Below are 72,089 nucleotides of genomic sequence, written 5' to 3'. Positions count from 1 at the left end.
ATTTTCTCATCAGAAAAGATACTGTTGAAGAAAATCCAAGTACTTTTACTGTCGTAAAAGGTAATGACAGACATAAAAAAAAAACAACACATAATTGTAAATTTAATACATTCGTTGCTTCGCTCAGAATCTAAAATATAAACAATTGTTTTTGTATCCACTATACCTATATAAAGTCGATTGTATTTCTTAAAAAATCGATATGTAAGCGATAAACTTAGAACATCAGTAATTTTGATCATAGTAAAACGAACAATTTGCGAAATCACGCTCGCGGCTAGGACGATTATTATATACTTAACAGTGTACAGACTATTTATTAATTTACTATTAAATTAATATCATACATCCGTCACCCGTGTCCAGTTTATGTAACGGTTCTAATTTCCGTGACAAGATGGACGACCCTGTGACTAACTGTTCGTATTTAGTTTGCATTGTATTATTATACACCCAGGCCTTTATTATAAATTATAATTATTGAAGTTTGTAAGATGTACACACAAACACACACATGGCGTAATTGGGTTGTTGCGAGTGTATACAGTTTTCAAAACTAAAAAAAAAAGTTTTAAGAGTTTTTTAATTTTAGTTATGCTATAAGATAATGTATTAATTTATTTGTAGTGTGATAGTTATACACCGTCTTAATACTATGTATAATCAGTTCAAAATTACTTTTAATTCTAATTTTAACATTTTTTTATTGACAATTTTTTTTAAACAAAATTATCCCTTTACACTGCTCTTTTTTGTATCAGAAGATTGAGGCTATCAAAGAACAGAAGTGCGGCTGGTTCGAATATAGGTACTAAAAAAAAATAGTTAGCATTAACAAAAATGTAAACCAAATTACGCCACTGCACACACGCGCGCACGTCAGTACGTCACAGGTACGTCCTACGAGTAAATAGTAGTCAATTAATTTGAACGATCCTCCTTCGGGCATAAATATTATTTTCTAATTTCAAATATTGTATATACATATTATATAGGCGTGTGTATCAAATTTATCCGATCCGTTATTGGATTTATGGTGACGTGTTCGGAATTTGAGCTCTCCCTCTTATTTATTATATACACTGTTTATTATGATGGTATAGGACCCGTCAAAACTCACCTCGTTCGTAGTTGTTCAACGTATTGTATGTACAGGGTGGTTGTTTAAAATGTAAACGCACTCAGCATCTCGAAAGAATAATCACCGTTTTTGGAAATATTTATTGTATATTGAACATTTTTTTTATTTTTATAAATTTCTAAGTTTTTACTTCGTCGAACATTTTCAATTTCATATTCCGAACAAGAATAACTTTTCTGCTAATTTTAATCTACAAAAGTTGAATATCGACTGGCAGTTATACATTTTACATAAGTAGCTATATTATCCCCTACATATAATGACGGATTTCATACTTTAACGGTATCGTATACATATTATACAATATAATAATATAATAGCATATTGTGTACAGCACCGTGATCAAGGGGTAGCGAGGGGTTTCCAATGGACCCCAGGAGTTTCATTGTGGTTGCACACATAATAATATTATTAGACTGCTACCACAGGTATTTCACCATACATTTTTTTTTACTAAAATTTTTTAGCAGTATTAATAGAATTTTAATGCGTAAAAACTAATATTAATTTTTTTTTTAATTAAATCGACAGATTTTGTGTTATTAATTTAAGGACTTATTACGACGCATATTATAATATTATAGTTTCAATCGAAATAGTTTCCGTCAATTTCTTGTTATAACGCTGCACGGCCGATTATTATTTTGTTTATTCATCCGTAAAACATAGGTGGCCACTTTGTGTATTTAAAAACCTGGTGAGTAGCTCGGTTATATATAGCATTATATAGCTAGTAACAGCAGCTTTTAGTTTGGTTATGGTTTTACCTATAAAATTATTCACAGACACGTGTAATATCATCATCGTATAAATTGTTTTGGTTAAAAAAAAATTAAAGAGTTACTTTCAGTCTACGCGTTTAGAGTATTTGACCTGGTAGTCTTTAAAGCCTCTTCAGGCCATAATAAACGTGATAACAATCGACGATATGTGATACGACGATTATGGTGGACGTTTGGCAATGTTCTTAATCAGCCGAAAAAAACTAAAACAAATGATCTTCGATGTCATTGCCATTTAACAATTATTTATTTCACTTCTATTAAAAATTACTAAAAATTAATATTTTCTGCTGTGGATTTATTGTGGTGGTAAATAAGATTTTTTTTTGTAAAAGGAAGAAAATACCACTGAGTACGCCACTGAGTAGTAACAGGTGTCCTGCAGTGTTCTTCCTCGTAATTCAGTAGGTCACTGTAATTCACTAGTAGCTGGTCACGTGTCCACATGATCCGTTTGCAACGTACCTTGAAAACAGATACGTCTTACCGGATTGTGGTTTGCCAGCCAGTCGGGATACCAGCTTGGTATATGTCCGGTAACGTTTTAAATGTCCTGTTGACGGAACGTTTCGAGAACGATTTTGCGTAAAAATTCCCGTTTTTCCTTAATTTTTCTTTTGTTTTTCACGGCGCTTTTGAAAACTACTGGGACCTTTTGACCCCCAATGTACCAACTAGATTCACTTTCCTATCAGAAAAGTTACTGTTGAAGAAAATCCAAGCACTTTTACTGTCCTAAAAGGTGATGACAGACACAAAAATTAAAAAAAAAACACACATCATTGTAAAATCAATACATTCGTCGCTTCGCTCAGAATCTAAAATTGTATAGACTCGTTAGTTCGATATTTGAATAGCTCCTACGACCAATTATTATAATATTATTATACTCATGTATATAAAATAATATAGCCGCCCACTGTTTGTTCAACCACGTTTTTTTCGTTTCGTTATAGAACGGAGAAAAAATTGAAAAATTTCATCAGTCCTGTAACATAAAATAATTAGGCCAGAATTTTTTTTTCCTGTTTTATAAGTATAGACTGATCTGATAAATTTTTATATTATGCAATAATTGCTATTACCTACCTATAAGGGAATTAATTTATCGTGTGCCACTGTTCCCAGCAATATTATGATTGCGATTTGTATTGTTGTGCATAATATGATGCTGGTATATATTGAGTTTGCAAGCGAGCAAAATTAAAATGACTTTATGTTCTGTATTCGCGTATACACATTATAAATAAACGCATAATAATTATATTATGATTAATTAAAACAGACGTTTATTTTAACAAACTATTTATGTACTTAGGTAATATCATGTAAATGTATGTACACAGGGTGATTTTTTTTAACATGCTCACTCTAATTTTATGCTTAAATGTTGCATATATTCAAATTCAGATTTTGATATTTTTAAACACACTCGAAAACCATATTTTTGAATACTTGAGATTTTTTGTACCACTCCTGTGGCAATACAAATTTCTCTTTTCAAATGGAACTTCCCCCCCCCCCTTTTCACTTATAATAATTATTCAGCACATATTTTTTTTTGAGAAGTGTTGATGTTTCTAAATCGAAATTCGAACGAGTAGTTTTCGAGTTGTACAACTTTGTGTACTAAGGGTAAAATGTCTATGGTAATGAGCTGAATAGATATGGGGGCTTAAATGATTTGAAAATGTTTGGATTTATCAATATAAATGGTTTGTAAAAATAATCCAAGTATAATAAATACTAAATCTAATATGATATATTATAGTTAATATTTTTGAAATGCCATTTTTAAGGTTTATTATCCTTAGTATAAACATTATAATAACTCAGTAATTATGCATTAGAATTTTAATTCAAACACACCATGTTGTAGAAAATCATCAGCTAAATAATTTTCAGTAAAACAAAAGAGAGGGGTGGGGTTCATTTGAAAAATATAAGTTTGTATCGCCAAAAGAGACACTCTACAGTGCAAAAAATATCAGAAATTTGAAAATATGGACTTAAATTATACCTACCTACTTTCAATTTTTAAAAACTAGAATTAGAATGAATGTATTATTATATAAAGACAATAATGGTGGTGACTGTTCTTAAAAAAACACTTTGTATACGACTATACATAATATTACATATAAGTAATACTAATATAATACATTAGTACATAGAATATGGCGATTGGCGAAATTATTTTTCGAAAGACAATAATACATAGGTACATTTTTAATTTCATATCCTGAAATTTGTCCAAGAAATTCGATTTATATAAGAAACACATTTTAAACGTGTATATTGAATTGATTAGTGACAAATATTTAAAGTATGGATGAGTGGAGTGCCTAAGGAAAGCTGCAATTAGAGGAGTGTCAAGATGCCTAAACCACCCCCCCCCCCCGCCATCGATTTTCTTTTAAAGTAGAAACATTTTAGCGGTGAATATTGTATTAAGAATACTTATCATTTATCGTGTCATCAAAAGTATGGTGTATTGTTTACAATTATTATTCAAAATATAGTTAATCCCTAACTTCTAAGCGGTTCAAGTCAACAACGTTGTAACCGAAATTATCTAAGTTCAACAAAATATATTAAAAACCTAATGATTTTATAAAAATTAATTTCGTGGTTGTTTATTTATTTATTATTATAATATACAAAAATCTAACATGCCGTACATACATAAATACTATAAATTATTACACCTACCCGAATCTATAGGTAAAAGTTATAACGTGACCGGTGGGGAAACCCATCCTGGAGCTGTAATATAGTTCTGTTCAGGTAACTGCAACAAATCGTTATAAAATTTTGGACAGAGCGTTTATAGTTCAGGGAGTCACCAAATGACCCGAACTTTATCTGGAGACATAATATGACAGTTATTTTATAAATAATTTTTTTCGATGGTGAATTGAATGAGATTTTTATTAATTTTGCTTAAGAGGACGCTACACAGACATTTGTTGTCTCCGTCTTACAACCTAAAAGTGTTTAACAGCAAATTTACGCTCAGCAGAATTCCTAAAGTGGCTCTACAAAAATTTTAATCGTCGATCCCTGGCATAGGTAACCTATACTCGTATAATATAGGTACTGTGCGATTCTTGTAACAGTTGACAAGTTCACATAATCTGGAATTAGTATCAAAGATTTTGAAAATATTTTTTGTACATTATATATTTATATCTGACAATTCATTACAAAACAACTTTTTTGAAGAAAAAATTATTTTATTTTCTATTTTAGATTCTGAGCGAAGCGATGAATGTATTGATTTTATAATGATGTGTGTTTTTTTTTTATTTTTATTTTTATTTTTGTGTCTGTCAGCGCCTTCAGGGCAGTAAAAATGCTTGGATTTTCTTCAACAGTAACTTTTCTGATAGGAAAATGAATCTAGTTGGTACTTTAGGGGGTCAAAAGTAAAAATTTCCCAGTAGTTTTCAAATGCGACGTGACAAACAAAAGAAAAATTAAGGAAAAACGGGAATTTTTACACAAAATCTGTTTTCGAGAAAATCGATTTTGGTTTTTGGTGCAACTCTAAAACAAATTACCGTAGGTACATGAAATTTTGACTGAATGTTAATATTAAAATTTCCTATACACCATAATATTTTCTAAATATTTTGACTTATTTTGAGCTGTTAACGGACATTTTCAGTTTCCATTTTTTTTCTATAAATATCAATAAAATGTTATTTATAGGTTAAAAATCTTGAAAATTTAATAGAAGGCTCCTAGGTTATTGTTTCAAAGGCAGATGAAAAAAATTAAAAATCCTTAGTCACAGTTTTATTTATAAGCATTAAAATTCAAATCTTGACAAAATACGGAAAAATCACGAAAATTAGCAAATTATTTTGAGTTGAGAATTCATAAAAATTTTTCTTTTTAAATCTAAGATTTGAAAATGTAATACAAGATTATCCGTAAGTTCGTCTACCTTTATCAAAAAAAAAATGTCTACAAGAAAGTCAAATTAAATTTTTATGAGCGTTTGAAATTCATATTTTTACAACATTTTAAAATTTAATAATTATTTTGTAGTTAAAAATGTATAAAATGTTCAACTTTTATAGCTAAGGATTGAAAATTGAAAACAAGGCTCCACGTAAATAGGTTATGTATAAATTACTTTATTCACAATAATATCATCAAATATACTTGGTAATATCATAGGGCATAGGCTGACTGACCGTTTTCGCTCAGAATCGTTTTTCTTATACAATGATATTATATCGTTGAATTCAAATTTAACACCATCCATTACAGTAACCCACTTGTAACCTACTGTACAGCAGAGCGACATCCACCTTTTTTGTAGTTATCGTTATATTAAATCAGAATAACGACAGGTGATGGTTGATAAAAAAAGCTTTATGTTCGCACCTACATCGTTTCGGTTTTGACTTCCGACAAAGTTACATATCGTTTCAGTGGAGCAAAAAGGTGGGGAAGAGAGCTCAGAAATTTGATTTTTACCCAGTTACGCTATTGCCTCTAAGCCTTATATTTATGTACATGCATTTTCTGCATAGCGTATTTTTATCAGATAATACCCATAAAAGGTGCTATTTACCATAGATCCTTAACATAAACACGGTTAGGACATTCACATCTGAGGCTTATATGGTTTTGCGGTCCTGAACTGATAAGAATTAGTTTACATTTTTGTATGACATGATAATATATATATATATTGATAATCATTACTGGATATAGGTTAGGTTATACTTATTTGGCCTCAATTCGTATAATTTAATTCGGGGTGGTCCAACCTTTTGCATTTGGTGGGCCAATTTACACATTCATAAAAACACTGGGGATCGCTAAAAGAAAATAAATCTCTCACCACGAGAATTCCGATATTTTGCTGTGGCTGCTATACAAACACGATATACCTTCATAGGTACGTAAAGAGCTGAATTAAAACTGTTTTGGACGTTACTCATTGCACTGTACGTTTTATAGTGAATTTTAGCTTTTCCTAAAAAAAATTATTTTTTTAATATAAATTTTCTGGGGGGGGGGAGCAAAAAGAGGCTTCGAGGGCCCCTGGATCATCTCGATTTAATTCATCACTGATAAGACGTCATGTCCTATCCAAATATACCATAATTTAGTTGATAATATTCGACACTCCACTATGTGAGTTAGACGTAGTTGTTTAAATCGTTTTTCCTGTACAATATTTAATTTTGTGATTAACGAGAAAATTCTGAACGCGGACCACAAACGCGGTTATACGCGGTGACAGTGTAAATATAGTTATACCTTTACGTGGTTAAAAAATATTATGATGCGATGCTGTTGCTAGTTACATAATAATATATTTCACGGTTTGCTGGTTATTATTATTATTGTTATTTTTTTTAAAAACGCATTCATTAAGCATCGGTGCCTGCCTATAATATTATGATAACCTCGTAAAATCACGCCGACCGGGAACTAACTGAATTAGCCGTCTGGCGAGTAGAAAAATAAAAAGGTTTTGAAATTATTAAATTAACGTTCGACACGAATCTTCTCCATCAACCGCATAATAATATTAATAACAGTATAATGACGATAGTCATAGTATTATAACAATATAATAATTTAATAATATACTGTTATGTACACGTCCCTTTGTTCAAATCGACCCCGGGCACCCACGTATTCCGTAGTTTCCCTTTTTTACATGTTTACCTACCATTCCAACACTAAAACAGTTATCGTGTGTGATGTATAACGTTATTAATATTGTTATGTACGCTCTTAAGTGGTTTAACCTGCAGGTAACCTACTTACCGGAATATATTAAAAATTGTTATTATATTTGTGTACGACGTGTGCACAACTCGCACGTGGCTCACATCATCACTTTATTTTATGTGAAGGTACACCATAATAATATAATATCGTTGTCGACATGAAATCCTATTAAGTGGTCATTCGTATTTTTCGTGGTGAAAAATATAACATTTCAAGTCAAACGGTCAAACGGTTGAAATAAAAAATTGTAACACAGGCGGTGTTTCTTGATTGCGGACAAAGTAATAAAAACCATGCGAGTTGCGGACGAAACCTAAAAAGGTGTCATACGAATTTCGGACAAAAATATAACATACTACCTGTGGAACAATTTCCAATTATTGTTTTCAATATAACGATATTGTGTTAGATATCGACGATTAATACAAGGTGATTGTTTTATCATGAAACACTCGTTATTTCAAAAAGTATTAATGTTTTTGAAAATATTTTTTTGCCACGCCTACACCGAAAGTTTGGTTTTCGATAGCTGTTGAAGCGTTGGAAAGCGTCCTTTTTCCATTCAACGGGCGGTAATGTGGGAATCCCAAAAAGTGCCGGGTGGTTAAGTGGAAATCCCCAAAAGTGCCGGGCGGTAAAGTGGAAATCCCCAAAAGTGCTGCGCGCACATTTCACGCGCGTATACCCTGCACAAACAGACACTGAAATCTATACCACGGTCGTCGGTCCTTCAAAACAAAAATCTTTGGTTACATCTTATAATCATATTATAACCTCCATGTGTGACGCTTAAAATAAATAAAACCAAATTGTTTCTTTCATAGTCTTATGAAATATTGTTGTCGTAGAATTATAGTCTAGTTGTTGCATAGATCCCTGCATTACCTTTTATGTGATTAAAGAATGCAGAGGCGTGACAAAAAACAGTATGTGTGGCTCATGCGGGAAGGCAATTTCAGTCTTGGGTGAAATGCGGCCCTCGAAATAGGGCCCTCGAAATAGCTCACTTCCCGCCCTTGCCACACAATATACTATTTTGTCAGGCCTCCACCGAAAGTTATTTTGTTTTCGATAGCTGTTGAAGCGTTGGAAAGCGTCCTTTTTCCATCCAGCGGGTGGGGTAAAATGGGAATCCCTAATAGTGCCGGGCGGTAAAGTGGAAATTCCAAAAAGTGTGGAAGGGGGGGGGGCTGAAGAGGAAATCCTCAAAAGTGCTGGTCGCACATACCACGCGCGTATCCCCTGCACAACCGGACACTGAAATCTAATATCTATACATCGGTCCTTAAAAAACATAAACTTTTGATTACATCTTATAATCATATTATAACCTCCATGCGTGACGCTTAAAGTAAATAAAACCAAATCGTTTCTTTCATGAAATATTGTTGTCGTGTATAATTATAGTCTAGTTGTTGCATAGATCCCTGAATTACCTTTGCCGTGATCGATGAAGGCAGAGACGTGACAATAAGTAGTATGTGTAGCTCGTGCGGGAAAGCAATTTCAGTCTTGGGCGAAATGTGGCCCTCGCCTGTGGCTCGTGCCGCACACGTCGCCCGCAACTGAAATAGCTCACTTCCCACCCTTGTCACACAATATACTATTACATAGTTGCAAGTTGTTAAAAAACAACGTTTTTATTAAAAAAAATCATATTTTAAAATATTTTGTATCCTTATATTTTTTTAATTTTTTTACTTTTTTGAATAACAACATAGAGTTTTAATTTCATATTCCAAAGCAGAATATTTTTCTAACTATTTTGATAAATAAAAATCGAATTCAGGACGATTATAGTTTATATGAGTTATTGAGTTATAAGTACCTATTTAAAGTTTAGACAAGCGGAGTAGTGGACAAACATTTTGCGGGGCAACCCCGTACCACCCATCTAAACTTTAAATACTTATAAGTTATAACTCATAAACTACTCGCCCTAAATTAGATAACTTGTAATAATTACCGTCTGCCAGAGTACCTGTAACAATAGTATACCTACTAGACTAAATAAATTACATAATATATTTCATATTTTATGTAAAACCGTTATTAAGGATCGTTTTCCTTATTCTTAAGTCTAATAAAAGTATGAACAAGAATTCTCGTTCGAATTTTGATTTAGATGAAATAGTTATCTGCACCGTTTATAAAATAATGGTCTGCTTAGCAATTAATTTACATTTAAAAAGGGTGGTTCTCGTTAAGGAATAGTAAGTTTACGTCAACACAAGACCATACTCTTTAAATAGACAGCGGAAAAAAATCTAAGCGTTTAAGTAAACGTTGAGATTACGAAAAATCAAAATTTGAATAAATACTTTGTCAAAGGATAAAATGGGGATGAGCATACTTATGGTGTATCTACCTGCGGTATAAATACCAAATGATGGAATATTATTAAATAGTGCACCAAAGCTGTGTACGAACAGCTCTTTTATATTGTTTGTGAATCAATAACTTTATTCGGTCTATAATTTTTAAATACACAAAAATACTAAATAATATACAGTAAAACCTCCTTATAACGGAGCCTCTTTAAGAAGGAAATCTTCTTAGAGCAGAAAATAACAACAGTCCCATACAACCTATATCCCATATATTTTAGTCTCACTGTAAATCAGTTGGTACCGAGCAATTCCGTTATAAGAAGCTAAATGTATTTAATAAAGTATAATTCTATACACGTAAAATTGTTTAAATAATTTGGCAACTTGAACATGCTTATGTATATATTATAAGCTTAAATAAATTAAATATCTTAATATTTGTAAATAATAACACGTATTTATTTTTAGTACCGATTTTTTTATTTTTGGCTAATATTAATCTGTTTAATGAAAACTCATATTTCGATTCCTATTTTTTAATGCTGACTGGTATGAGTTTACTTTTAATACAACCACTATACTATTATTTATTTAATTCTAAATCCTATCTTAATATCAGCAATCGTAATATAAGACTTTTTTTTTTTATGAAAAGAATAATTACAATCTATACAAACATTTTATACAATAAGTAATTTTCAATATAAGACTTACAACTCAAAAGGAAACACTGCATAACATTATTAAGGCTATTGCTTATAATTATAATTAAAATTTGAATTATTGTTTATTCCATATTGATTAAATTATTAATTATAAAAATGATTATAAATATCTAATTTCGTTGACATTTTGGTTACGGTACAAATCATATAGGCAAGTCTTTTAATATATTAAACGTTTCTTTTTTTTAGTCTCAGAAAACAGTGGCGAATATAATAGAGACAATAACAGACACAGAAGGCCAAACTTTATTATGGAACAACTCTTTCCTTAATCATACACACTGACACACTGTAACTTACTATTTACTAAAAGTAAAAGAGTTAGGGAAGCTCACTCGGCGGGGAGCTAAATTCCCGGTTTCTAAACTAGTTTTGATACAACAAACAAACTATAATTCGATATTATACAATTTAAAAATAACTTGGTAACCTAAATATTTTGGATAGTTTGAATCGATATAAAATACTTACGCACTAGCCAATAAGTAATTACTATTAAAATCCACAATAGTAATTCACTATATCTTAATTCCGAGCCTGGGCAAGTTAATGATAATTTTTATTTGAGTTATGTTAAATTGTTTAAGAAAATATTTTAAAATAATTATAGTTAATAGTTATTCTAATTTTTTTATAACTCAGGTAAGTTAATAGTTGTATGAAAACTTACAATTAACTTATTAATTTAAGTTAAGTTTTATATTTGTTTATTTTTTTAAATTTATATATAGCCAATAATATAGTTTAAAATAATAAAAAGTAAATGTTTATGCAACATGTATTATCAATAATAATTGTATTATATATATTATATTTAATTATTTATAAATTATCGTAACTTGAATTTGATTAAAAGTAACTCGTTTTTTATCAAGTTAAAAATTAAATTATAGAACAATTAAATTTTAAAAAGTTAAGTAAAAAAGTAAAAATTAACTTAACTAATTTTTTAACTCGTTTATGCTCAGGCATGCACTGATAACTAACGGACGGACACGACGGTTTTTAGTTTAAACTTGTGTTTAAAAACCTAAAAGAAAACACACATAATCTTAAGGTTGGATATTACGCAGTGCCCACAATTATAATTAATAATCGGATCGTTTCATATTATCATAATAAACTATTGTCAACAATCATTAATTGTTTTCGTACCTCTCTGATAATAAATATTTTCGAAATTTTGGTGTTACGACACTTCAAACGGGTCTTTTGATAAACTTTACGTAAAATATTTTTTTTTTCAGATTCAGAATACAGTGACGAGTATAAGCGAGACAATAGCAGAGACAGGAGGGAATCCGCGGTTGCAGGATTGATACCATTTCCTAGAGTCGGGAGGTCTGGTATCAACTCTGCTTTACAAATGGACAATTTGTGTATGTGTTTTTAATTACCTACGTTAAATACGTGATGTGTTATATTATTATTAGTTCGTTTGGCTGACGGTCATCGTTGTAACGTATCTTTTAGACGACACCCAACGGGAACTGAGAAGTCATAAACGAGAAGGACTCATTCCGTTTCCCAGGATTGGCAGAAGGAGTGAATCGAAGAACACGGCTCTCTGGTTTGGTCCTAGGTTAGGACGATCGATCGTGATACCAGAAAGCTATGATACGTCGTACATGGATTCAGGTACAAAAATGTCTAATCTATATAAAACTTGTCGGGGTTAACCTGAGGCTGGCGGTATAGTTACGGTACATCTGTATTATTTAAAACATACCAATATCAAGTATTTTCGGTATTTTAAGTGCACCGGTGTACCGTGATTCGGTAATTATATCGTTGTTCGTTATTTTTTATTTGCGCAAAATAGGTTTTCGAAAAATCGATTTTAATTTTTGGTGTGCCGAACTCTAAAAAAAATACCGAAGATATGGACATTTTCACTGAATGCTTATAGTAACATTTTCTATGCACCACAAAATTTTCAAATATTTGACTTATGTTGAGCTATATTTTATAGGCATAACATTTTCGATTTGTATTAGTTTTATTTTTAAACTCAGGTCGATAATAAAATTTTCGCTCGATCAAAAACTTGAAAATATAATGAAAGGTTCCTCATAAGTTGTTGAAGTGGAATTTTATAAAAAAAATTGAGCGTTTATTCATGATACATTTTTATGAGCAACTGAAGTTAGAATTTTGAGAAAATTTGTAAAAAATAAAAATCACTAACATTTGTAAATTATTTTGAGTTAGGAATTCATAAAAATTATTCTTTATATATCTAAAATTTTAAAATTGAATACAAGATTCCTCATAAGTTTGGCTACTTTTATCAAAAAAAAATTTGCAGCAGAAGGACAAAATATATTTTTATGAGAGTTTGAAGTTCACATTTTTACAACATTGCAGGATATTCACTCGATTTTTCATAGAACGATTTTCTTATTTTGTTGTTATTCAAAAACTATTAACTGTAGGTACTTAAAATTCATAAATAGGCAAGATTTTTTTTGTAAGCATTTAAAGTTTAAATGTTGACAAAATTTACAAATTATTTTGTGTATAAAAATGTATAAAATGTTCAATTTTTATAGCTAAGGATTAAAATTTTAAAACAAAGGTTCCACATAAGTATTTCATTCTGTAATCAAAAAATCTAAAAAATATATAAAAACAGTTTACGTGTACAATAATTTTATATCATTGAATTCAAATTTAACATATCCATTAAAGTAACTGTCTAGATACTTAATGTATAGTAATGTACAGACGAGCGTTACCCACTTTTTAAATTTACATTTTAAAATTACAAAATAATAGTTAATGAATTTACGCTTTGAGAGGTGTAATGATTTATATACTACCATTGTTTGATAGTAATAAGAAAGCAGAACAAAGTATGTTATTGTCAACTCGCCTTATCAAAATAAATCAAAAATATAAATTAAAAACAAATTTTTGCAAATCTTTAAATTTTTTAAAAACATCTAAATTAATATTACATTTTTTACAGAATTTTGCTCCAATTATTTAATTATTATACACTGTGTGATCCAAAAGTAGTTTTTCTATTAATTTGATACATATTGTTTACCAATTTATTGTTCGCAGAAGGAATTACATTTAGGAATGTTTATAGGCACATTTTAAAAAAGCACATTAATTGTATAGCATAATTTATCAAAACTGGGTACATTTAGTTCAGAAAATCTTAGTTTTGAACTGTATAGTATAGGTTTATCCGATAAAAAATTGACATCTATAATATTATTAGTGTCTTTAATTTCTTTAATTTCATAATATTATTTGTTGATTTGTTACAGATACGCCAACGATCATAAAAACGTTGATCGAAATGAAAAGCAAAAACTTTGGTGATGAAGACGACAGTCTAATGTAACATTGTGTTGTGGGCTTTTAAATTTATTTTACTTTTCTTAAAATATTTTCGTGATTTAGCTAGTAGTGCAATAGTATACAGCTGTAAAACTTAGTATTTGATACTTACTTACGGAATTTTATTTTGAAATCAAATCGTTAGTGTTGATGTTAATAATATAATAGATACAATGAATGAATAATTGTTTAGTGTAATTATTTAATGATCATTAATATTCATTATATAATAATAATATTAAAAATAAAAAATCTATGGCTATATTTCGAATTATGTGAATGTATTATTATTATTATTATTATTACGAATTACGATAATTTAATTCGATCATTGAACTTGTTCTAAGTTACTTTATCTAAATATGTATTATTCCCTGGCGTGTATAGAAGTCCCAAATATAATAATAATAATAATAATAATTATAATAATATAATAATTTCTCATCAAACGGTTCAGAAACGAATAATCTTCTCGGAAATACCAAATTTACTACCAAATTTTTACTACTTAGCATTTTCCATACATAGCAATGTAATTTATTATATCAAAATATTTTGACTGGGTTTGAAGTATTTGTAGACATTTGATATTTTCGATTTTTTTCTATAAACATCGGTACAAAAATGTTCACTCTAACAAAAAGCTTGAAAATGTAATAGAATTGTATTTAAATATTGTAATTATTCAAATTTAAAGTAACCTCATACATCATGTTTCTAGCTATTTAAAAATATTTTCAGATACATAATAAGAACGATTTTTTATTATAACTTAAAAGTAATTATGTATAATTTAGCAAATTCATTCTTCAAAATCACAAAAGTTCGTAAAATGACATGAAATGTTGACATGAAAATTGAATTCAATATTTCTCCTCATATATGGCTCATAAGTTAATTTAATTTAAATATTAATAATATATTATGTAAAAACTGTTTAAGAGAAATTTTAAAATGCGCGACTTTATTTAGACAAAGAGACATTTTCCCCACTCGTTCGACGGATAAACACTGAAATTAACTTTTTTACTTATGTAGATCACTTAAATATTTTCAATAATTTAGTAAATATGTTTTTTTTACCATCTTCAAAACAACTGTCCGACCAACCGAATCTGTTCGAACTGCTTATTTTTTGTCGGATGTAATTTTTAAGCTTAAACACGTTTAAATCATACTGATTGTATTTGAGTACCGTATTTCACATAAGTTTATTATACGGCACAGCTTCACTTTATTTACCCAATTTGATGACACTCGAATGTGCCGGAGAGTAATTTATTATAGGAACTTTTGAATTTCATGAAATTATTAAATTATTACGACCAACCACCTAGGCAGCTCTTGTAAGACTGAAGACTCTATCAGAGTCGTCACTCGGACAACCGTAGTAATCAGTCAAGTTCTTTACTGTCGGCGACCTACAATAGAATATTTACAAAAAAAAGAAAGCTAACGCATTATTAGATATTCACTAAAACTGTTATTGTGATCGCATTTGTCATGAAAACAGACATTGCTAAATACTATAATTCATTGATCATTTTTTATTTTTTATACGCCAGCCGGGTTTTACAAAAGAGTGAAAAGATACATAATATTATAATATAATAGTAACAAAAGTGCAACTAAGTAATACAATATAAGTATAACAGTAAATAACGAAGTTAACCATAAACAATTAAAGGGCAAAGATCAAACTATACGGGCAGACCTAAGAATTCTGTGCATTGGGAATATAGAAAGGAGTATGATTGCGAACACTGTGAGAGGGAACTTTAAATAGAACTTGAGATAGAAGGTCAGGCGCATCCATAGAATTGTTGAGAAGTGCATACACGAACTGAGAATCGATATAATTACGCAAATATTAATATGATTATGCTTTATCCACACGTGTTACGATGGTTGTCTAGTGTATTTAAAATAAGAATTTTATTACAAAAATTTCATCGTCTCGGGAGTTACGGGCGGCCGCAGTGGCGTGGCGAAGTGAAATATTTTATGGGGCAATTAATTTGTTGAATGACCTACCACCCCTTGACTCTTACGTAGTACCCACACGTGTCATGTAGGTACAAGTGGTACAACATACTAATATACTATTAGATGGCTTTTCTTCGTATAATTTGTGAAGTTGGTAAATATCATAATATTCGAATGGTGAAATCTTGTATTACGATTTCTCACTAAAGCTCTCTGTCTGCATGAATATAATGAATGAATTAATGATATTATGTTTCTACGTATTTTTTTTTTTGTTTATGGTTATGAATACCAATTATAGTCAATGATATTTTAATATTAATATAAAATTATTATGGTTAAAATTATTACACGGCGCGTTGAATAGGCAATTTAGGTATAACCGCCGCGGGTATGTAAAAAAAGGTATTATTATGGTTTTAGTAAAATTATATTACAACAATAAACTACAGCCAAGCGTTTTGACCAAAGTGTTTGAAATCCTTAGCTTGGATTTCGGATGGAGAAGCAGCCTATGGCACGCCGGTTAGTCGTAAAATATTATATCCCATGTTCGAATTCAAAAGATACGGATAAAAATTTAAAATTTCATTTAGATGCAATTATATTATATCGCCTATTTTGACATGTTTCAAGCATTTTAGATTTGAACTGCTATTTTAAATTCCAATGTACATAATATTATGTTCAATTTTATAAAAAACAAACAAGAAAAAAGGGTTATTCGATCAAATAAAAAAAAATAACCATTAGTTTTTGTATGCATTATACATACCCACATTTTTAATATACAAAATAATAAACTAACACTTTTCAAAAGTAAATAAATTTTTTTTCACATTATAAGATTTTTTTGTGTAATATTTTAGCGAAGATTTCAGTGCTTTTCAGTGATATACATACGGTGTGTCCACAAAAACAGGGTACAGTTTATAACTCGGATGCTAATATATTATACATTTATACTACTATCAGTGCCCTGTACATATTTTTGAATTATATGTTGCGAGACATGTGACAAAACTGTTGCAGGACACCCGGTGTACCAGGTATCGCAATGTCGTCAAAAGTGTGGTCATCGTGGTCATCCGTAGTCCTTTTCTGGCATTTTTCGTGAAAACCGTTTAGATGTGGGTACATGAAATGGAAATATAATTGTACCAAGAAAACGGTTTGATCCAATATTTAGCTAATACAATATAATGGTCCTTCGTGCTTCGTCAATTGTTTACGATAGTATAACCCACTAAACATTTTAAGTTCTAACAATAAATTATTATAATATTATTATCCCGAATGCATCCTTTTAACATAATATCAATTATTACGTTTTTGAAAAAATATATTTTTTTTTTACAGAAACTGTGTGGTTAAAAACAACGTTTTTTAAATTTTTTTTTTATTTGTTATTTTAACTAGAACTTTTTAACTTTATACAACGATCACGTGCACTTTTAATTCTTTATTCCAAAGCAGAATATTTGTTGGTTTATTTAGATGCATAAAAATAGAGTTTGTGAGTAGGTATAAGTATTTATTAAGTATAGTTGGCTGAAATGGAGTGGTACAGCACAGGGGTGTCCGACAAAACCTTGGTCTACTACTCCGCTCGTCTAAACTTTAAATATTTATTTATTTATTTAAAACATCACGGCCATGCTCAATTACACATTTACACATTACATATATATTTAATATTGTGTATTTAACAAAAATATAACAATAAAACAATATTCATATTTAAATAAATATTAAATTTATATTTAATATAACTGTTTTAAAAAATGCAGTTTTTCCCGAATATCTTACTAAAAGTACCCTCAAAGTTGAAGATTAAATAATTTTTATCACTCCAAAAAGTGATTATGACAAACACAAAAATTACATTTTATGAAATACATTCATCGCTCCTGTCTGAGTGTAAAAATGTTCCTTCGCGCCTTATTAGTTATAAGTTAATAGTCATTTATTAGTTATTACTTAATTTATTAGTAATAGTCATTTATTAGTTATTATTAATTTTGCATTTTTTGACGTTTTTTCATCTTTGGAGAATTTTAAGCATTATTGGGTCATTTTGTTGGTTTATAATGCACATTTGTTCAATATAGATATGCAATTTAGCCTATTCAAAATATTATCCAAAGATGAATTATTTTCTTGATATTTAAGATAGTTTATCGGGTTTTACCATACACATAGTCAATTTTTTTTTCGATTCAGTTTTTATTTTATCTTAATTTATTATGATTACTGTGGAGCGTCACCCATATTCGGTCAAATAACAAATAATCAGTCAGTTCGTGTTACATCACAGCAACATCATAGCAGTCAATACTTCAAATTTTCAGTTTTTTTTTAATAAAATAATAAATAATAATTAAATCTCATTTATAAATTACAATTTGTAAAAAAAAAATATATGGCATTTTTAAGGGCATTTTTGGTTATTTTTTAGAGCATATTTGTATGGTTTTATGTGCATTTAAATCCGGGCCCTACTTATTATCTATACTCAGTGCTTGGAAAGTTTCTATAAAAGGATTAATTTACGTTCACGTTCATCTTGCAGTAAAAAAGGAACTAAATCGTTCTCGTTACTGTCTTAAAGAACATTTTTCGTTCCTCAGTAGTTTTTTTAATAGTTTTAAAATAATTTTTAGTAATAAATTGTTTAAGGCCCCTGCAAATGGTTGCATCCAAAAACCGCACACTTTTGATTTTAGCCCTAAAAAGGTCGATAGCCAAAAACCGCACAGCTTATCGGTCATTGTAAAAAAAATTACCGTACATTTATAGTGAGTTAAAACCGCACACTATTGTTAGTGAAAATAGTGAAAAGATAAGATTATATGATATGTACTATATGTACTATTGTTTCAATTTTGGGAAGAATTTTTACGTGACGGACATCGCATAAAGTTTTAAAAAAACGTCGGCAGTCGGTTTCAGCCAATCAAACTTTGAAAGTTTTAATTATTTTTTAAATTAATGTTTAAAATTTTTGAATATACCTATATACATTTTTCGTTTTACATTTTTTTAAAATTATTTAATTTAAAATTATTGAATATATACATTTTTAAGTTGACATTTTTTTTAAAATTGATATTTAAAATGTTTAAATGTATACATTTTTTTTTGATGCAACTGTGAGAATAATGAGAACAAATAACTAATTATACATATACATATGTGTTTTTTGTTTATTGACCTTTTTGGGGTCAAAATCATAACTGTGCGGTTTTTGGATACGACAATTTTTTAAATTGTGCGGTTTTAACCTATTAAATGTGTGCGGTTTTTGGAGTCAACGCTGCAAATGTGTCATTTTTAAGGAGTTGTGTTTAGGCAATTATTATTTCTTTCCCGCGATAACTGATCGTCTTTGTGTGTGTAGTAAATGATCATTAGTGTGTCCCTACCATCACCCGCGAAACACATAAATTTACACTTCATTGTCATTTCTTATCTGATTTATGGTTGCACGCACGCACGTGCACAAGTCATCTAAAGTCATTATAAAACCAATTTATGGACGTGAAATAGCCGTCGCACTGACAAAAATTAAGGTACTTCTAGTGGTTTGATTTAAAAAAATGTAAAGATGTTTGTGTTGATAAACAAGTTAACTTTCCATCGGTCGGAGCACTTTTTCAATTTTAGCAAATTCTTGACCAGAATAAATATTTTACATTTTATAAATTTATAAGTTTTAGATTCTGAGCGAAGCGATGAATGTATTGATTTTACAATGATGTGTGTTATTTTTTATTTATTTATTTTTTTTTTTTGTGTCTGTTATCACGGTTTGGGCAGTAAAACTACTTCGATTTTTTTCAACAGTACTTGTTTGGTGGGAAAGTTAATCTAGTTAGTGTATTCGGGAGGTCAAATTTTAAAATTCTTAATAGTTTTCAAAAGCGACGTGACAAACAAAAGAAAAATTAAGAAAAAACGTGAATTTTTACGCAAAATCTGTTTTCGAGAAAATCGATTTTGGTTTATGTGTATATGTCTAAAACAAATGACCGTAGGTACATGAAATTTTGACTGAATAAACATTCAATTTCATATTAGCATTTTCTATACACCATAACATTTTCCAAATATTTTGACTTATTTTGAGCTGTTTACGGACATTTTCAGTTTCAATTTTGTTAAGTTTTTTTTTTCTACAAATATCAATAAAATTTTATCTATTGAGTAAAAAAGCTTGAAAATTTAATAGAAGGCTCCTAGGTTATTGTTTCAAAGGCAGATGAAAAAAATTTTAAATCCTTAGTCACAGTTTTTAAAGTTCAAATATTGACAAAATACGGAAAAATCACGAAAATTAGCAAATTATTTTGAGTTAAGAATTCATAAAAATTTTTCATTTTAAATCTAAAATCTGTAGATACTTGAAAATTTCACTGGATGTTTGTATTAGCATTTGCTATACACGATAAAATTTTGAAAATAATTTGACACTTTTTGAGCTGTTTACGGACATTGTCTGTTTTCAATTTTTTAATTTTTTTAATTTTTTTTTTCTATAAATATCATTAAAATTTTATTTGTTGAGTAGAAAAACGTGACAATTTAATAGAAGGCTGTTACAATAGCAGTTGAAAAATATTGAAAATATATATGCACAATTTTTAGTGATAAACTGATAACAGGAATTTCCGGCAAGGTCGTTAGATAAGATTATACTACCCGGCCAACGGGCCAACTCCAGAGATAATATAAGAATTTATTAATTATTTTGTAGTTAAAAATGTATAAAATGTTTAACTTTTATGGCTAAGGATTGAAAATTTAAAACAAGACTCCACGTAAATAGGTTATATTATATAAATTACTTTATTCACAATAATATCATCAAATATACTTGGTAATATCATAAGCTGACGGACCGTTTTCGCTCAGAATCGTTTTTCTTATACAATGACATTACCTATATCATTGAATTCAAATTTAACACCATCTATTACAGGGACCCACTTGTAGCCTACTGTACAGCAGAGCGACATCCACTTACCCAGCATTTTTTTATTTTTTTTGTGTCTATCATCACCTTTTTTTAGTTTTTTTTTCTATAAAATTTTATTTGTTGGGTAGAAAAGCATGAACATTTTATGCAAGGCTCCTGATATATTGTTACAATAGAAGTTGAAAAATATTGAAAATACATAGGCACAATTTTTTTTATAAGCATTTAAAGTTCAAATTTTGACAAAATGTATCAAATTTAAAATGTAATAATTATTTTGTAGTTAAAAATGTATAACTTTTGTGGCTAAGGATTGAAAATTTAAAATAAGGTTCCACGTAAATAAGGCAAATATATAAATTACTTTATTCACAATAATATCATCAAAATATAAACTTGGTAATATCATAGGCTGACGGACCGTTTTCGCTCAGAATCGTTTTTCTTACATAGTGATATTATATCATTGAATTCAAATTTAACACCATCCATTAAAGTGACCCACTTGTAACCTACTGTACAGCAGAGCGACATCCACTTATCCACCTTTTTAATATTGAATATATTAAAAAATATCTAAAATATAAAAAATATTCTCCGACCGATTCAAAGTTAACTTGTTGACAAATTAAAACATCTTTACATTTTTTAAATCGAACCACTAGAAGTACTTTAACTTTCGTCAGTCGCTAAGGTCGTTTTGATAAAAAATTAATAGGGTTTGCAGGGGCCTTAACCCCTTCATGCATGTTGTGCCATATATGGCACAAATTAGTTGTTCGTAGTTTATAGCTTTGAAAATAAAGTTACAACGTTACTGCATAGATGGACAGATTCGGCACAAAAAAGCGAACAATTTTGATGTAAGGTACGTCTATCTAGCGGTAAAATTACGAACTAATTTTGAAAAATAAACAACTGAAAAAATTATTTCCGTGCGGAGTGATAACCACTCATTTCATGTTATCATTACAAAAAATTGATACTACCGATTTCAGAAAAAAAAAATACTACCTTGTAGTACATTTTGTTGTGAATCTAATAAAAGTAAGTTTAGATTTCTAAGTACTATACTTATTGAAATATATCATAAACTTATTGTGTGCCATATATGGCACAACATGCATTCAATTGAAACATAACATAATGTTATTGTGTGCCACAAATGGCACAACATGCATACAATCTAATATCACTATTTTTTTTTTATACTTTTATTTAGCTTCAAAAATGAAAACTTCAAAATTTTATCATCAACTTCGCTACTTTAAAGAAATTCCAGATGGAATATTCCAGATAGTTATTTTTATTGAATAAATTTGAAAATGCATAAATATCACTTGCAGTGTCGCAACTAGAAAACAATGTGGGGGGGGGAGGTACAACCCCTAAACCCCCCTGGTTGCGCCACTGGTCACTTGGACAGTTGCAAGAGTACCTATCAATAATTACAAAAACATATTTTGGGTGCATGTTTCCAAGATGGCATAAATAAAAATTGTAATGTTAAATGCATAAAGGCCGAATATGGCACAAATAAAAATTGTACTATTTAATGCATGGTGGCCGTATATGGCACAAATGTACTATTGGTGCTCATTGTGCCATATTTGGCACAAATTAAACTATAGTCATTTTTTAGGGGAAGTTTAACTTGAATATTTTTTTAAACATTTTTCTTATTATCCTGATGTATTTTTACATAAGTACATTTTTTTTCGGAAAAAAATAAAAATTCATGCATGAAGGGGTTAATTGTTTAATTGTGTAGTTATTTTGTTTTTAAAATGTTTAATTTTATTATTTCATACAGGTGAAGACCGTAAGACCACAGTGACTAACTTAACATTTTGTAAACATTGTTTAAATTGTCGTATATACGTTCGATTATATGGCTCTTTATAATCTCTTTATAATTTCTAAAAAAAAAATATTAAAAAACTTTTGCTCTAAAAATTATTTAAATTTCTTATATTTAAGAATAAACGAACGAAAATAAGTATAAATTAAATGGTTCATGTTCCTCTAAAAAACTGAACAAAATTCCAATGTGTTCCTTCTGCAGATGAAAAAGGAACTACGTTCCCGTTAAGTCTCTGAACATTGACCGGCCCGAAAAAAATGTACAAAAAAAAACCCAGGCCCGGCCCGGAATAAAATTCCAAGACTTAAAAAACCCGGTCCAACCCTTTATTTTATTTCAAAGGCCCGACCCGGTCCAAGGTCACTACGAGCCGGGCTTTGTGAGGACTGCAGAGTCGGGCCGGCTCAGCCCTTGCAGGTGTTTAGTACCTATCTATAGATATATATAATATACAAAATAGTTAGTGAATTTTAACTGATTGCTGTTATTAAGTTATGTATTATAAAATAATATTAATATCATAATTCAGACATAAGGTCTTGGCTCGCTATTCAAAAGTTATTGTAAGTTGTAACTATTATTAGGTACCTATCTATAATTAACTACGTCACAACTTTATAATATAATCAAATCGACGAAATTGATTGTGTCATTTTGGCAATGGGATGATTAATTTTGACACTGTAAACTAATCGTTCAGTTCTATCGCATCATAATTAAAATTTATCAGTTTGGCTTACTGATGTTGTCATTTTCTGAAAGTAGTTATAACTTCAGTGTACCTACCTAATCGAAGATCAATACACGCACTATCCATTTACGTGTTGGCGTAGTAGAGTAACTCGAAAATATTTGTTTTAGATTCTGAGCGGAGCGATGAATGTATTGATTTTACAATGATGTGTGTTTTTTTTTTTTATTTTTTTTTTTTTTTTTGTGTCTGTCATCACGGTTTGGGCAGTAAAACTACTCCGATTTTTTTCAACAGTTCTTGTTTGATGGGAAAGTTAATCTTGTTAGTGTATTCGGGAGGTCAAATTTTAAAATTCTTAATAGTTTTGAAAAGCGCCGGGAAAAACAACATAAAAATTAAGGAAAAACGGGAATTTTTACGCTAAACAATTTTTGACTTTAAAACAAATGAACGTATAGTCATGAAATTTTCAATGATTGTTTATATTTTCATTTTATATGCACGATACAATTTTAAAAATATTTTGATTTGTTTTGAACTGTTTAGGAACATTTTCAGTTTCCAAATTATTAAAAATCCTAAATCACAATTTTTTTTAATAATCATTTAAAGTTCAAATCTTGACAAACCACGAAAGAATCACGAAAATTAGCAAATTATTTTGAGTTGAGAATTCATAAAAATTTTTCTTTTTAAATCTAAGGTTTGAAAATTTAATACAAGATTATTCATAAGTTTATCTACCTTTATCAAAAAAAAAATGTCTCAAATTAAATTTTTATGAGCGTTTGAAGTTCATATTTTTACAATATTGGATATTCACTCGATTTCTCATGTAGCGATTTTGTTATTTCGTTGTAATTCAAAAACGAATAACTGTAGATACATGAACATTATACTGAATGTTTATATTCTCATTTTATATACATCATAGATTTTTTTTAAATACTTTGACTTTTTTTGAGCTGTTTACGAGTATTATCAGTTTTCAATTTTATATTCTGAGTGGTACGATGAATGTATTGATTTTACAATAATGTGTGTTTTTTTATTTTTTTATTTTTGTGTCAGTCATCTCCTTTTAGGACAGTAAAAATGCTTAGATTTTCTTCAACAGTATCTTTTCTGATAGGAAAGAGAATCTAGTTGGTACTTTGGGGAGAGGGGGGGGGTCAAAAGTAAACATTTTCCAGTAGTTTTCAAAAGCACCGTGAAAAACAAAAGAAAAATTAATTAATTAAAGAAAAACGGAAATTTTTACGGAAAATCTGTTTTTGAAAAAATCAATTTTGGTTTTTGGTGCAACTCTTAAACAAATAACCGTAGGTACATGACATTTTGACTGAATGTTTATATTATCATTTTCTATATAAGATAACATTTTCCAAATATTTTGAGCTGTTTACGGACATTTTCAGTTTTTATTTTTTTAGTTTTTTTTTCAATAAACATCAATAAAATTTTATTTTTTGGGTAAAAAACGTGAAAATGTAATCTAAGGCTTCTGATATATTGTTACAATAGCAGTTGAAAAATATTAAAAATACATGGGCATAATTTTTTTTTATAAGCATTTAAAGTTTAAATTATGACAAAATTTATCAAATTTAATAATTATTTTGTAGTTAAAATTTATAAAATGTTCAACTTTTATAGCTAAGGATTGAAAATTTAAAACAAGGTTCCACGTAAATAGGTTATGTATAAATTACTTTATTCACAATAATATCATCAAATATACTTGGTAATGTCATAGAACATAGGCTGTCTGACCGTTTCCATTCAAAATCGTTTTTCTTATACAATGATATTATATCATTGAATTCAAATTTAACACCATCCATTACAGTGACCCACTATAGTAACCTACTGTACCTACAGCAGAGCGACATCCGCTCACCCACCTTTTTTAATATGAATAATGTATTGAGAGTGCATAAAGTACTTATTTAATATATGAACGTATTGCACTTTGGAATTATTTTTACTCAATTCGTAATTTTTATACCTAGTAATCTTTATTTTTACTAAACACTTTTAAAAGATGTTAGGCAATGGAAATTTATCACTTTTTAGTTACTGATACAACAAGTAGGTAACATTGAATTTAAACTGGTGTAAATTGAATTATGAAAATATGGCTCGATTGATCCATCGTACATGATGTGAACAATTCGAATATTTTGTCGAATGCAAATCGAGTTCATTGTTGCGACTTATTGTTGAAATAGAGTGGTCTATTTGACGGAAAAATAAACATTTTTAATTCATTATAGTAAATATGTATATTGATTTTATATTAAATTATTATATTTTTTCCTAAAGACCGTTTTAAAAACAAAAAGTCGTAGTTCTAGTCCCAGGGGCATCCGTTTTCCCGTGCATAAACCAAACGCTCCTATAATGACCGATCCAAGCCAAGCAGCACGTAAGCTCGTCCCAGGGGCACATGTTCTCCAGTGCATATACCAAACACTCTATGTGAAAAAAAAACATTTTTTCAACTTAATACTTTTAAACATTTTAGGCAATTTAAATAAACCACTTTTTAATTACTAAAACAACAAATAGGTTACATTAAAATTAAAATTTAAACTATGGTGTCAATTATGAAGATATGGCTCGATCAATCCATCTTACATGAACATGATGTAAAAAATTAGAATAGTTTGCATAATGGCAAATCTAGTTAATTGTTGGAAATAGAGTAGTCAAATAGGACTGAAAAATAAACATTTTTAAATCATTATAGTAAATATGTATATTAAATTATTTTATTATTTCCTCCAAATAATATAATTTAGTTGATAGTCGTCGTACTTCTCGTTCCCGGGGCACCCGTTTTCTCGAGCGTAAGCTAGGCAGTCAATCTGAACATTGTTCGCGGCCCAACTGCACGTATCCTCGTTCCAAGGGCAGCCGTTTTCCCGTGCATAAACCAAGCACTCCAGTTGACCGTGGTACGCGGCGGAGCTGCACGTTAACTCGTCCCAGGGGCACCCGTTCTCCCGTGCGTAAACCAAGCACTCTAGGTGACCCATCCACGCGGCGCCGCCACACGTCTTCTCGTCCCAGGGACACCCGTTTTCCCGTGCGTAAACCAAGCACTCTAGGTGTCCTCTCCTCGCGGCCCAGGTGCACGTCTCCTCGTCCCAGGGACACCCGTTTTCCCGTGCGTAAATCAAGCACTCTAGGTGACCGTACCTTACGGCCCAGTTGCACGTCTCCTTATCCCAGGGACACCCGTTTTCACGTGCGTAAACCAAGATCTCTAGGTGACCGTTCATCGCGGCCTTGTTGCACGTCTCCTCGTCCCAGGGACACCCATTTTCCCGAGCGTAAACCAAGCACTCTAAGTGACCGTTGCCCGCGGCGCTGCTGCACGTATTCTCGTCCCACCGGCACCCGTTCTCCCGTGCGTAAACCAAGATCTCTAGGTGACCGTTCATCGCGGCCTTGTTGCACGTCTCCTCGTCACAGGGGCACCCGTTTTCCCATGCGTAAAACAAGCACTCCAGGTGACCGTTGCCCGCGGCACTGCTGCACGTATCCTCGTTCCAAGGGCAGCCGTTTTCCCGAGCATAAACCAGACACTCCATGTGACCGTTTCCCGCTGCGCTGCTGCACGTATTCTCGTCCCACGGCCACCCGTTTTCCCGTGCGTAAACCAAGATCTCTAGGTGGCCGTTCATCGCGGCGTTGTTCCACGTCTTCTCGTTACAGGGGCACTCGTTTTCCCATGCGTAAACCAAGCACTCCAGGTGACCGTTTCCCGCGGCACTGCTGCACGTATTCTTGTCCCACCGGCACCCGTTCTCCCGTGCATATACCAGACACTCGATGTGACCGTTTCCCGCGGCACTGCTGCACGTATCCTTGTCCCACCGGCACCCGTTCTCCCGTGCATATACCAGACACTCGATGTGACCATTTCCCGCTGCGCTGCTGCACGTATCCTCGTTCCACCGGCAGCCGTTCTCCCGTGCATATACCAGACACTCGATGTGACCGTTTCCTGCGGCACTGCTGCACGTATCCTCGTTCCAGGGGCACCCGTTCTCCCGTGCATATACCAGACACTCGATGTGACCATTTCTCGCTGCGCTGCTGCACGTATCCTCGTTCCAGGGGCACCCGTTCTCCCGTGAATATACCAGACACTCGATGTGACCGTTTCCCGCGGCACTGCTGCACGTATCCTCGTTCCAGGGGCACCCGTTCTCCGAGGCGTATCTGAGACACTCTAGATTGCCCGATCCCGCAGCTTTGCGCACGCCATATCCTCGGCGTAATCTAACATACTGCTCCAAGGGACGCCGATCTCGTGAGCAAGTTTCAGGCAATCGATGTGGCCGTGCAACGCTGCTTTTTCGCATATGTGTTCAAACCTCTGGTCATTGACGGGGAATCGCGATCTGCTGAACATGGTCTGCCTATCGTTGCCCTCGTTTAGGTTTTTGTCGATTTTTAAAATTTCGAACAGCGACTCGCAACAATCTCGAAAATCAACGTCCGGTGCCTCCAACAAGTCAAAATTGTTACGCTCGATCTCGTTGCAAGTGTAGTACGCCGTTTTCAACAGGCTAGGTAGTTCGTACATTTCTCCGTTGTCCGACGACGTAGCGCTCTCCGCTCCAAATGCACTGCAGAAGAGTCGTGCTGTCCACCCGTACAAGTTAACAGCTCGCGAGGAAAAATAATGTTCAATATTATTGGCAGTCGACGTGTGATAGTGCACGAATATCTACGTTAAAAAAATCAACTTAAGAGCATGCGTACGTATATATCCCTCGGATTATGATTAATCTTTTTTCTACGATGATTAACTTGGTGCAACACAATAGGCACAAAACTTCAAAAACAACTCAATATATTTGGATTGTAGTCTTCAATAGATTATATTATAGATTATAAATGTATAACCTAAATGCAATGACAACAATGCAGTACCACCTGTTGTTTATAATGAAGTCTCGTAAAAATCATGGAGTGTAACGTAAAAAATTGATTTTATTCCATGATATTATTGGCATATTTCTTTTCTTTGACCCTTGACGATCATTGACATTTTGACGGAGCATTGAACACTAAATATTTAGTTCGGTGCGGAGCATCCCTTTCGCCACGATTTAAGATCGTACCTACAAAATAGGAAAAAATTACGACACATTTCACGGTTTATGTCAATATCTTTTGACGCCAAACTGGTGGAGATTTAATTAAATGCCATACGCCCATACAAAACAATATTTTACTCTAACAGTGAAATACGTAAAATGTACTTGGTTGTTCTGTGGCTTAGCCAGGGGCGGAGTGGGAACCAAATCCAGGCCGGGAGTTTAAAATTTATCCAGGCCACCCACCAAAAATTTTTTTCTCTCTACGCTCGAATTTTGTTTTTCTATTCACCTATTTCATAACTATTATATAAGTAGATTTAATTCTAGTGCAATTTATAACTTGAAAAAAAAATTAATTTTTTTCAATGAGTTAAGTTAATTTTTTTTTTTTTGTTAACTTTTAAATTTAACTGAAGCCTGAAAGCAATTTAATTGAATTAACTTAACTAGCCAGACTTAATTATTTTCATTAAATTGCCCACCTTTTATTAATATACTACTAATACCTGAATGTCTGAAAAATAAAATTTGTAGGCATAGTTTAATAGTTGAAACCAACGAAATATTAATAATTAATAATTATATATCGTGTTTTCATGGTTTAGGTATAGTAGGTATAAGGTAATAAGTAATAAATAAATACATAAATTATAAACAATATTATAAAAATTAAAAATGGTTTATACATTTATAATAATAATTTAAATAATAGTTTAGATTTCTCACCAACTGCATTTATGATAATATTATTATCAATTTCCATGAGAATTTTATTTTCAATGGCCATTAGCATAAAAGACTCAAGATGTTCATTGGTCATTGAATTTATCAGCCGGTTTTTTAAATATTTCAATGTTGAGAATGACCTTTCACAAGAAACTTGCGTAACAGGGAGGGTTAAAATATATTGATATGCTATAGTTAATGTCGGGTAAGCATTTGCAAATAAATTATATTTAATTAAAACATTATAACAACATATTACACAGTTCTTAGGTAGGTATACCTTTTAGAAAAAATGAATCTAATTGATTACATTTTTCAGCACATTTTGCAAGTAATTTTTTGTTTTTTTCGCGATCTCTTCCTGCCACCCCTTTCCTTTTTTTATTCATAATTACAATATAATATCGTACGATCAATAATATATAACTTAAATTTTCATTAGAGAGCAAACAAATTAACATGTTAACAACAGCTGGATTAATAAAAGGAAAAACGTGAATAAACGACACTGTCGACACGCTCAACAACAAGTGAACAGTGTACAAATATCAAACACTAATGACTAATTTGTTTGGGCTTATTATAGATATTATTTATAAAAATAACAATGACCAAAGTAAAGGGACCAATAATACAAAATTAATATGTATTATCATTAATATTGATTATATTATTATAAATACTAATATTTTAGACATTATTAGTATTATTAGTTATTATTAGCCATTAGGCATTGGCGCATTGCTATATTCGTCGCCACTCTGCAGTCCTACTACAGTCTACAGAAAAAGGGTACAGATAAACAACTTGTCGGTTCAACAGGTGAAAATACGTCGAATCTGGGTGTCATGTTATAAAAATAACCAGCCTATATCAATATAATATTGCTTTAATTTTATTTAATGTCTACATTTATGTACCAAATATTTTGTAATTTTATATCCAAAGCTTTCTCATACGAGTATACGATTGTACGAGGCTATTACAATGTTCTATTATTACATTAATAATATTTGTAATACAATAGTTTAATAGACACACATTTTTGACACATTTAGCATTTAGCATTAACTAATATTTTGTAAATTAAATTAAATTAAAAAAAAAAAATCTAACAAAATGGCCAGGCCACCAGGCCATAGTATGGTCCAGGCCATCTGGAAAATTCCCATTTCCAGACCGGCCACTCCGCCCCTGGGCTTAGCCCTTTCCCGTTTCCGATAAAATCCTGACTCTCCCATTAAAAGGTTTTATTTCATTTGAAGATTATATTTCTTTAACTAGGTATTAGTTAACATGTTACGGCAAACCATTTGAAGGATAGAAACAAAAAATGTTTATCTAATTTCTATAGTGACCTACTTACATACAATTTCATAAAAAGCTTACATAATATTATGTACCTAATTGTGATTTATTATTTTTGTGCTAAAGCCAGTTCCACTTATGTACTGTCACACTTGGAAAAAAAAATTGTAGGAAAATTAACGTGAAAATATTTACTGTCATAAGATATTTAATTAACTTACATCTATTCAAAATTTATAAAAAACTACAAATACAAAAAAATAGGAATATTTTCAAACTTAATTTTTGTTTAACATTACATATTTCCTGTTAAACATTTTAACAAACTATACAAATTTGTATTTTTAATCGTTTTCTTATCAAACCATTTACAAAAAGTGGATGAGTGGATGTCACTCTGTTGTACAGTAGGTTACAAGTGGGTTAATGTAATGGATGCTGTTAAATTTGAATTCAATAATATAATATTATTCTACAAGAAAAACGATTCTGAGCGAAAACGGTCAGTCAGCCTATGATATTACCAAGTATATTTGATGATATTATTGTGAATAAAATAATTAATATATAACCTATTTACGCAGAGCCTTGTTTTAAATTTTCAATCCTTAGCCATAAAAGTTAAACATTTTATACATTTTTAACTACAAAATAATTAATAAATTCTTATATTATTATCTATGGAGTTGGCCCATTGGCCGGGTAGTAATCTTATCCAACGACTTTCCGGAAAATCCTGTTATCAGTTTATCACTAATCGGCAGTGTGCTCGTTATCAGTAACTGTTATCACGTTTCATTCCACAACCAGATAGTCTTACGCATTGTACACTCGTGTCTCGTACAGAGTTCAGACTTCATATTCACTGATGTACATATTCTGTACCCTGGAGTTCCAAGTTTAAAACAATACCTACCTATTCGAGAATTGTTAAAAACTAGAGCTGGCTGCAGGTGTGTTACTCCTATGAGATAGCACCGTCGACATTTGTATAATCAGTCATGGTATGTATCGGTTGAACAATATTATTATTGGATTCTTCTTCGTTTTCGTAACTGTAAGTTTTGTAATTTTCTAGACCGAAACCCGCAAAGGCACCGTTAAGGTAGAGTACCTGCGACAGATCGAAAAGGAGATCCAACGTCAATGGCACGAACAGAAAATTCACGAAATCGACGCACCGTCATCCAAGAATATCAAGAGGAAAGGTGATGACAAATATTTGGCCACATTTCCATTTCCGTACATGAATGGCAGACTACATTTAGGGCATACTTTTTCCCTTTCAAAATGCGAGGTATGATTGTTTTCTAAATATCTCCTCAAAATTAGAAAAATCAACGACGTGTCAAATTTACTGATTTTAGTTTGCGGTCAGATTTCAACGTTTAAAAGGTAAACAAGTCTTGTTTCCGTTTGGTTTCCATTGTACTGGTATGCCTATCAAGGCGTGTGCAGATAAATTGAAATGGGAAATTCAGACATTTGGCTGTCCACCACGTTTTCCTGATGATGATGATGAAGAAGAAATAGAAGTTGAAATAAATACAGATATTATTAAGGACAAGAGTAAAGGCAAAAAGGTTACAATTAGATACAATAAATATGTTTAAAACTTGTACATTTTACTGATAGGAATTTTTGTATAGAGTAAAGCAATTGCAAAAGGCAGTAAAGCAAAATATCAATGGCAAATCATGAAAAGTTTGGGTTTTGAAGATGATGAACAAATCCGAAGTTTTGAAGATCCTTTAACGTGGTTAAACTATTTTCCGCCATTAGCAGTTAACGATCTTAAGAGTATTGGTATTCATGTAAGGCTGTTAAATTAAATGTTAGTACAATTTCTATAATTTCACTAAGTTTTGATTCTAATATTTAGGTCGATTGGCGTAGAACATTCATAACTACGAATGAAAATCCATTTTTTGATAGTTTTGTTCGTTGGCAATTTTTACGCCTTCGTGATAGTAATAAAATTAAATTTGGAAAACGGTATACTGTATTTTCACCAAAAGATAAACAGCCGTGTATGGACCATGACCGATCTAAAGGCGAAGGCGTTGGTCCTCAAGAATATACTTTAGTTAAAATGAGAGTAGTTCAACCCTATCCTGAAAAACTCAAATTTGCCAAAAAGTAATACTATATTATTTATATTATATGATATATTAATTATAAATATGCTTAATTTACAAATTATCTGTTCAGGTCTTTAAAAAATAAACCAGTATTTTTAGTGGCTGCTACTTTACGGCCAGAGACAATGTATGGTCAGACTAATTGCTGGGTACACCCTGACTTGGAATATGTTGCTTTTAAATTAAATGACGAAAGTATTTTCGTTTGTAGTGAAAGAGCTGCAAAGAACATGTCATATCAAGGGTTCACAGCAAAAAATGGAGACTATGAAATTATCACCAAACTAAAAGGACAAGTAATTTTAAACAATAAACCATTTATATTTCAATAATAGTGTCACTTACACTTATTGTAGGATATTTTAGGTGCAAAGTTGAACGCTCCACTTAGTTTTAATGACATTATTTATACCCTACCAATGTTATCGATTAAGCCTGATAAAGGCACTGGAGTTGTTACAAGCGTTCCTTCCGATTCACCTGATGATTACGCAGCTTTAACTGATTTAAAAAAGAAACCGGCATTCCGTGAAAAATATAATATAACTGATGAGATGGTTCTTCCATTTGAACCTGTGAGTAATTTTTGTTAGATTTTAAACAGGATCAATAAATATTATTTTAAAATTACTTTTAATATATTTTACTACGCAAAATCTACATAATATGTATAATAGTGTTTAAAAAAAATATATCATGTTCACGAGTAATTTCTTTTAGATCCCTATTATTGAAATCCCAGACTTTGGAAACTTATGTGCTGTAACAGTGTATGATGAATTAAAAATTCAAAGTCAAAATGATAAAGAAAAATTACAAATAGCTAAAGAGAAAGTTTACTTAAAAGCATTTTATGAAGGGGTGAGTCTTAGTTGAGTTAAAATTATTGGATTATTTGTTTTCTTAATTAATTTTAAATTTCAGATACTTATAGTTGGAGAATTCAAAGGACAAAAAGTGCAAGATGTTAAAAAAGCTTTACAAAAAAAACTCACAGACTCCAAAGAAGCTGTTATTTATTATGAACCCGAAAAAACCATAATGTCTAGGTATGCTAAACATTTTGAATTATGTAATTTCAGAAGTATATTTTTACTGATTTATAGGTCTGGCGATGAATGTGTTATTGCTTTATGCGATCAATGGTATTTGGATTATGGTGAATCGGAGTGGAAAGCAGCTGCAGAGTTGGCATTAAAGAGCATGAATACTTACCACGAAGAAGTTAGGAAAAACTTTACTTCGTGTTTAAACTGGTTACATGAATATGCTTGTTCTAGAACTTATGGATTAGGTAATGAAATCATATTTTATTTTTTCTATTTCAATTCCACTTTTAGCAAATTAATTATACAATTTATTTAAATATAAGGAACAAAATTGCCATGGGACGAATATTGGTTAATTGAGTCTCTATCTGATTCCACCATTTATATGGCATATTATACTATTGCTCATTTTCTACAAGAAGGGACGTTCAAAGGAGAAAATGGAAATAGTTATAATATCAAGTGAGTCAGTGTAAATAATCATTTTCAGGTTAATGTTAAATGTTAGTTATCAATAGTTAAAAGAAAAATGCAATATTTGTTGTTTAAATAACAACTTCCAAATGTATAAAATGTTTGTACCTGTTTTTAAAAAAAAACAATTTATTATGTTTTCACTTTAGGCCGGAGGAGTTAACTCCAGAAGTTTGGGATTATATATTTTTGGATAATAAAAGTTATCCTAAACAATGTAAAATTGATAAAAAATATTTGGATGTTATGAAAAACGAATTTGAATATTGGTATCCAGTAGACTTACGATGTTCTGGCAAGGATTTGATTCAGAATCATTTAACATTCTTTATATACAACCATTGTGCCATTTGGGCTAAACGGCCAGATCTTTGGCCAAAGAGTATAAGAGCAAATGGACATTTATTATTAAATTCAGCCAAGGTAAAATGATTTTTTTTATATGTATCGTTTATATTTTAAATATTAAATGTTTAATATTATGTTCTATTTGTGATAGATGTCTAAATCAGATGGAAATTTTATGACATTAGAAGAAGCGGTCAATAAATTTAGTGCTGATGGTATGAGATTTTGTCTAGCAGATGCTGGAGACGCAATTGAAGACGCCAATTTTGTTGAAAATATGGCTGACGCCGGTATTTAATTTTTTAATATTATAAATAGGTATTAAATTACTATTTAGTATTTTGTATTTAATAAAGATTAATCATTTTGTAGGTATTTTAAGACTTTATACATTTATTGAATGGGTTAAAGAAGTGCTAGCTTCAGAGGCTACACTTAGAAATGGACCAACTGATTCGTTTACGGATACTGTGTTTATGAGGTAACTAACTATAAATCTTAATCTTTATTTGTTAAATTTTATTGATTAAAATTGATTATTCCTGATCAAAAACAATTTTTTTTTCAGCGAAATAAATCTTAAAATTCAACAAACTGGTGAATATTATGAAAAACTTTTATTTAAAGAAGCTTTGAGAACTGGCTTCTTTGAATTACAAGCTGCTCGTGACAGGTATCGTGAACTCTGTGGCAATCCAGAACTCGGAGGTGAATGTATGCACAAAGATCTGATATTGCATTTCATTAAGGTCCAGACTATTCTATTGGCTCCAATTTGTCCACACGTCTCTGAACATGTTTACCAGCTATTAGGAAACGTAATTGTTTAAAAAAATTTTTTTTTTTTCGTCAGATTTCAATTATATATTTTAATTTTATAGACTGATAGCGTGGTCAAAGCAAGTTGGCCTCAAGCTGATGAAGTTGATTATAAGCTTCTTCAAAGTGGCGCATACTTGATGGAAGCAGCCCATTCGTTTAGACTGCAACAAAAAAATTTGTTGAACATAGGAGCTAAAAAGAATCAAGCCAAAGCCAAAGTAGTTGAAAAACCGACAAAAGCTGTAGCATGGGTTGCAAAAACATTCCCCCCATGGCAAACAACCATATTGGAAACAATGAAACAGCTTTACTCCGTATGTGTAAATTATATGTTCTTAGGGGAGCCTGGGCAGAAACCCTTTACCCGGGTCTTTTTTTTTTTTATTTCTAAGATAATTGAGAAAGGTTCTTTATTAAGGAGTTTGTTGTAGACAGAATGCTCATAAATATCAGTAGGTATATCACGTTAGTAAAAAAAGTAAAATATTTATCACGTAGCGTCCACGAGTCAAATTTGTGGGTTTCAGATTTCAGGTTGCTAGATATTTTATTGTCAACGCATATAAGTCAATATAAGAACACTTTAGTTGATCACATCCGTGAAGATAGACATGTCTATAACTGGACGCGAATTTGCTATGTTGTGGGTTTGTAAGATTTACACACGCGGGTGTTATGTACTCTAATCAGCACCGAAGACATGGGGCCCATTTCGTTTTACACGTATATAAATATGCATTACTTAATTGTGTAATACTAAGGGCTGTATTCATAGTTGATGCTTAAGAATAAGTATTGCTTAAGCTAATTGTGATAATTAAAAAAAAAAAAAATGTGTAGGTATTGGTACTTGCCTTTTGCGTATTAGACAAAAAAAAAATTGTAGGTCGCGTACTAATGGACCGCTTCGACTATATCAAAATTAAACGCTTTCCGCGCTTAAATCCAAAAATCGAACATCAACTAATAAAATTCTAATTTTAACATATTTATAAGACAAGTTTTATTTGTGACACAACGTTTATATTCTTGTACGCAGGAAAACGGCAATATCTTACCGGACAATAAGGCCATTTCGTCTGCTCTGGGTAAAAAAGAATCGCTAAAAAAATACATGAAACGAGCAATGCCGTTCGCACAGATGGTGAAAGAAAAACTGATCAAGGTCGGCGATTCCGCTTTCAACGTTAAGTTGGACTTTGACGAAAAAAGCGTGCTCGAAGTGAACAGATCCTATCTGGAAAACACTTTGGATGTTAGTATGTCGTAATTAATAATATTGTATTAACTAATATTTACCTATACCTAATTTTTATCGGGAAAATTGTTGTTCTTACACGAAACTAGCAGGTGAAAATTACATACGTTAATTGCTACACGTGATATGACGTGCAAATTCCTACGTGTCGGAAAAAACGGTATATTATGTAAGTTCCTGCGTAGAAAGAGAAATTAAGTAATTATGTTAGTTCCTCCTCCAATCAATAATCATACACTAAATTTGTATCACATAATTTTTAAATTATTGACATTTTAAACTCTTTTGAGTAAACACATATTTCTTTCTAAATAAGATCCACAAATATAGTGAAATAAAAACAAAAATCAATAAAAATACGCTGAAATAGAAAATTGTATAAATTTCAACATTTTAGATTTTGCAATAAACAATATTTATCCTTTGTGTTAAATATTTAGGTTTCCGAAATAAATCATATAAATTATAAAATTATAAAAAATTTAAATTTTTTCTAAGACATACGGCGCCATTTGACTACATTTAATACATAATATATAAGTAGTATTTGAAAAAAAAATACATTAAGACCATTAAACTAATTTTTAACAAACAATCATTTTTATAATATGTTTTATTACGAAAATAATAGTTTAAATGATTTAATAATATATTTATTATATTATTCCAACAATCGCAGATATACGATAAACGTAGGAACTAACATGAGTAATTATTTTCACCATGCTGTAAGAACTAACGTTTAAATTTTTCCAAAATGTAGGAACCAACCCGTCTATATTTTTACCTGCTAGGTCTCACGTAAGGAACAAGACTTACATTCGGCCATTTTTTTGTTGTACATAATGTACGTTTCGCAACATAAAATACGATGACTTTTTTTTGTCGGCATTTCAGTTGGAACATTTTGACATCAAACACTCCGACAGCAGCGAAGCACCCGAAAATATTCGCAACGAATGTTGTCCCGGCGAACCGTACATTACGTTCTTGCCACCTGACGAGTCGTTGAGTCTGCTCGTAGTCAATCCACAGCCGCAAAAGCCGTTTTTCCAACGAGAACTTGCAGTGTATGACGGCGACACCGTCGAAAAGTTGATCAAGAGACTGAAAAAAATCGATCTAAAACTCAGTGAGTGCACAATATTGTTATATTACACTACCTGCAGTGGAGTTCGCAGGAATTTGGTTTGTTGTGGAGGGGGGGGGGGCGGCACGGCATAAAATAATTTATATAGTATAATAATATTAAGACTTAGATTTTAGTTGGGCCTTAAAAATACTAAAAAATGCTATTATTCACTATAAAAATTCTTATTAATTTACTATAAAAATATTTTCGATATAAATTGGGTTTAAATGACTATATTATTTTATATTTTAAAGGATTGTAAAAGAGTTTTACAGACAGAACTGATTGTTTTAGACTTCTTTAATCTGAAAAAAACAATTATTATTTCCATAAGTTATTATTATTATCTAGTTTGTTAAATTCATATACAATTTTAGATTCAAATTTTGGATCCAAAATTCAACCTAACCTAACTGAACTCCAAAAATGCACCATAAAATCCTAAGAAGCTCTAAAAAATAAAAACAAATTACCTTTAAATTGTTAGAAAATACAAAATTAATTTTTTTTATTCTAATTCAAAGGTACACGATAAGCGTGTATGTTATAAAACAAGTATCGCGTGGCTAAAAAAAAGTTCAAATTTCATCGAATCCCAGACTTAATAATAATTATACTTCATTAAACATTTGAACCTTGACTGCTTAGTTGTAATCAGCTGTTTTCAAACGTTAAATGTAGATAAGTGTTTTGAGTCCAGTCATGTTTAAAGAATAAAAAAAAGTCCTATTGGGTGGATAATCCCTCAACATCTCCACCCTCCACACGCCACTGATTACTGTGTTTATATTATTACGTAATCGTCGATTCCCATTCCTACACAATGTGGCCGACCAGTGGGCGGCCAATGCACTACCCATATGTGTAATCTGGGGTCAATTCTTGGGGGGGCAGTCTGTGGTAAAACTGAAAATCTATAAGGTAAAAAGGCACTATTGCCCAGTTAAATATCTGAGGGGACAGTTGCCCCCCTTGCCTCCCCACAGATTACGCCACCCAGTAAGGTTTAAGACACAATTATAATATATAGCTATGTATTAAATACCGAATATAACACTTTTTCCCCTACTTTCTCTCGACTTAAATATTTACCGAAGAACTTTCAGATAAATATTTTTGGATATTCAGTGTTATCGGCGGCATAAATGCAGTTATACCATGACCATTTTTAGTTTTTTTTTTATTTCAAAATGAGTGTTTTTAGGCATGTAATCTAAAAGTGTTTAATAAGATGTCTCTTTTTTACATTGAAAGTTTAACCAAAAAACTGGAAAAAAATCGTTTTTTTAAAATTGTCAAAAAAATGTTCAGTTTTCAATTTTTTATTATTAGGTACATGTTTTTATACTGAATATGATGGAACATACAAATGTTGGTCATCAGTACTTACTACCCGAGAAGGTGGGACTTCATCATTCATATAAACAAATAATTTTAAAAACATACTAATTTAAATTTAAAAAAAACTAAAACAATTATTGTTTGTTGTAATTTTTATTTAGATTACAATATTTTCACACTTTCTGCCTTAAGACACAATTTGAAAAAAAAATTAAATAATGAGCATGGGTACTAATAACTGAATTTTTAACATTGCATGTTGGACCTGCAGAACTTATTTTCTGGGCGCTTTCCTGGTCTATTAGATTAAGTTTAATTATGATTGAATTTATTATAATGTAATTAATTTGTGTGAACAACTTATTTTGTTGACTAGCGTCCAACAAAATTAGTCTATGGCGGTACAAAGATCCCGTTTTGGGACCGAGATTGATACCCAATTACTTACAACCAACGGAGAACAGCGTCGTGATGACCCCAGAAACAATGTTTTTCATCGATGCAGAAAAGAAAATCATCGGATACGGTGACAGTCCATCGAAAAAACAACCACTTGGAGATAGTATAATCTATCTTGTTCAGTAATTAATTATGTTGTTGCGAATGTTCTGTTTTATATTAATTTAATTCAAAATCCATTGTTCTGGCTATAGGAATACCATTGATAGCAATGGTGATTCTTCCTAACTTCATTCTTTCTTCTTTTGAAGGGCCGGAAACCCAAAACAAGTGAAATACTTTTAAAATTGATAGAACATAATAAGTGTATTTAATTATATCACATTCGATAAAAATGTATTCCATTATTTAAATACCTTTATCATCATATTTATTTTAATTATATATTATAATAAGTAAACCAGGTAATTTATGACGTGCTTTTTGTAAAATTATACTACAAAAAAATATATATCTATAACACTTGACCCGAAAATAATTATTTGTATACCTACTATAATGAATTCATACATTATTTTCATTTTATAAAAGATCAAGACTATCAAAACAAAACTGGTTTTAGGATTCTAAACTTGTGTTTAGAACACCTTGTATCCCGTTGTGTCCATCTACCTGTCTGTTAGTTACGTTACCAGTACATAGTTATGATTTTTGATATTAAGTTATTTATTAATAGACTAGTTACTGTACATAATTACGATTATTTGTATTGAGATTTTATAACGGTTCTATTCAAAGTAAATTATTATTTTTACTGGTCAGTATTAAAAAATATCAACATTTGAGTATTTAATATAGATTCATACATGCCAGTTACCATTATTGTTCTGTGCAGTTACCAATATTAAAAACATTGGTACCAAAATATAAAGGTTACCAAATTCTTTTTAATTTGTACATGAAAATATAGTTTTACAATACGTTTAGAAACTGGGAATTTAGCACGCTCGCAGAGTGAGCTTTTCTAATAAGTATATTAGTTACAAAAACTTAACAGTTGTATCAAATTTTGTCGCAAGTCTTAAAACGACTCGTAGAAAAAAAAATTATCAGATATCTGAGCTTTTGTCTACAATTTTCCATAATTTGTTCTCATTTTTCTGTGAATACAAAGAGTTGCGACATTTTTCAACATTATTTAACTAGTAATTATTATTTAAAATTTAAAATTTAATTTTTTTACAACAATAAACATTAATAAAAGAATAGCGGATGTGGACAAAATGTAGTACTTTTTTTTTTTTGTTAAATCGACCAACAGAATAATGTTTGTGATACGATCGATCAAACAAATAAAAATTGAAAATATAATTGTATATTTATAACAAATAATTTACAGCTTTTGGACTAAGATAATAATATATTTTTAAAAAAAAATTATTCATATACGTCAAATGTTGGTAACTTTCGAGTAATAATTAAAATGTAATAAGTTTGTATTCCCTCAAGAGCTTTCCAAAAAAAAATGTCATAACAAACATACAAAAAGTAAAAACTGTTCACGACAAATGTTTTAATTAATAATAGACTGTGTAACATTAAATACAAAATTAAAAAAAAAAAAAATGTCAACTGATAACTAAAGAACAAAAAGAATCGTAACAACTTATATCTACGAAGCCCTGACATATTAGTCATGAAATATATATATATATAATAACAAATATAAAATTATTTTTCTAGGTTTAATTTGTATCTTGAACATCAATTTTAAACTTTTTCAGTTATTAATCAGAGTTCAATAATCGAGAGGAAATAATTATTTTATATTTGATAAGTTAATAAATTATGCCCGTTTTGGAAAGACCCTCGAGCCTATTATTTAGTATATAAATATAATAATAAATCATAATAATATTACAACATGTAGGCATATAGTAGTAATAATAATAATAATAGTAGTAGTAATAAAAACAATAAAAAGAAGTGAAAAATAAATAGTTACAACATACAAAACTATCACATTTCGTTTCAATTCAACGATAAGACCACAGTTACATATTATTTTCACATCAGTGATATGGGAAACAAAAAATATTTCATGTATAAAAAAAAAAGGAAAAATAATAACTATAATGAAAAATAAATAAATTAACTTAAACAACGGATAAGAAATGTGTATATTTTAAACGTTTTTTTAAGACAGTGGGTTGATTATTGCAAACAAGCTTGGACTTTTTCTATCCATTCTTGGGCGGTTGTCATATCACTAGCAGAGAAATTGTAAGTTCTTCTGTTTGTACGCAACTATAGATATAATACAAAGAACATTGTTTACTATATAAAATACAACATTTGGTAAGAAAAGAAGAAGAATTGCTTACATCAAAGAAAGATTTGTCATCAGTTTTTTTAGGTGCGCCAGGTGTTGGGTTGGCTTGAGACACAGACATTACTTCAGCAAGATCTAAATTTGGCAAATTATGAATTAATAATGTATACATAGTTTGACCCGCCAATTGCGAATAAAATTAAACATAAAATAATCAACAATCAACTGATTATATCACACTTATTGAAAAATTAGCTATATCATTAACATGGAGCAGAGCAGATTTGTATGCATTTGCATATATTTTCATTGTGACTGTATTAAATTCTTAAAAACCACAAAGTATGTAAACATACATAATGTTGTGAAGTAAAAAGGGAAATTTTTTTTTTTAAATTTTTGTAAGTATATTTTATGATTTAAAAGTAATTTTTCATCTGTTGAATATACGTTAGCAAAAATGTACTTTGGAAAATATTTATTGACTGGTTTTGAGAAAAAATGTTTTATATAATATTGTAGTTTTAGCCACAATATATTTTGTATTCTATAATCTATATTATCGATTAATTCATATTCAATAATATTTGTTTTACCTCCTTGATAAAATTGTTATCAGAGGTAGATAGTTGACTATCATAAATTTTGTTTGACCGATTTACACATAGACTTATATCAATAGACGGAACATTAGGTATGACAACGCCTGTAATGGTAGAGCTTGTTACGAGGATCGGGCGCTATTAAACCTAAGCAACAGTGCCATTTCTCTCACTTTTATGATAAAATTCATGCTATCTTTCTTAATCCGTTTGGCACGACCACGCATCCCAGTCCTCGGGACAAATGTTCCGTCTGTTTCTATAAGTCTATGGATTTACTACATTTTTGTGGTTTGTTAACGGGTATAAAACAAACATGTGCATAGTGTGATAAAGTTTTTTTTTTCTCTAACATATTATGATACTTTTTTTAATAATTTTAGTTAAAATTTACATTTTAAGATCCTACTTAAAAATGTTTGATGCATGAGCACACATTTATTGGACCAAAATTTAAGCTTGATTAGGGCATATCAATCCATTCCAAAATTATAAAAAGAGTATTTATTTAATTGTGAAACAATATAATGTGTTTGGAGGATGTTTTATTAGTGATCTTGGACAGCCATTAAAAAACAGACTATAATATTGCTTACGTTATATCTAAGAACACAATTTCCACGGTATAAACTAAAATAATATGTTTACCTATATATCCTTTGCAATGAGAATCATCCATAGAGTCGTAGTATCTCAACTGATGTTTTATAGAGTCCAAAACGAACCAACGTTGTTTCCATGCTTTCAAGAGAGCTCCACGTTTGTATAAATAACCTTCATGTGTCCTGTTCTCCGCAACATTGGATGAGAACTGCTCGTAGTATTGCTGATGGATACCATTCATATCTACAACATTACATCGGTTGAATAATGTTTTAATGATTTGTAAGATAAACAAACAAGGTTAGATTATGACTCACTTGAATTCACTGAAGTCGTTTCCCCACATGTTCTATTAGCATTTTGATTAGTTAGCGTTCTGTCTGCAACAGCCTTATATTTAGTACAGCTTTTGGGTACATTTTCTGAACATTTTTCATGACAACTATAACCACAGTCACAACATCTCATGCCAGTCTGAAAATATTTAGAAGATAAGTAGATATAATAATAACTATAGCAAAACTTCCATTTTACAAAGCCTTGTGAGCACCAAGAAAAAATTAAACTAAAGAGAATTTCTTTAAATAGAATTAAATAAATGAGGTTCTACTTTGGTTTGGTTCTGAAAAATATTTCGTAAAACAGAAAATGTGGTTAATTGGAAGTTTCACTGTGTAATATTTTACTTCCATGAAGTTTAACAATCATATAAAAATTATTTTAACTAGGGCTGTGGGTTTAATGTACTATGTTACAATATTATATAACCTTAAAAAATAAACTTTTTTTTAATACGGAAAAATATCAAAACAGATAGAAAATAAATTTCATATTTTATGTACAAATTTAGCCTACAAAAATAAAGCTAAAATAACTTGATTTGTTTAGGCAGGTGCTCAAAAAATTTAAAAAAAAAATCAGATATAGTCTATATAAAATAAAAAATAATTCATAAAAATAACAAATTATCTAAAAATTCAAATATAAAATGTCAAAATGTGTATGAGTATAAAAACTGAATTGATTGTTTCATCATTACGTTTGATAATTTTATAAATCTCTATCAAAAAGCTAAAAAAATACATTTTTCTACTAAGTTAAAGCCATCATTATAAAGATAGTTTATCTAAGTTTATAACTACATAAGAATTTACATTTGTTACACTAGTACACTAAGGATTATTTTGTTTTGTGATAAAATAAGTATGCAAATGTTTAAATGATACATAATAATAAAATTATGTACAAAAATATGTAAAGGAGGGTGAAAAATTTGAAGTCAAATATTGCATGTTTAAATATATTATATACTGTGCATTCAAAGGTGTATGTGAAATGATCTTTAGTTTAAAACAAAAAAATGCCATATTGAACATTTTTTAATACAAATATTTATAATGCTACATAATATCTCTAAGTACAAAATATGATAAATAAATAAATATTATGTAATTTAGTTTTTATATAGAATCAAGATCTATTGTTGAGGTAGGGAAAGAGAACTACACTATTAGATTTTCCCGAACCACACGCACACATCTAATATCCTAACCAACTTACAATATTGAATTTACTTTGTTAATTGTTATACGTACACCAATAGTAAACATAAACATCAACATATCACAATCTTAGAACTTAAGAACATAATATATTCCTCTTGCAATGATTCATAAATGTATTCATACAAACTGAAAATAATGGTTATATTTACCTTTACGGGTCCCCAAAGAAGACTAGAACAAAAATCACAGTAGGTAGGAGTGGTAAAGTTATATTTTTCAAAGCGATGTGGATGAGAATGAGGTGGATTTGTATCTGTGTTTGTAGATGTTGTGTTACTTGCTTTGCCACGCATGAGAATTTCTATTGTTGATCGTTTGTGCAACAACCGCCCGTGATATCTGACCAGTTGTGTACTAAACGAAGCGTGTCTCTAAAAAGAAAATAATGGTTTTGAATTGAATATAAAGCTTTTGCAACAAAAATTTGTACCTTTAATGATTCTGCAGTAACAGGAATTTCTAATTTGTCCCAGAGCACCTTCCATTTTTGTGGCAGAAGGCCTAGTTCAGTTTCCAATTTATGAATATCATCCAACAGATATTTAAATGCATCTGGCATATATCGCTCTACTATATTATACCTGATAAATAACAAAAAAATAGATATGAAATTCAAACATAATAAATTATAAACATATTTTAAATCTAGTATTGATTAAGAGAAGAAAAAAATGGAAACCAATACCCAGTTGTTATGACTTTTCGTTGGTTCTTCATAGAAATACCGTCTGCAGCTTCAGCTTCTTCTTCTTGTTGCATATCCATCTGAATAATCTCCAAATCATAACTTGGTCCGTGAGCCAATTCTTCATTCAAGTAATATTGCCAAACGTTCAAATTGGGCAATGATGACTGTGGTCTGAGTACCTAAACAACAAGAAAATCATAAATTTATATAATAAATGTGCTGTTGTCAAAAATGTACCGGTTGTTCAATATTTGGCATGTACATGAAGTTGTAAAATATTGATGTACGGGCATTATGTTTTTCAATGTAATCAAACACAGATTGTCCCAAATTTGGTACATAATGAGACGAGATATTGTTACCAGCCAGACGACCTCCTACAATTCATCACATACATTAAAACATTTACAAAAATTTTGATTTAAAAAAAAAATAATAATACCAGGATAAACAATATCATCGTCTGAACCAGTGTCAACACTCTTGTGGTGCGACGTAAGTGATCCTCGTTTGTCTTCAACAGCAGCCACTCCACATTCTACTCTTTCCAGTTCGCAGTCCAACAAAAACGTCCGGAAGCGACAAGACACTGAGTGATATGCCATAAATCTCAAATAGTAATCATTGAACTCAAACGACAACGGGAACTGGCCATGGATTTGATGAACAATATCAAGAAATTGTAAGAATGTCGGTGCAAACCCAGAAGCTTGAGACGCAGTGGCCAGATTACTACGATGACTGAACCGGTGACCAAACGCAAGCCATTCCTTTTCAACCAACACCCGGAAACCTTCGATTGTGCGATAATATGGGTCCATGCATAATTGTGCAATTGATGACAGTTGACAAGTTATGTCCCATCCTTCTTCTAAACACAACATGACTGAAGAACCTTGCACGTCAATCAAATCTACTATAGCCCCAGACAATTGCATAATGTTTCGTAACTGTTGTAACCAGTCTGAACTTTCAATCATTCTAAATCAATGGAAAAATACAATTTTTTTTTAATATACCACAATATGGTTACCGGTTAATCATAATTGTTTAAGGCTGTTGATCTTTAGTCAATATTTTTGTTAGTTTATGCTCTAAATGTATTGTAATCAGTAATAAAACTATATGATAGTAGATTAAAAAAGGACATGCAGAAGAAAGGTTTTTTTTCTACAAATTTGGTGGAACATCCAGTTGAATACATTTTTAAATTTAAATAAACAATAACATATTTGACAATTAGATGTGAAAAATTATTTAAGAAAGATAAACGTAGAAGTGCTCAGGATCCCAGAAAAAGTATAGTTCAACTAATTTTTGTATTTTTATAAATTAAAATCAAATTTTACATTTTTGTCTGTTTTTTAATCTAAAATATTAGGCAAATATTAATAATGGAATCTCCATTTTAAATACATTTTTACAATAATTATTTAGATAACATTTTATTCCAATAATGTCCAAATCTGTATCTCATGTTTTATAGACAAGTCAGGTTAAAGAATGTTATTATATTTAATGTAATATTTGGAATATTTCTTCAAACCCCATGCCCTTTAAAGCTATATAACCAATATACAAACCAATATTTATCTTTGTCTATACCACCGTTGATTAAATAACACTCTGGTATTAATTATTTAATCAACGTCTAAACTAATATAACAATATACAATGAGACAGCACTTATTTTGTTTGTCGTTGATAACTACAAAACTGATTTTGATGTCTTCAGCATTATTTAAAGAATCTAAACAAGCTAGGATTAAGGGGAGCAAGCGGGACAAGGTTTTAAACGCATCCAATACAGAAAAAAAATTATGTAAGTAGATAGGTATGTAGGTAAATTATTATTAACAATTATAAAATAAAATTGTTCTCAATTTTATATCACAAAAAATTACTATAAATAATAAACTATGTTTGCCAACAATTTTGTTAGTTTGTTTTTTATTTTTGAGCATTTTAGTTTACCGATTTAATTATTTAAATATATAAAAACGAAGTTATAAGAAAAAAATATTAAGTTCTTGTAAATTAGGTATTTCAGTTAAAAGTATTAATGCATATTATACTAAAATTCAGATGACCTATGTTAATAACCTAGTGAACCAAAATTGATCATTTTACTGTCAAAATGTTCAGAAAAAAAGCTTTACCAGAATCCATAAAAAATATGGTGGTTACCATTTGAAAAAATAAAATCAATTTTATTATTGGTACAACTGCGTGTTTAAAAATTTTGAAAATGTTATAAAAAACTGCCTGTTAAAAATAGAGAAACATCTTTTTTTTTGTTTTAATGAAAATCCATATCATCGATCTATAATTGTTAAAAAAAAAAGCTGCGTACAATGACATAAGATACATCATGTATATTTTTTGTATAGTAAAAATTATACAGTAATATAAAGTCGTTATTATGTAATTATACAATTATTTTGAAGGTAAAGTTGAAAGGGGGGCCACTAAGTGTATGGTGCCCCGGGGCCCAATTGATCCTTAATCCAGGCTTGAATCTCAAGAATGTTCTAAACTACTGACCATTTTGCCTCCAGAAAATGTGAAGATAATAACCAGAAAATAGAAATATATCCGTGAAGCTATTTGTTAGGTTTTTACTACGTTTTAAAATGTATTTTTATTATAAAAACCAATTCACAACCGTGGCAGCCATGAACAACTGTACGTTACCTGATAGCGAGTACAAAAATTGCAAGTGCTCAAAGTTTGTATATTTTTTCTGAACATGTCTGTTTATTCTTATAGTATACTATAGTATAGTGTATCTGTATATTGTAGTACAGTAAAGTACTTAAGTCAGCAAGGGAAATAAAGTCACAATCTTGTAATGTATTAAGACTAACTAGATTTATAAAATAATACCTGGAGCAATATATTTACTTTTAACTTTTTTGTCAACTGAAAAACAAATTCGGTTATTTAATATCTATGAAAGATAGTGTTTAAGAGTGTGAAATTCCTAATTTAATCTATTGAACATTTAAATATAGTTAGACAAAAGAGAGGAGTCTGAATGCACAGTGACGAAATATACATTTTTTTATATCCCTAGCAAAAAACAAGATCTTTAGCAGCAACCAATACACATCTACTGTGTTGTCTGTACACCACGAGCACCCCTCTACTACAAAAAGTTTATGTAAATAAATATTTTAAATTGTACTCACTTGTAAAAAGAATGTTCTGGTTCATTACTAGTAGAACTTGGTACACATGCTCGCATAAGTTTTTTAAATGAAGTCTTACTATGACGAATGTCAGCATACTCAATTGGGATAAAATCAATTTTCATGATAGAATCACCTTTCATACCCTTAAAAAATAAATATGATTTTGAGAAAACTGACAGTAAATGTTACACACACATTTTGATTAATTTTTTTACCTTCATTTGGGTTTTATCACCAAGTATATACAAAGCAGCTCTATGAAATTCATGTGCACCATCTGAATTTGAATCTGGATCAGCCATCGACATACGTCCATATTGCTGATTTTGAAACATTGGTGAGGAGTAACTATTATTTGATGAAGTACTTATATTGCGTCTTTCTTTTAATGAGCCCCAGCGTCCAAATTGTTTATTACCACCACTAGATCTCATTGGACCCCTATATAAATAGTATTAATTATTATATTCATTTTCATGTAATATATGATGCTAATTAATTTATGGAAAAATAAATCAAAAAAAGATTTAGGCTAATTTAAATATTTATAATACCTGCGTGAAATATCTGGTGAAAGAATATCTTCATCCGCAGCCAACAAAAGTGAATTTATACTAAGGCTACTATCCGATAATCCCCAAGCAGCACCACTATTACGTAGAGTTGACAAAGGAGTCGAAGCAACAATCGCTGATAAGTATCTTTCTTGTTCTACAGAAGAATTGCTCTCTGAATTCAATGTACCTAGAAATAAAATGGCATACAATTATAATATTTAAATCAAAAATCATTTTAAGTGGATGATTACATTAGAAATGTATGAAAAAAAAATACCTGTTGACGATGGATGTGTTGACTTCAGCATCCCAATAAGATTTTTTCCATGATACCCTGAACCTCGTAATAATAATGCCGAAGTTCGCTGGTGACGCCATGTGATTATTGGTACTCTACTATGACGATAATTTCGATAAAACCTTCGAACACTATCATCTGAAATAATTGATGGAACCACCCAGAGTGCAGGATAACTAAATTTGTTTTAAACAAAAAAGTTTTTAATTTATATACAATAACTCGTAATTTATTGTTCAATATAAATCGAACAATAATTACCTGCGGCACATTAAATATGCTGAATTTAGTGTAGTGATTTTAAACGGCTCTTTATTATTATTTTTTTGACCAATATTATTCGAACTAGTATTTTTAGGCGCAAGGCCTAGTCTAATCCAATCCCGTACATAACTCCTTTCGGTTACTCGTTCCAATGTTTTTGGATCAGAAACATTAGAAACAATGTTGGAAGTATTCATCACATTGATATCTAATTCATTTACTAGATACAAATAAAATATTAACATTAATATAAATTAAAGTTTCAAGGGTAAAATATTGAGCAGATGCTTGAGGCATACATTTTTCAATTTATGTAAACAAAAAGGTTTTCAAAAATGTATGTTTAATAAGTTGTACATGTACGATATGGACAATTTTTGTTCACCAGTTTCAATAGTGTGCTCCTAGTTTTGATATTAGAGTAAACTATCAAACTTTTAAGTAAGAACATAAGCTGTGACCTCAAGTTATTTTAATTTTTAATGAGTTATAAGTATGTAAAATATTAATATTTTAAAATGTTCATAATTCACTTAAAAATTAAGTAAAAATATTGTAAAAAAACCTATGTGAAATCACAGATAATGACATTACATAAAAGTTTGATAATAGGTCAATTCACTCTAATATCAAACTAGCGGCACACTATTGAAACTGGTGAACAAAAATGTTCGATGTTGTACGTGTGTAAGACGAAAACCACACGTGCGGGAACAATGTCCTCATAAAAGAGTTATGTATTAATAATTTATTTCAAGAAATATAATATTATGACAACAGAAATTTTGATTAATACAAAATTTAAAAGAAAAATTTTAATATAAAAAGTATATATTAATATAATAATAATAATAAAATTCATTTGAGTAAAGAATTTAACATACCAGATAAGTCATCAAGATTGTTAAAAGGAGGAAGGGTCATCCGACCAGGAGTAGTCATATATTTGTTAGCCTTGTTTATTGAACTACTTGATATGTTAGGCAACACATATTTATGGCGTTTGGATGAACTCTTTTGCTTGAAACCTGCTTTACGAGCAGTTTTCATTAAAGTTTTTTTTGCAAAGCCCCTAAATAAAAACGAAAAAATAAAAATCACTTATAAATTATAATTTGGAAAACTAAAACTCACTTAAGAGTGGCATTTTTTTCTTTATCGCTCGTCATGGGCATTTCATAAATTGGAATTTGGCCTGTAAATGCAAAGTGATTAAATACATTTGGAGGATGTCGTACTTTGTGTATAAATTTTCGGAAACATTCAATATCTTCGGCATTTACTTCTTCGTCAAATGCGACTTTGATTAACTAAAATGTATTAAAGTTATAAACTTTGTGTGATCAAAATACAATATTTAAAAAATTATTTCTTACTTGGAATGTGCAAGACCTAAACTGATGACCTTCTTGTAACCATTGGTCTAAGTGTGCCAAATATTGAACTGTAATACGTTTTTCTTTGGTTAAAGATGTTACAGGAAATGATCTTACTACAATTTGTTCACAAGCAAAAGGATCCAAAGGAGTTCCTTTAAATACTATACGATAATTTGTAATAAAAATAGCTCCTTCTGCAGGTAACAGAGGTGGTCCACCAACTAATCCTCCTAGACCTTCTTCTCTACCATCTGGTAACAAATAAACTCTCAAGCCATCCATCAGTGGTTCTTCTCCTGGCAGCATATTGGGTGTCAATATTTTAGGCTGAATATTTAAAACAATTTATTAACATTAGTATGCTATTTTATTACGATTAATACTGTTTATTTTAATTATTTATTAGTACTTTTTGTATGGGTGGCAATCGCTTAGATTCCCTATTGACACCATCTAATGTTTCAATATGTATATGTACCACACCTGGAATCATTTGATGTAATGCACGAATATGTTCTTCACTAACTTCTCCTTCAGTACACACTTTATCGACAAAACGGCTAACCATTTTAATAACTTTGTTACCAATTTCATTAGGTTCTGGTTCGGCAAAACCACTTTCTACATCAGATTCACATACGCTACCTGACCTATCAACAGCACTAAAAAAAAACATTAAATTAATCGATACTAGTAGCTACCTAATAAAAACAAAGACAACATTTTAAAATAAATACCTATTTGTTATACTGTTAGATGTTCTTTCATCATCTATATTTCTATTAGATGATTGATGATTTGACGAACTCTTAACATTATTTCCCCCTACATCTAATGGAACAAGTAAATATACCATACGATTGGCATAATGAATAGCTTGACTGTACAGTGTTGATTCTTCACTTGATATATATTCCTTAAGTTTATCTAAATAAAAATGTAAATCAATTAAATTATAAATATTCATTATAAATATTATTTATAAATTTATCATTACCAGAATTGTTTGATGGACGTAACCTCATTTGTTCAGCTGCTATTTCTAAAGCAGATAGTTCTTGTGAACGACTAAATCTGTCATTTAAGATATTATCTTTGTTCTAATATAAATAATAAGTAATCAATTTCAACAAAATAATATTCAGTGCACTATTTAATTATATTACATGATTTTCACGGGGACTAGATAGATTCATTGATGAAGATCTTTTATGACTTGAGAGATTATTGTCAGAGTAAAGAGATTTAATGTCCCTTTGTACATCTAAATAATAAGCAGATTCCCAAAATAGTTGATTTTTCCAAACTAGGTGATCCTATATTACACAATTAATTATAACCAATTAAGTCATAGCCTATACTATAAATAAATATAAAAATATAGTTGTAATAAATAATAGAATTACTTGAATACATGTGTATGCAAATTGTATCACTCCAGTGCACAGTTTACGGCAAAATGCAGTTGCTAAAGGCAAGAGAGCTGCTGCTATACCAAATTCGTCCATAGCTGAGCCGTCCTGATAATAAATTAATAATTAATTTTTAAGTAATAGATCTTAAGGTCTTAGGATGTTACCACTGGGTATTTTCCCTAATCTTATTATTCATATCATTGTTACTTGTCACTTATCAAACCTACTTATTATACTAAGAACATGTATAGATTGTAGATTATTTCAAATAAATAAATAAAAAAAGTAATAGATAATATTCTTGTATAATGTTTAATTAAATTCATTTATTTTTAAAATTAATTATTTGTAACACATTTAAATTATATAAATATATATATATGTGTTAATTTAAACTTATATAATGTACTTTTACGTAAAACCTTAACTTTAAATAAATAAATTTTACTATCCAAATAAAAGTAGTTTTTTGTTTAATCTCTTAATCTAAATGTTTGTCTGTATATCATTGTACTCCTAAGCCACTGGACATTTTTTATGTGTTTTTGAGTGAGTCCCTCAATGGTTTAGATTCACAATCAGACCCAAATGGTTAATCCCGGAGAGGTGCTCTAACAGGTATTTTGAGATTTACGATAGAATGGTTACAATTGGTTATAGGAGAAATATAGGAAATTTAAAATTGGAGGGTGTATACAGCTTGATTTTTCAAATCATATAGGCTGTAGATAGGTGAAGGGTAGCTCACACATGATTTTTTTGAGCACACGAAAAAAGAAATTTTTTTTGTCAATCTAAGTAGTTGCAATTTGTTACATATTATATTAATATTCTAAATAGAAGAAATATGGTATATACATTTCGGACAAATATATTTATTAAAATACAAATCTTTGGCCTGGACAACGTCAGGCAGGACAGCTAGTATATTATATAATATATGGTATATACACAATTTTAAATTTCAAAGACCATACCTGTAAAGCACAATTCATTAATCGTACAACTAGATCAAATTGTTGATGTTCAAGCATAGCTTTATTCCCTTGAACATGTTGTGCAAGTTCTGTGCATAAAGCTAATCTTGCAGCCCTACATTTCAATGCTCTTAACACAGCTGGAAATGTTTTACGTGCATCAGAAATTTTATTTTCAAATATACAATTTACACAGTTTCGTAATACCTAAAATTGGAATTAAATTTGTACATATTATTTTATGTATGTTTTTCAAAATTATAAAACTTACTTCTAATCGCCTAGCCGAATTACTAACAGTTGTTCTCAGATCATTAGAATTTGTTATTGGAGGTCCCATAGGTACTATACGAGGTGGTGTTGGTTTAATTGATGAAAGTCTGTCATAATATATAATAATAATAATAATTAAAATTAATTATGACATAAATTGGTTAAATACTAACTTTGAGTTTAAATTATGTTTAATCAAGCCATCATCAATAATTGTCTGAACACAATTGGCATCAAGTTTTGGAAATGGAGGTTGATGGATTCTAGTAAATGCCCCTTCAGGAGGTTTCAAGATTTTTTGAACATATGGTTGTGGATTGGGATTTTCATTTAAGTACAAAGCTTGAGCTAATTCCTAAAACATATTAAATAATTAAGTTAAATGTACATTCAAATATATGACATATTTTACAAGAATATAATTTTTAAATATTCAAAGATATATACTATAGACAACTTATTTCAAAGTAAATTGACAAGCCTTAAAAACGAAACATAAATTATTGGAATAATGTTTATAGAATCAATATTACTTCTAAAAATGATCTTTATTAATTGTATTACTAATTAAGAGGACGCCACACCCGCATATGTTGTCTCTGTCTTATAAACATGGCAAATTGAATATTCACGATAATACATTTTACTTTGTAATTTCTAAAATTAGAGTGAATTGACTACATAAATGGGTCACATGACAAAATTTAAAGATAAGATTATTATCTAAAGCATCGCATAGGCTTTAAAATTAAAATATAATAACATCAAGTCTAAAAGATGCCCTAAGTAATAATCTTAACTTTAGATTTTTCATAATTTTAAAAATATTAGAGTAAAATAGATTATTGTTAACGTAAAATTTACTATGTTGTACATTTGTAAGACGGATACATCCTCTTAATAACATAAATATGATTAATTTAGAAATATATATTGTATGTCTTGATCTTTAAGGACTTGGATAAAATATCAAAATAAATAACATACCTGAATATGAGTAAGAACTAAACGGCCATCATCTAATGCTTCAGTTCGAAGTAATTCATTCATATTGCAATATAACTCATCCCATTGATCACAAGAACGCCAAGCAGGACCTCTTTCCGTAACAAAACCATTAAAAAACATACAGTCTAACACCCTAGTTGTGAATTCATCATCTATTAGACATCTTTCACCTAAAAATGCAGCCTAGAAATTTTTTTTTTTAAATACTTGTTATTTGTGAATATAACTTATTTTTTAATAACTTACTTTATGAAATGTGATGACTGGTTTTGGATGTATCCTTATTATAGTCAAACAACAACGATAACCTTGAAGTAATTGAGCAAATGTTCTCATAAAAACTGCTCTCACTTCTTTGTCAATTAGTGTAGGGGGTGGTGGTTGAACAGTATTAGAAGTCGGAGGGAATGCATGGTCTGCACAACACAATTCTGGTTGTAACACTAGACTTAAGCAATCTTGAGTTTGCGTTAATAGTGGTTCAGGCAATAAAGGTAAACTTATACCGTCAGGTACAAGAATACTACCACCATCCAAATCAGCTACTATTACATCCATCTAGAAGCCACCATGATTCAAATTTATAGTTCAGAAATGTAAGTTTAAAACTATAATTAATTCGGTATACTAACTTGTTCAGAAACATCAGTTTTAAGAGAAGCATGTACGCCCATTAAAAATGGTGTTGGTGTGGACAATACTTCAACTAAACCCGCAGGTAACAATGGTATATAAACATGGCTATATTTGAATGGATACATAAGAGATATTAGTGCAGAACAACCTTCAGTGAGTCTGCTATAACTTCTAGAAGTCATCAGAACTTTTTGTTCAGTCATAATAGCACAGAATAATACAACAACATTGTGAATTCCTAAACAGAAAAACATTTTAAATTGGGGTAAACAATAACTTATAATATTATGCGGGTTGAATGTAGTTCAAAACAAAACATTAAATTACCGAGTTCTTGGAATAATAAATATACTGCATTCTTGGTTACTGGTAATGTTTGAGATAATGGAGGTTGTAGCGCTTGTCTATCCCCTGCACCTATGCTAAAGCGCACTTGAGGTCCTCCTGGCTGAGGAACTTGAACACAACCCAACATATTTCCTACTAATGTTTCTATAGGAGTTTCTACGTTTTCTACATAAACGGTGTAAATAATACCTAAACAATTCTGAAAATATTTCATAAATTTATCATTAATATTAGTTATTAGTACAATACATTAAGAAGGTATTTAAAATTGTATTACTCGGAATGTTTCAATATAATCTAATCTTGAAACCAAAACTAGACACTTTGGTGCATACATAATGCTGTGATGTTGTCTTTGATTTGAGTGGTTGTTTCTTGAAAGTGCTATGTTTTCCACAACACCATCCTCTTCCTGCATAGACAAATAATTAGAATATTTCAAAGCATTATTAAATATAATTATGTTATTGATATTATTCTCTTAAATAATTAGAAAGTTGTCTTTAATTGTTTTCCATATTAATAAAATTAATTTGGTTTCCATAATAACATTCAATTTAATCACATTTTTTATATTTTAAAAATATGTTAAAAACATATTATACAAACTAATAATCTAACTAATAACTATACAATCAATTATAACAAAAATATTTTTTGTTTATCTTTTATTTACCAAACCATTATCTTAATTTTGTTAGATAACTTTACTAATATATAAGTATACTTTATTATAATTACAAAATATATAAATTATTTATAATATTCAAAAAATAATTTGAATTTGTTAAAAATGAAAACCATCTTTAATCAAAACATTTAATATGATTAACTAAATAATAACATATTACCTAGTTAAAAATATAATCAATTTTACTTGCCTCATCAACAGGTTTACTAGGTGTAATTGATACTGTTTCGTTAAAACATAAACAAGCACAATAATGTCTTTCAGCCTCTACATCAGTAAGAACAAACACAAAAAATCTAGGTTCTTGTCGCTCTGATGACAAGGACCATCCTTGTGGTTGACAAAACTATAAAAATAGTAAATTTTTAAAATTTTTAATAGGTACTCGGTATAAAATTAAATAAATCCTTTCATTTATAAAGAATATTGAAGAAAATCGTTTTAATAAATTTGGATAGTAATTACCCATTCAATTCCATCAATGAAAGGAGTGTCTTTCCAGTCTTTTTCTGGAAACCGCTGGATAATCATACCTTTACTGGTCCCGCTACCTGTCGAAGAAAATATTTTTTGGAAAGAAATTAAAATCAGGGACGCTTAAATGGCGGGCGGTAGCAAACTATACGTTGCATAGGATTTCACAAAATACACAATTTTCGCCAAACGACGTTTAAGCCGAATTTTGTCTAAATAAAACAATATACGTTAACGGCGTACATTCAACAAAAATAGATCGTTGAACTAGAAATACAGTCATAAGTGATGATTAAAATAATTACACAAAAGATTTCTTACGTTCTTTTTCGTGGTCATAGCCTACGACCACGAAATAATCCGCTAGCCGAGACATGACTATGGTCAGTAGTAGTCCGTCGTCGTGATGAGTCTTGATCACAGTCCACAGAAATTTACACGGCAAAAAGGAACCACAACAACAATAATATTAGAGCATCGATCGATACAATGCGAAATCATCGGTCACATAGTAATAAAATAAAATAATGTACTAAATATGCAATCGTCGGTCGGGCCAGATAAAAGGAAAAAAAAATAATATTAACAATAAATAATTATATAGTTCTTTTTTATTACGAACGTATTAATTTTTTTTTTACTTTTTCGGATTCTATCGGAATGATACGCGTAGTGGGAACTCCCAGATAAGATAAAGATGGCGACTTGACGTCACCCGCGGTGACCGGCGGTGTAGTAGTCGTGGACAGAACTACTGCGCTTATGGCTTATCGCCGGTCGTTTTTCGTTATCATCATTCATCATATTTTTGATATTTCATCAGTGTGACAGTGTCACGGTTCACATCTTTAATCGTCGTCAGTGTTCAGTGTTCACACTTTACAGACAATCGAGTGACTTTGTAAGATGCTATGAAATCAAAGAAAAAAAAAATTTAAGTGTCAGAACCTTCGAGACCACTTATCCCCCTCCCACCAATCAACAAAACGTAAACAATAGTATATTTATTTAGTCATGAGTTAGGTACCTACGTTAGCGATTCGTAAAAATTGAGATGTCTTCCGTGTTCAAATAATTATTTTTAATCAAAAATGAGCTGCTATTGTACTTGGAGAATGTACTAACTGTATGGCGTATGCGAATAAAATGTTCAACATGTATTAATCATTTGTTGAAAACATAATAAACCAAATATTTAGTTGTTTTTGTCATGCATATTTAAGTTAAGATTATTAAAAAGTATTCTTTAATAAACGCATAGATACATATTTTATTACTAGGTAAAGCCGTATATGTAGGTATATATCGAGGTTTATACGTCTTGAATTATGTATATCGAATTATTGTTCGATGCTGTAATTCTGTTGTAATACATAATATAATAATCAAATAATATAGGTAGTATAATATGGATATTAGGTACCCACTTTTTACAACCACTAACCACTAAAAAATATCCTATCCAACAGGACTGTCCTGTTTTCTACTTAGATGTCCTGAGACTCGATAATAATTAAAAAATTACGTTTAAGGTAAATACGATTAGCCTTAGGGTTGATAGGTTGGGACTTTGGTAGTTTGGAATTGGACATGACAAATAAAATTGTATTCGGTCTACGCCTCTAGGGATAGTATACGATCGTATCGATATGATTAAATTTGATATTTCAAATTTTAATTTTTCTACTTCCATCTGTTCTGTGGTAAATATATAGCCACTAAACTAGATATGCCCTATAGGTCATAGGCAATAGCCGCAATGGCAATTGGCAGGCCGAACTTAAATTTTAAATGACGAAATTTAATACTTATGTATTTACTACCACCATAACCCACCCCCTCATACACACACACACTACTCAAATATTGTGCCAATTTACAATTATTTACTTATGAGTTATAAAATAGTTTTGACGTAAATTAAACGTGGCGGAGAGGTCGGATCGCTGCCGGACCTTATAGCATGGACTTTTGGCGCCACCACACCTTTGAAAACTTGACGATGTTGCGTCTAAACTGAGGATTTTGGCTCGCCTCGGCCTATAGGCCAAAGAGGCATAGGGCATACTCATAACTCATAGGCTAGGCCGCTAGGTTCTAAGGAGGGTATAAAATATAAATGTACAATGTATAAAGAAAATGACTTAAAAGTTGAAATTAGTACATTAATTCACGAACACTATTATGCGAGTTACGGAAGACACAAGCGACACCTACCGGACAACTCGGTGCGAAATAACGCGAGCAAATCGTAAGTACCTATATAGTTGTGTCATGTGTATCACCATTCACCACCATGTCCACCACCACCACACACAATCACATTATCAATCAACTCCGCGATTTATAATAATAATAATAATAACAAAATAAAAAATATCAGTGGACAGACGTCGCGGGCACAGAGGAACAGAGCGTAATCTCAGAAAAATAATCTCCTTTAATGCGTTTTCGTGTGACCTAAATTATAATTTTTCCAAACGCTTCCCGTACATTATCATTTCGTCCGGCCGTGTCGACATCGCCGAAAAATGGACGTGGACAACGACCCGCTGGACCAGAACCTCTTGCGCCAGTTCAACTGTCTGTGCACGACGGACAAGGAGAATCTGGTCAAGGGTCTGCGAGAGCTGATCGGCGACCAGCTAACGGAGTCCGCCGCGGTGTTCTTCCTGGAGATGAACGACTGGTAAGTGGAAATGTTGACAAAAACGTCCATACAGCAGAGGGATGGCGCCGTGCCGAAGACACGCGCGCACGCTCGCGACTGTCCGAAAATAAATGAAAATCCAACGAGATCAACACCTAGCCCGAACGACATACGTCGTCTCACCTTTAGTGTTTATTTTATTTTAAACCATCCATAGAAATTAGCAAAACTAACTAAGTTTTTGACTTTTGTCCTGCAGGGCAAATAAAATCCGATCAAAATGATGACACTTTGGAACCATTAGGTTTGCCATCCCTGGTCTATTATGGATTCGGCTTGTCGTCATACAGAGTGTTTTTCTTTTAGAACGTATATCAAATAGCGCTGTGACGTTTTACGAATGTGGCCTGTAGGATTTCTAAGGGAACTTGAGGTTGCCATACGTCCCTGTTTAAGTAAAATAAAATATGGAAACTCTACTTGCGATAAATTTTGTTTACTTGGTTGGTAATTCTTTAAATTCTTGTTTTATTAAATAATTGATTAACCTGAGAGACTAAACCTCTATAAGGTACCTATACCCCTATATGATTATTGAGATTTTCTGCCAACAAACATGATGAGATCTTTCTTAATGTTTGTATGGAACAACCACAAAACACCTGGCACAGTGGCGTGTAAAGGGGATGAGCCTAGCGGGCTGCATCCCCCCCCCCCCATCTTAAATTACAGTATTTTTAAATAGAACAACAATATAATTTATTAGATACTGTTATAAGTTATAATATTTCATAGCCTGTTGAAAAATAACAAATACGTATATATTTATAGAAACTGTTAAATATATAGTAGACAGTAGCCTCTAAGTAATAGATCACTTACTAGTTTCTATCTACTATAGCCCACCCCAAAAATTATTTCTATATACGCCACCGACCTGGCAGGCAATATTATTAATTATTATTATAGTAACATATTATAAATGTTGTGTGTTTGTGTGATAGGAACATGCACAGGGCTGTCGGTACATATTTTGATGTTAACAATGAAGGTGCAATACCGTCCATGTCTTTGGTGAGAGACGAAAACAGTGAAAATGTCTTGCAGTTGCCACCAAATTTACGGTAATGTGTGCATTGCACCAGCAATAGTTTATGGACAAAACAATCATCATCATTTATATTATTTTATTATATACTCATATATACTGTTGTGTTCACTACAGGTTTACCAAATCTTGGGAAGTCAAGAACAATGGTCGCATGAAGTGGCCACCTGGTTGTACTCTTCAGTTTAACGGAGGAGACTCCATTTCTGTTTACACTTCGTTGCCGACAACAACGCTTGAACCTGGGTGTACCATGACACTGAGCACTGATTTTATAACACCTTCTAAACCAGGATCGTACCAGTCTAAATGGCGTATGATGTTGCCAACGGGAACATATTTTGGAGGTAAATATATTTGTTTTTTTGCTCTTCAAATCTTTCATTTATTAATTATCTTACTTCATCTTATTAAGTGGATGCCAGTGCACTATTTGTTTTCTCTCTGACACGCGCAAAATAGCCAAAACATATTTACGCAGAATCATTTTTATTATGTTTTTAAGTAATCTTAGAGTAAAATCACCCATTACAAAAACAGTTGAGAACAATATTTTTGAAGATATGACATATCGATTTGTCTAAATATTGTCTCAAAATAATTTAAACAATTTAAATTTACAAAAATTTTGTTCATTTTGAAAGTCAAATAACAATAAAATATAAAATTGATGTCATACCCTTAAAAATATTATCCTCTATAATTTATGTAATAGTTAATTTTACAATTAAATTTCTCAAAAATCATAAAAAAAAACGTTTTTAGGTGAATGTGTTTTATCTATGTTGCGCTTGGGTCTGAGAGAGAAAACAAATATTTCGCGTCAATATAAATAATGATAATTGTATAACAAACACTTCGCGAAAAAAAATTCATAGAAACTTAACACACTATTACTTGATACTATGTTTGAAAGAATTATTGATATCATAGAATTAACATGCTATACAATGTTCCGAATTTGAAATTTTATTATGATTAAATTATTTATAAGACATTCTTTAGAATGAAAATTGTAGATACTCATGATTAAAGACCGGATTTATATGTTTTTACATATCGTTACTGGGTCTATGCAGTCTTATGAGAGTAAAAAATGTGGATGATTTGTTCAATTCTGAATGCATAGAAAAAAGTTTTTTTTGCATATTTGAGAATATTTTATGGGTTAGAGAATATTTAACTCATTTAGCATATTTTGGAATATTTCGTAAATTGTGAGAAAAAATTTGTATTTATTTTTATTTTTAATATTACGGTACCCAGAAAAAATTTTTTTGAACATTTACAATTTTTTATTTTATCATTTCCAGCTCTTACTAAAGTGCAATAATATTCCATTAGAATACGAAACTTTAAATACCTAATAATTAACTCACTGTTAATATAAAATTGAAAAAAAAAAATTTTAAATGCATATTAAAGTAAATATAATGATGTTTATTGATTATTTTTGCATATTTTTGCTTTTTTTTTGTATATTTTGCATATTTTAGCATATTTTTTAAATTTTTAAGAGAATATAATGAGAATATTTTAAGGTTTTTTTCGAGAATATTAGCATCATATTTAAGGTATTTTAAGAGAATATAAATCCGGTCTTTACTCATGATACTCCTCTCATACTCCATTATTTGATAAACTAAAAATATATACTCTAACTGATAAACCCTGAATGTTTGTTTTCAGAATTTTCATATACAATTTGATTTAATAGATTTTTGTTGTATAATAATATTAGATATTCGATATATTTATGAAGTATATTGATTTAATATAGATACAATTTGGACTTTAGTCCAGGTAGAAGACAATGATTCATTTCAAAATGAACTATCGAGACAGTTGGTTGAAAGCATTAATTTGGGTTCTCCAATGCAAAGCCAACCAAACATTTTAAATCCTTTTTCTTCATCACAGCAAAACCAACCGGAAAATCAAGTAAGTACTCAATAGAGAAGTTTAGACTGTAACATGGAATAAAATGTTGATATGATTTAATTTTAAAAAAGTTTTAATTTTAATGCCTTAAAGTATATTAATATAAATGTAAACATTTTATTTCAAGTTAGCTGTTAAGTTATGTGGTGGCATTAATATTTGTTTAATTGTTTATAATATTTATCTTGTATTGACTTGTGTTATTTTTCTATTTAAAGGACACTGATCAGTCTCAAACGAATATGGAAAGTGATGTATTGTGATTATAAATTTGGTGATATGAGACTCAACTTGTTACATTATTGAACATTGGATATAATAATTTTTAATTTTGTTACAAACATTATTTTAATAATAAATAGTTTTAAATAAACCTTTAATTACGTAGATGTAATTTAAAGGTTGAAATAAAATTATGATTTCAACATAAAGTTAGTAATTAAGAACTCTTTTTAATTTTTTTTTTTTGTTTTGTCAAATGAAATTATTTTGCAAAATCCAAGTTACATTATGTCATGATCAGGTGTCTGTTATATAAATTGTACAGTTTATATTTTATTGTTTTGTCATGACAATATATATTTTTTGTTACATAACTAACTAGTTCTGTAAGTATAACTAGTTTTATTAAAATATAATAAGACATTTTTAAAAAACAATTAAATGTTTCGCATTTTTTAAGTAAATATTCTATATACATAACAAATATGTACATATTGTATACATATGCTATTTGTGTGTATATATTATATACCTTATTTTAACAGTTCTCATATTTACATATTATTTTATTGGTTTACATTATTTATATCTTAAACAAAATAATGCCATAATTAGTACTGCTCAAATGCTTAAATTTTATTTTTTAAATTATTTAAAAGCTGTGGACGTCTTATATAAATATTTAATTTACAATTCTATGTAATACGTTGTTCAACTGTAATTTGAACAAAAATGATGTATGCATGTATACAACTTAAATTATTTAATATAAACTATTTTATTAAAATATATGTTGATTTCATGCATGTACATTCTCTATATCCTCTTTATACAGCCATGTCCATAGATATTTTCGGGTACGGAGCGTAACCACTTAATGTAAAGTCACTAAAATTGAAATCGTCTATGCTTTTGACTTCTCTATTGATAGTTAGTGTGGGGAATTGTTTGGGCTTCCTTTGAAGTTGTATTTTGAGCGCATCAACATGATTCAGATAGATGTGACTATCGCCCAATGTATGAATGAATTCACCAGGCTATAAGAAAATATTTTTTAAAAACAATTAAATACAATTATTTAAGTAAATCCTAATGCAATCAATAATAGGTATGTTGTATTGAAGTATCAACACTAATAATTATGGATTGCATATACATTTAAAAAAATCACAAATAATTGGTCCATTAAATTAATACATTTTTACATCTATGACTAATAGACTAACCTAACCAAACGTCCTAACCTCATAGTGACTAATTGACTATAGTGATTTAATATTTAATTTGATTAAAACTATTTTTTTTAGAATAAGATTCTCAAATGATTTGTATCAAATACAACTTGATACTTACTTTTAATCCAGTGACATGGGCTATCATGTATGTAAGTAATGAATAACTGGCAATATTAAAGGGTACTCCTAGACCCATGTCTGCTGATCGTTGGTACATTTGACACGACAGATAGCCATCGGCGACAAAAAACTGTACCAGACAATGACACGGTGGTAAGGCCATTTTAGGTACATCACATGGATTCCATGCGATCATAAGCATTCGTCTATCGTCAGGGTTAGTTTTGATTGTATTGATGACGTTTTGAAGTTGATCAATGCCTTTTCCTGAGTAATCAGTATGCACATCTACATACTCAGCACCGTAATGTCGCCATTGAAATCCATAAACAGGTCCTAAGTCACCTGAATAAGTTATTTTGAGTTAATAAAACTAATAAAGGTACTATATAATATTATGTACTTACTATTATTATATATATGGAAATAACTAAACTTAAATTATGTTCAAATGTAACATAGGTATATATTATAGCTTATATTTCATCATAATTATTCAGAAATCATTGTTATATGTACATTAATATAATAATATACCTCAAAATTACCTTCTTCGCGATTGGTAAGTCCAATCGAGTCTAAATAAGAACGTGTGCTGTTTGCATCCCAAACTTTTACATCTTTTTCAGACAGTTCCTTAGAATTTGTCGAGCCTTTAATAAACCATAATAATTCTTCGACGACACCACGCCAAAACACCCTTTTTGTTGTCAACAGTGGAAAAACACCTTAACAAACAGAATCGAAAGTTTTTATAAAACTGTAATAGGTAATCATTAACAATTAACTGTATCAACATTGTATTAATATTTATTACCATCCATCAAATTGTAACGCATTTGAATGCCAAACAATGAAAGTGTGCCAACTCTGGTTCTGTCCATTTTTTTGTGTCCTTTTTCTAATATTTTTTTAATATGATCCAAGTACTGTTGTTCGTCGTCATTGTTCAAACTCTGTTCAACTGCAGGGTCACTCTGCAAAACGAAAAAAAGAAATGAATTTCGATCCATGCAAACACAGAAATAAAAACGAACCATTTTTTTAAATTGTTTAAACAAGTTTCACGACTTCAGCGCACCGAAATAGTCGTAAACTCTGAAAGGGAAGTCGAAGACGACACCACGACAGTCAACAAAATGTCATAGTACACAGGAGACACGCAACAAGTGAATACTGAATAAATGTCCGTTAACGTTTTATTATCAAAATCTTTAAAACCTTATCACATAACAACTAAACAACGGTTCACATCACAGATATATAAAAATATAATGACATAGGTATAATATCGTTTTGTGGTTCCCATAATATTAAATATTAATAATACACTAATATTATTAATCTTGACAATCATAACTCAGTACTCACAAGTTTATTTTTCTCCAGAGGATCGACGAATTATTTGTTAAATAATATACAACATATTAAAATATATAAAGAGATATTTAATATGTTTATTTAATCAATGCACGAATTAAGATAAATATAAAATGTACCTATAATGCATTTTAACCGATAACCGGGTACCTATATTACAGGCCATCGAATATCGATATCTACCAAAGACCAATTTCACCACTTTTACCTTTCATAAATTAATTTAGAAATTCGAAAATAAAAAAACGAGAATTCAATCAATATTGTTAATGAATAATGATTCAAAGAAATCAGAGAACTTCAATCATCCATCTTCTAAAATTGATCTTAAATTTTACTAAACTTTAGAGGACCATAGTTAATAAACTATTGAAACAAAATTGATAATTTGACCATCAACATTTTCAGAAAAAAAAGCTTTACCAGAATCCATTAAAAAATATAGTAGATACCATTTGAAAAATAAAGTTGATTTTGCTATTGATACACCTGCGTGTTTAAATATTTTAAGATTGTTATAAAAAAATTGCCTGTTAAAAATAAAGAAACGTCTTTTTTCGTTTTAAAGAAATTCTATGCAATGAATCTATAATCGTTAAAAAAAACCCGCGTACAATGACATAAGATACACTATTACACTCTGTATAGTATAATAATATACTTTAAAAGTTTCAAATATCCAGGAATAGTATTTTAAAATTTTAAGACCAAACGAAAATCGTTCTTCTTCATTTGTACATTTACATTCGTCCAAATTTGAATATAAAATAACCAAAAACAAAAATTGTGTTTTTTTAAAAATATTTTTTTGGTTACAGAATAATCTATTTACGTAGAACTTTGTTTAAAATGTTCAATCCTATTAAGTATTAGCTATAAAAGTTAAACATTTTGTAAATTTTTAACTACAAAATAATTTAACAATTTTCAATTTTTATCATAGTTTAATATTTAAATAAATAAAAATGTTGTATCTTTTTAAATACCAACTTAATGATTAACCATATATTAGTTATTATTTAATTAGTTTATTATTATGTTATAAATTTATTTTTATAATAATAGTATACTTAAATAAATAAGTTATCATCAATCAAATATCCTGAGATTGTGTCCTATTGGGTCTATGGCGGTTATTATTGCAAGGGGGCAGCTGGTTCAAATCTTGACATAACAATTTAATATTTTGCATTTTTCTTCAGTTATCATAGTATATTCCGCGGTCCTAACAGGACCGCCCGGCGGCGAAATGATTCATTACGAGATCTCAACCTATATAAAGCAGAAAATAGGAATTAAAATTCTGGTTTAAAACAGAAAAAGTGCATTTAGGTGTTCGATTAATTTCTCAAACTTGGACGCAGTGAAGAGCCACAAATTAATATGTCACGTTCGATAATCGCGGATTTAGCAGCGTTGGCCACTGACAAAATAATTACGTTCTCAAACTTTAAGTACAATAACTATGATTTCCAATATGGTATTTGAAAATCAACGACCTAATCGAGAATTCAGTATCAGACGAGTAACCAGCGTGCACAGACGTGACTTGAATAATAAGAAAACTCGCGATCGAACTCAACACCAAACTATAACTATAAGTACCACCGTAGTCCGTAATATAGAAATATAGAATCATAGAAATATAATCATATTATCTAAGCGACGACCACAACTGCTTTAGAGAAAAACATCGTCTTTATAGACCACGCATATTCACAACTATATGGTACATCGTAATGTTATAACACCGAAGTTCAAAATATAAATCGGCGAAGTGTACATACCCTATTGTCGTCGAGCAGCCAGGAAGTTGTAACACATGAATATAGTTATAGTGTTCATGGTAATATAGTATATTATCAAATCAACGACCTAATCGAGAAGTCAGTATCAGACGAGTAAGCAACGAGCACAGACGTGACTTGATTAATAAGAAAACTCGCGATCGAACGCAACACCAAACTATAACTATAAGTACCTCCGTAATATAGAAATATAGAATCATAGAAATTTAATTATAAGCGACGACCACGACTGCTATAGAGAAAAACATCGTCTTTGTAGACCACGCATATTCACAACTATATATAGTACATCGTAGTGTTATAACACCGAAGTTTGAAATATAAATCGGCGAAGTGTACATACCCTATTGTCGTCGAGCAGCCAGGAAGTTGTAACACATGAATGTTATAGTGTTCACGGTAATATAGTATATTATCAAATCAACGACCTAATCGAGAATTCAGTATCAGAGGAGTAAGCAACGAGCACAGACGTGACTTGATTAATAAGAAAACTTGCGATCAAACGCAACACCAAACTATAAAGCATAAGTAGAGTAGTTACTCACCCAATACTGAACTTACGCGTTATATAATAGATACAGTCTAAGCAACCGTCACTGGTATAGCAAAATCATCGTTACAAATAACTTTGGTCTTAATATAGGCAAGTTATTATATATAGTTCACCGTAATATAGTTAAATATAGGTATCCTGCAACTATATAATAAGAGAGCGTAACAAATCATAATGTCCAACAACGTAACAATCACAGAAATGCTAAACGCTGGAAATGCCGCCGTGTCCGAGAGAAACCTCGAGGATTGGCTTCTACTCCTCGCGATAGTGGTTGGAATTATACGTAGCGTGGCACAATTCTACGATCAATGTCGAGTGGTATTGGCCGAGGGAAACCTCGAGGATTGGCTTCAACTCGTTAAGACAGCAGTAGATGTAACGATTGAAATTGTACGTGGCGCGGCACGATATTACGATCAGTACAGTCAGTACAGTGTGGTATTGACCGAGGGGAACCTCGAGGATTGGCTTCAACTCGCTAAGACAGCAATAGATGTGGCTATTGAAATTATACGTGGTGCGGCAAGATTTTGCGATCAGTACCGTGTGCTATTGACCGAGGGGAATCTCGAGGATTGGCTTCAACTCGCTAAGACAGCAATAGGTGTGGCGATTGAAATTATACGTGGTGCGGCAAGATTTTGCGATCAGTACCGTGTGCTATTGACCGAGGGGAATCTCGAGGATTGGCTTCAACTCGCTAAGACAGCAACAGATGTGGCGATTGAAATTATATGTGGTGCGGCAAGATTTTAAGATCAGTAGCGTGTGGTTATTTCCGAATACCTAATATGTGATTCTGAGCGGAGCGATGAATGTATTGATTTTACAATGATATGTGTTTTTTTTTTGTGTCTGTGTACACGATTACTGATAAGTAGTCGATATAATGCTTCGATTTTCAACTTCAGTATTTTGTTCGATGGGAAAGTGAATCTTGTTGGTGCATTGGGGAGGTCAAAATCCTATATTCCCACGAGTGATCAAAAGCGCCCAGAAAAACAGAAAAAAAACTAAGGAAAACCGGGAGTTATTACGCAAAATTGGATATTGTTTTTAGTGTAACTCTAAAAAAAAATGACTGTAGAATGTAAATATATGAAAATATCATTAGTTGTTTATATTATAGCATTTTCTATACACAATAAAATATTTTGATTTGTTTAGAACTGTTTACGGACATTTTCAACTTCCAATTTTTTTAGTTATTTTACTATGAATGTCAATAAAATTGTATTTGTTAGGTAAAAAAGCTTGACCATTTAATACAAGGCTCTTAATATATTGTTAAAATTACATTTAAAAATCCAAAGTAACAATTTATTTTTTATAAGTAGTTACAGTTCAAATCTTGTTAAAGCACGCAAAAATCACATTTACCGAATTATTTTGAGTTAAGAATTCAGAAACATTTTTCTTTTTAAATCTAAAATTTGAAAATGTAATACAAGATTTCTCACAAGTCTGTGAACTTTATCAAAAAAAAAAATATCTATAAGAACATCAAATTAAATTTTTGTGAGCGTTTGAAGTTCGTATTTTTACAATATTGGATATTATATACTTGATTTCTCATGAAGCGGTTTTCTTATTTTATTGTATTTCAAAAATGAAAAACTGTAAATACATTACATTTTTTAGTTTTTTTTTTCTATGATTGTCAATAAAATTTTATTCGTTTGTAAAATCGTGAAAATTGAATATAAGGCTCCTGGTATATTGTTACTTTAGCAGTTGAAAAATATTAAAAATAGGTACATATAGGCACAGTTTCTTTTTATAAGCATTTGAAGTTCAAATTATGACAAAATGTATCAAATTTAAAATTTAATAATTATTTTGTTGTTAAAAATTTATACAATGTTCAAATAGACTATAGTGTTCATGGTAATATAGTATAATGTCAAATCGACCTAATCTACAATTCAGTATCCGACGAGTAAGCAACGAGCACAGACGTGACTTGATTAATAAGAAAACTCGCGATCGCACTCAACACCAAACTATAACTATAAGTACCTCCGTAATATAGAAATATAGATTCATAGAAATATAATCATAAGCGACGACCACGACTGCTACAGAGAAAAACATCGTCTTTGTAGACCACGCATATTCACAACTATATATAGTACATCGTAGTGTTAAAACACCGAAGTTCGAAATATAAATCGGGGAAGTGTACGTACCCTATGGTCGTCGAGCAGCGAGGAAGTTGTAACACAGGAATGTTATAGTGTTCATGGTAATATAGTATATTATCAAATCAACGATCTAATCGAGAATTCAGTATCAGACGAGTAAGCAACGAGCACAGACGTGACTTGATTAATAAGAAAACTTGCGATCGAACGCAACACCAAACTATAAAGCATAAGTAGAGTAGTTACTCACCCAATACTGAACTTACGCGTTATATAATAGATACAGTCTAAGCAACCGTCACTGGTATAGCAAAATCATCGTTACAAATAACTTTGGTCTTAATATAGGCAAGTTATTATATATAGTTCACCGTAATATAGTTAAATATAGGTATCCTGCAACTATATAATAAGAGAGCGTAACAAATCATAATGTCCAACAACGTAACAATCACAGAAATGCTAAACGCTGGAAATGCCGCCGTGTCCGAGAGAAACCTCGAGGATTGGCTTCTACTCCTCGCGATAGTGGTTGGAATTATACGTAGCGTGGCACAATTCTACGATCAATGTCGAGTGGTATTGGCCGAGGGAAACCTCGAGGATTGGCTTCAACTCGTTAAGACAGCAGTAGATGTAACGATTGAAATTGTACGTGGCGCGGCACGATATTACGATCAGTACAGTCAGTACAGTGTGGTATTGACCGAGGGGAACCTCGAGGATTGGCTTCAACTCGCTAAGACAGCAATAGATGTGGCTATTGAAATTATACGTGGCGTGGCAAGATTTTACGATCAGTACCGTGTGCTATTGACCGAGGGGAACCTCGAGGATTGGCTTCAACTCGCTAAGACAGCAATAGGTGTGGCGATTGAAATTATACGTGGCGCGGCAAGATTTTGCGATCAGTACCGTGTGCTATTGACCGAGGGGAATCTCGAGGATTGGCTTCAACTCGCTAAGACAGCAACAGATGTGGCGATTGAAATTATATGTGGTGCGGCAAGATTTTAAGATCAGTAGCGTGTGGTTATTTCCGAATACCTAATATGTGATTCTGAGCGGAGCGATGAATGTATTGATTTTACAATGATATGTGTTTTTTTTTTGTGTCTGTGTACACGATTACTGATAAGTAGTCGATATAATGCTTCGATTTTCAACTTCAGTATTTTGTTCGATGGGAAAGTGAATCTTGTTGGTGCATTGGGGAGGTCAAAATCCTATATTCCCACGAGTGATCAAAAGCGCCCAGAAAAACAGAAAAAAAACTAAGGAAAACCGGGAGTTATTACGCAAAATTGGATATTGTTTTTAGTGTAACTCTAAAAAAAAATGACTGTAGAATGTAAATATATGAAAATATCATTAGTTGTTTATATTATAGCATTTTCTATACACAATAAAATATTTTGATTTGTTTAGAACTGTTTACGGACATTTTCAACTTCCAATTTTTTTAGTTATTTTACTATGAATGTCAATAAAATTGTATTTGTTAGGTAAAAAAGCTTGACCATTTAATACAAGGCTCTTAATATATTGTTAAAATTACATTTAAAAATCCAAAGTAACAATTTATTTTTTATAAGTAGTTACAGTTCAAATCTTGTTAAAGCACGCAAAAATCACATTTACCGAATTATTTTGAGTTAAGAATTCAGAAACATTTTTCTTTTTAAATCTAAAATTTGAAAATGTAATACAAGATTTCTCACAAGTCTGTGAACTTTATCAAAAAAAAAAATATCTATAAGAACATCAAATTAAATTTTTGTGAGCGTTTGAAGTTCGTATTTTTACAATATTGGATATTATATACTTGATTTCTCATGAAGCGGTTTTCTTATTTTATTGTATTTCAAAAATGAAAAACTGTA

The 72,089-nt window shown here is 30.5% G+C and overlaps 6 protein-coding genes across 6 annotated transcripts in view; 3 read left to right on the top strand and 3 right to left on the bottom strand.

The window, feature by feature from the left end:
* Nucleotides 1-14,359, top strand: part of LOC132945146 (cardio acceleratory peptide 2b-like) — a 22,207-nt gene extending 7,848 nt beyond the window's left edge. The window contains exons 2-4 of the mRNA XM_061014803.1: nucleotides 11,989-12,120; nucleotides 12,215-12,379; nucleotides 14,023-14,359. Coding sequence (XP_060870786.1) covers nucleotides 11,989-12,120; nucleotides 12,215-12,379; nucleotides 14,023-14,099 — 374 coding nt within the window. The 3' untranslated portion in view covers nucleotides 14,100-14,359. The remainder of the gene's footprint in view (nucleotides 1-11,988; nucleotides 12,121-12,214; nucleotides 12,380-14,022) is intronic.
* A 12,001-nt stretch (nucleotides 14,360-26,360) lies between these two features.
* LOC132945251 (serine/threonine-protein phosphatase 6 regulatory ankyrin repeat subunit A-like) lies at nucleotides 26,361-28,361 on the bottom strand. Its single transcript, XM_061014942.1, is given in 2 exon segments — nucleotides 26,361-27,885; nucleotides 27,888-28,361. Coding segments are annotated over 2 exon segments (1,821 nt in total). The 5' UTR covers nucleotides 28,218-28,361; the 3' UTR covers nucleotides 26,361-26,394.
* A 3,214-nt stretch (nucleotides 28,362-31,575) lies between these two features.
* LOC132945967 (leucine--tRNA ligase, cytoplasmic) lies at nucleotides 31,576-40,273 on the top strand. Its single transcript, XM_061015821.1, has 19 exons — nucleotides 31,576-31,775; nucleotides 31,850-32,068; nucleotides 32,139-32,354; nucleotides 32,421-32,585; nucleotides 32,654-32,910; nucleotides 32,983-33,208; nucleotides 33,269-33,487; nucleotides 33,633-33,773; nucleotides 33,837-33,961; nucleotides 34,019-34,206; nucleotides 34,285-34,423; nucleotides 34,585-34,858; nucleotides 34,935-35,073; nucleotides 35,156-35,264; nucleotides 35,352-35,601; nucleotides 35,665-35,919; nucleotides 36,645-36,860; nucleotides 37,761-37,995; nucleotides 39,713-40,273. Exons 1-19 carry the CDS (start codon nucleotides 31,773-31,775, stop codon nucleotides 39,919-39,921), a joined length of 3,585 nt encoding a protein of 1,194 aa, XP_060871804.1. The 5' UTR covers nucleotides 31,576-31,772; the 3' UTR covers nucleotides 39,922-40,273.
* A 596-nt stretch (nucleotides 40,274-40,869) lies between these two features.
* Nucleotides 40,870-57,754, bottom strand: LOC132945966 (myotubularin-related protein 13). Its single transcript, XM_061015820.1, has 33 exons — nucleotides 57,361-57,754; nucleotides 57,031-57,116; nucleotides 56,752-56,911; nucleotides 56,152-56,282; nucleotides 55,854-56,073; nucleotides 55,523-55,764; nucleotides 55,137-55,448; nucleotides 54,870-55,073; nucleotides 54,056-54,237; nucleotides 53,881-53,989; nucleotides 53,610-53,816; nucleotides 52,624-52,737; nucleotides 52,384-52,533; nucleotides 52,215-52,317; nucleotides 51,955-52,144; nucleotides 51,627-51,879; nucleotides 51,215-51,544; nucleotides 50,973-51,148; nucleotides 50,723-50,910; nucleotides 49,836-50,058; nucleotides 49,554-49,750; nucleotides 49,274-49,463; nucleotides 48,935-49,160; nucleotides 48,717-48,862; nucleotides 45,968-46,506; nucleotides 45,763-45,902; nucleotides 45,523-45,704; nucleotides 45,268-45,418; nucleotides 44,987-45,208; nucleotides 43,590-43,746; nucleotides 43,318-43,515; nucleotides 42,120-42,202; nucleotides 40,870-42,042 (listed from the first exon to the last, which is right to left on the bottom strand). The coding sequence occupies exons 1-33, from the start codon at nucleotides 57,413-57,415 to the stop codon at nucleotides 41,950-41,952; spliced, it is 6,159 nt and encodes a 2,052-aa protein (XP_060871803.1). The 5' UTR covers nucleotides 57,416-57,754; the 3' UTR covers nucleotides 40,870-41,949.
* A 1,608-nt stretch (nucleotides 57,755-59,362) lies between these two features.
* Nucleotides 59,363-63,194, top strand: LOC132945282 (protein ILRUN). The gene is made up of 5 exons (XM_061014979.1): nucleotides 59,363-59,728; nucleotides 60,694-60,813; nucleotides 60,915-61,144; nucleotides 62,578-62,738; nucleotides 62,957-63,194. Exons 1-5 carry the CDS (start codon nucleotides 59,571-59,573, stop codon nucleotides 62,999-63,001), a joined length of 714 nt encoding a protein of 237 aa, XP_060870962.1. The 5' UTR covers nucleotides 59,363-59,570; the 3' UTR covers nucleotides 63,002-63,194.
* Nucleotides 63,195-63,571: 377 nt separating this feature from the next.
* On the bottom strand, nucleotides 63,572-65,533 carry LOC132945281 (thymidylate synthase). The gene is made up of 5 exons (XM_061014978.1): nucleotides 65,353-65,533; nucleotides 65,133-65,292; nucleotides 64,864-65,043; nucleotides 64,314-64,660; nucleotides 63,572-63,997 (listed from the first exon to the last, which is right to left on the bottom strand). Exons 1-5 carry the CDS (start codon nucleotides 65,353-65,355, stop codon nucleotides 63,788-63,790), a joined length of 900 nt encoding a protein of 299 aa, XP_060870961.1. The 5' UTR covers nucleotides 65,356-65,533; the 3' UTR covers nucleotides 63,572-63,787.
* Between the last annotated feature and the right edge of the window lie 6,556 nt (nucleotides 65,534-72,089).

This window comes from Metopolophium dirhodum, chromosome 5, assembly GCF_019925205.1.
Source record: "Metopolophium dirhodum isolate CAU chromosome 5, ASM1992520v1, whole genome shotgun sequence".
NCBI lineage: Eukaryota > Metazoa > Arthropoda > Insecta > Hemiptera > Aphididae > Metopolophium > Metopolophium dirhodum.
The sequence above is the reverse complement of the archived record's forward strand: the minus strand, read 5'-3'. Positions and strand labels throughout refer to the sequence as shown.

Excerpts from the sequence above, each read along its gene's own strand:
- LOC132945967 (XM_061015821.1), top strand. Across the intron at positions 34,859-34,934 it reads TATTATTAAATTCAGCCAAG|ATGTCTAAATCAGATGGAAA; the intron begins GTAAAATGATTT and ends TATTTGTGATAG. Across the intron at positions 35,074-35,155 it reads TGAAAATATGGCTGACGCCG|GTATTTTAAGACTTTATACA; the intron begins GTATTTAATTTT and ends ATCATTTTGTAG.
- LOC132945966 (XM_061015820.1), bottom strand. The coding sequence starts at position 57,415 with ATGTCTCGGCTAGCGGATTATTTCGTGGTCGTAGGCTATGACCACGAA. Across the intron at positions 49,161-49,273 it reads TCACCAGATATTTCACGCAG|GGGTCCAATGAGATCTAGTG; the intron begins GTATTATAAATA and ends CTATTTATATAG. Across the intron at positions 45,419-45,522 it reads CGAAAAGTCATAACAACTGG|GTATAATATAGTAGAGCGAT; the intron begins GTATTGGTTTCC and ends GTTATTTATCAG.
- LOC132945282 (XM_061014979.1), top strand. The coding sequence starts at position 59,571 with ATGGACGTGGACAACGACCCGCTGGACCAGAACCTCTTGCGCCAGTTC. Across the intron at positions 59,729-60,693 it reads TTCCTGGAGATGAACGACTG|GAACATGCACAGGGCTGTCG; the intron begins GTAAGTGGAAAT and ends TTTGTGTGATAG. Across the intron at positions 62,739-62,956 it reads AAAACCAACCGGAAAATCAA|GACACTGATCAGTCTCAAAC; the intron begins GTAAGTACTCAA and ends TTCTATTTAAAG.
- LOC132945281 (XM_061014978.1), bottom strand. Across the intron at positions 65,044-65,132 it reads GCGTTACAATTTGATGGATG|GTGTTTTTCCACTGTTGACA; the intron begins GTAATAAATATT and ends CTGTTTGTTAAG. Across the intron at positions 63,998-64,313 it reads CCCATGTCACTGGATTAAAA|CCTGGTGAATTCATTCATAC; the intron begins GTAAGTATCAAG and ends ATTTTCTTATAG.